At 38.7% G+C, this 57841-nt stretch overlaps 2 protein-coding genes and 1 long non-coding RNA gene across 5 annotated transcripts; all 3 read right to left on the bottom strand.

Moving 5' to 3' along the window:
- Window positions 1–1282: 1282 nt before the first annotated feature.
- Window positions 1283–7333, bottom strand: LOC118800337. The gene is made up of 3 exons (XR_005006225.1): window positions 7282–7333; window positions 5388–5523; window positions 1283–1563 (listed from the first exon to the last, which is right to left on the bottom strand). It is a non-coding gene; the product is annotated as an uncharacterized LOC118800337 (long non-coding RNA).
- Window positions 7334–14296: 6963 nt separating this feature from the next.
- On the bottom strand, window positions 14297–28873 carry ism2b (isthmin 2b). The gene is made up of 6 exons (XM_036560540.1): window positions 28252–28873; window positions 26568–26816; window positions 25889–26246; window positions 18871–19008; window positions 18721–18789; window positions 14297–17120 (listed from the first exon to the last, which is right to left on the bottom strand). The coding sequence occupies exons 1-6, from the start codon at window positions 28384–28386 to the stop codon at window positions 16603–16605; spliced, it is 1467 nt and encodes a 488-aa protein (XP_036416433.1). The 5' UTR covers window positions 28387–28873; the 3' UTR covers window positions 14297–16602.
- A 1812-nt stretch (window positions 28874–30685) lies between these two features.
- Window positions 30686–55167, bottom strand: LOC118800333 (serine palmitoyltransferase 2-like). Of its 3 annotated transcripts, XM_036560532.1 has the most exons (13): window positions 54894–55163; window positions 50996–51190; window positions 50704–50858; window positions 50417–50565; window positions 49877–50001; window positions 47367–47460; window positions 44587–44692; window positions 42760–42979; window positions 42265–42300; window positions 41347–41473; window positions 36768–36903; window positions 33077–33206; window positions 30686–32424 (listed from the first exon to the last, which is right to left on the bottom strand). In XM_036560532.1, exons 1-13 carry the CDS (start codon window positions 55056–55058, stop codon window positions 32308–32310), a joined length of 1755 nt encoding a protein of 584 aa, XP_036416425.1. In that variant the 5' UTR covers window positions 55059–55163; the 3' UTR covers window positions 30686–32307. The 3 variants fall into 3 exon arrangements, with proteins under 3 accessions (XP_036416425.1, XP_036416429.1, XP_036416426.1); XM_036560536.1 differs by lacking the exon at window positions 50996–51190 and having other exon boundaries at window positions 54894–55167; XM_036560533.1 differs by lacking the exon at window positions 42265–42300 and having other exon boundaries at window positions 54894–55162.
- Window positions 55168–57841: the final 2674 nt, after the last annotated feature.

Raw genomic sequence — 57841 nt, 5'->3', positions numbered from 1 at the left:
GCCAACTAACTCACATGACTTGGTACAAAAAGCAGAGGTTCACCAATTACAAAAACTACTACAGTACATACCCTGCAGGCACAGGACGTCAATTTGCCGTCAGACAGACGTTGGACTCCAACGTTGGACAGACGTTGAGTTTTGGTTGAAAATGAAAATCGGGCTGACGCCAAAACCCAACGTTGGCTTGACGTCAACCCTCCGACGTTGGACAGACGTTGAATTTTGGTTGAAAATGAAAATCGGGCTGACGCCAAAACCCAACGTTGGCTTGACGTCAACTCCCGACGTTGGACAGACGTTGAATTTTGGTTGAAAATGAAAATCGGGCTGACGCCAAAACCCAACGTTGGCTTGACGTCAACTCCCGACGTGGGACAGAGGTTGAATTTTGGTTGAAAATGAAAATCGGGCTGACGCCAAAACCCAACGTTGGCTTGACGTCAACCCTCTGACGTTGGACAGAGCCAAAACCCAACGTTGGCTTGACGTCAACCCTCTGACGTTGGACAGACGTTGAATTTTGGTTGAAAATGAAAATCGGGCTGACGCCAAAACCCAACGTTGGCTTGACGTCAACCCTCTGACGTTGAATTTTGGTTGAAAATGAAAATCGGGCTGACGCCAAAACCCAACGTTGGCTTGACGTCAACTCCCGACGTTGGCCAGAGGTTGAGTTTTCGTTGAAAATGAAAATCGGGCTGACGCCAAAACCCAACGTTGGCTTGACGTCAATCCCCGACGTTGGACAGACGTTGAATTTTAGTTGAAAATGAAAATCGGGCTGACGCCAAAACCCAACGTTGGCTTGACGTCAACTCCCGACGTTGGACAGAGGTTGAATTTTGGTTGCAAATGAAAAATCAGGCTGATGTCAAAACCCAGCGTTGGCTGCGCATCAACCTCCAACGTCGGACAGAGCATTTGGGTGCCTTGCTCAAGTGCACTACAGTTGCCAATAGGAAGAGTCTGGGATTGAACTGCCAACCCTGCAATTAGTGAACAACCCACTCTACCACCTGTGCCATGACTGCCCCATCCTAGCTGTGGCCACCTTAACGCCTTTCTGAAAGTCACCTGAAAAAAAATAAAATAAAAAAATTAAACACACACAAACAACAACAAAAACAACAACAACAAAAACAACAACAAAAAACACAAAGCAACAACTCCTTGAAAACACGTCTTTTTCAAGCTGTTCGGACTGACGTCAAAACCCAACGTTCTTCAGCGACTTGAATTTAACCTAACTTCAACCATGAATTCATGCTTACATATTATATTCATTATATCATATATTCATAATTGTTCTCAAAATAAGACAGCTGACAAAAAAGTACCAATAAAACATTTGCTTATTTATTTTAGTAAGACAACTAAAGACAACATTTTTCAAAGAAACAGAAAAAAAACATTGTTAAATTGGATACATATTGTGCTCCTAACTGTTTTGGGTTGGACGTGTAGCCTCCACTGCCAAACTGTCCAGGGGCTTGTTAAAGGTGGTCTGCCACGGCACAGGAAATATGTTCTGATCCTTGCTGTACCACTTTTTGACAGAAGCTGCAATGACAAAGAAAAACTAATCAGTCTTTGTCTAATGATGATTACAGACTACAATCAGAGGAGCCAATTAAAAAAAAACAAACATTGTAATAGACCATGACATAGGGTGCAGGTAAGTAATTAGCCTAAGCTAGGGCTGCTTATATGCAATGCAGAAAATTAGGATTATTAACGGCCTATTAAGATGGTACTCGTAACTACACACTCAAATGCTCTTAAAAGTTGAATTGGAAATCAAAACGCATTTTTTTTTTCTTAACGTGACATATTTCCGAGTGAAACAGACTACTTGGGTGGGAAATAACTGTGGGAAAACTGTTGTCATTTCTGTAATATGATTCATTAACTGCTGAAAGCTTTATTTTAAGGGTTTTTTTTTACTTTCAAATACATAGACGAGGCGAAATGCTAGGTAGCAGGCTAGCCTGTTAGCATCCATTTTGCTCTCGCTTTTGTTAGACTTTCATGACAAAAGCAGAAAAAAAAAAACCTTGACATCTTTTTCCTGAAGTTTAACAACATTTGAGCAAGTGATGGACTGTGTATGTCTGTGTAACTGTGCATGTCACTCCTTTACCAGCTAATTTCTATATTTATATCACCAGTTAAAATATATAAATATATTTATATATTTCATGTTCACTGATATACATCACATATTACACGAGCAGCCCCCCACATATCACTGTATTGAAAATTTCCCAAAAATTACATTTTTAAGCAAAACTGTTCAGTTTTGTTATCTTGTGGGCCTTCCTGCTTTCTAGTGATAAACAGGTGGGTCTTGAGGTGGACAAGGTTGAGAACCCCCGCATTACAATACTTAAGAAAGTAATGTATTTAGAAAACATTTGGAATACATACACATTCTGAGAAAACCTCTGCAGTACTTTTTATTTCACACTGTTCCTTACTCTTACTGGTTGGCAGTAAATGTAATTATGTTAATGTTTCATGAAAAAATTAAATTATTCAAATGAATGCAAAAATGATTATAAAAATTCCCAACCTTATTTTGGCTCTCATGGCCTGTTTCAGTCCACTATTGCTCTTATAATCATGCTACCCTTTCACCAAAAACTTGCCATATCCCAATAATAAAATCTATTGTATTGCTAATTTGACAGTAACGTGGGTAGCTGTATGATTTTTAGTTAATAATGTTATATGTAACATGGCCAAATGCATGCAGAAGTCCAGTACAACACTATCGCTTATCACTTGTGAACATTTAAACTACTCAGAAGACTGTTCAGTTTAATCATCCCCCAAAGCAGTTCAGTAACACTGAGATTAATAACTGACTCATCACACTGATTTATCAGTATACACCGGTTATGTATTAGACTATATTAGACAGTCTCATTTGTTCCATATACTAATAATAATTATGCAACATTTGGTTCCGACCTGGTTCCGAGCTGATTGGTTGAGAAGTGTTGTAATCGTGCTGATATTTGTGACAACAGCACTGTTTTTTCCACAGCAAAACTGTATCACTCCGCTGATGTGTTGCCAAGTAACAGGTTTACAGGCTTTATGCATGCAAACCTTAGTTGTTTTGTATTTGTGCTCATACAAAATGAGACATTGATAAGATGGATGATTTTAAGATAACATTTGACCTGCAACCTGTTAGGACAGAAGAGTGTGACTGCAGACGCACATCAAATTCTGAACCTTGATATTTCTACAGTTCTATGGCTCTATCTGTACCACAAAAGGTGAGCTTTATAGTATCAGCAGTTATCTTTGGCTGTGCACAGGGCACAATAAGCTAGGGCAGAGGTCGGCAACCCAAATGCTGAGAAAAGCCATTTTGGCCTTTCGACAAAAATCAAACCACCTTGGGAGCCACAACAATGTCAATTTTACCATCTTGGCTGTAAATATGTCTCAGTACGTGCTAATGTCCTAGTATAGGCTAAAAAATATAATATAAACGAAAACACATGCTTAATTTGCTCTGCTTTAAGCTTTAGCTCAGCTATAGCCGCTTTTTCACATCTCTAGCAGGAAAGTTTTCCTCAAAAGGAATAGTTCTTGAAAAATGTCTCTAAATATTTGATTTTTTAATGAGGCTGAAGTTGCTTCTCATTCGCCAGCTTCATGTTCAAATTTTCATATTCCACCTTAAATGATGCCTGACGTACCAGAATGTAACTGCTGCATCATTTAAGGTGGAATGGGAAAATTTGAATGAGAAACTGACTTAAGCTTTGCAACTTTAGTGTTTGGCAGTTTCTTGTTACAGATTAAACGTATCAGGAAACCAGCTGGAGTGATTATAATTGCAAATAAGTCCATTAATCTCCAAATTATCAATGTTCGTCTTAAATCTCTCTCTGCCATTTCGTTAGCTACTAGCTAGGTGAGGTTGTTGTGTGTTGATATGGTGACCAGCAGTCTGCGCGCCAATCTTCAGGGTTAAAGGGTGAATTAGCAGTTATACATTAACTCCAGTGTTTAAGACCATTTATTGTTAAACTGTGTTGAATGATCAGCAAAGCTTTATTTTACTGCAAATGAGTATTATTTTTTTTACCTAAAAATCTAGTTCTGCTGTGGGGCTGCAACAGGGCAGTAAAAGAGCTACGTTGCCAACCCCTGGTCTAGGGAATTTTACCATTGCATAGCAACAACTCATTTGTTGTAGAACTACTTTTTGGCAGAAGGTATTGTCAGTATTAAAGCATATTCAGTATGAAACTCTTTGATTTATTTTGTTTGTTTATTTTGTAGAAACTGTATAAAAGCAATAGAACACTCAAGGTGGTGTTATAGCGAATAACATCACGGCTGTGATAATCTAATCATATATCAAATCATAGCCGTGACATTATTATGCAATAACACACGATCTTGAGTGTTCTATTGCTTAAATAGCCATCAAACAGAACTAGAATTCATGCCTTATGATAATAAGCCACCCCACTGTGCATCAGAACTAAGAACATGCAACTTGTAACCATATCTGTAATGTTACAAATGAAAACAAATACAGCTGATACTGATAATCACAACTTTTGGAGGTCAGTGCCGCCGCTCACTTCTAAGCTAATCCAAACAATAGTGTCGAACGGCAATGAAAGGCGTTTCCATAAAATGAGAATGCCCACATCAGGAACACCCCCTTAACTTTCATTGGCTGATATGTCTGCAGAATGGCTTCTCTCATTGATGGATATGACTCAATGGTGAAAATACACCAGTATTTGTAAAGACGTTACGCATTCTAAATTAATATTGTTTTTACATGTTTTACATGAGCATTTAAAAATATGCACAAATGTACCGATTTTTATGATTTGTATAGAGTACTGTCTCACGGTTTTGTGATCCCTGACTTGAACTTGCAGTCTGAATGCCTATGATTGCTAATGGTAGCTATCAGCAGCGTTTTCAGCAGTACTACACAATCTGCTCCACACCAAGCATTATTTAAATTAATGCGCAATAATGGATTATAATGTGGATTATAATGTCCCTGATGAAAAACAAAAAAAAAAAATCAAAACCATTAAGAGTTTCTGTTGATAATGTAAACGATCCTAACGATTTAACAAGTGATCTAGTGACAGATTCCAGATACATTTCTAATGCTTCACTTGGAAAATACTGGTCTCTATTGGTAAATATTAAGCTAATTCCCATTAGGGGGCAAAAACCATTAGGTTTTAATCCTAATGGTTCTAATGGTCTTTATTCAGCAGGGGTTATTGTTGTGCTGCCAGCTTGCACAACATAACTGAAAGTTGGGTATTGTTGACTTTCAAGCAACTAAATAAAATGATAAAATGTTAATGTAACAGTAAACTTACCAACATCACAATCTAATGAAGGCACTCGTTAATCTTGACCTTATTGATCTTTTTCGTGCTGTTCTGTTCACTCTGGAACATAACTGTGGCTTTTACTTCAAGCCCACGTGCCCGTGACATCACGTGAGGGGCGTTCCTGGGGGGATAGATCACAGAAATGCACACAAGTGGGATGCATTACCAATACTACTACTACAAAAAAAATAAATAAATAAAAAAAGAAGAGAAACCTTTTCAGTCTGTGTATCTTTTGGTTATTCAACTGTCATTTCAAAACCAGCATTGAAAAATGGTCAAATTGGTCAATTCTCGTTTCTGGTTTTGTTTTTGTCAGTGCAAACACTAAAAATTTGCTTTGTTTTACAGTTTCACAAACTAATCATAAAATCAAAAAACAAACAAAACAAACAAAACAAACAAACAAACAAACAACAATTCTTCACAACAAACAGCACAACAGGACCTAAAGCCCAACACAGAGTCTCCTCTCTCAGTGAGAGTTTAGTTTAATGTAAGGAAGGCGCTGTTGTCGGTGCTGCACTCGGAGGACTGAATGGCTTTCTGTCGTAATGAAGGTGTCTTGATAAAAAAGGAGACACAGGAGAGGCTACAGAATAACACAAATAACACATACATACATTTTAGACTTACAGAACAACACTAACATTATTAAACCACGACAACGTCCCTTTTTACGGGGGCGGAGCCGCTGCGCAGCTCTGCATAACGCGCCTCTAAAGCTCCCTCCGAAAACCAGAGCCAGTGGCAGCTGCCACAGTATTATGAGAACAATCTGCACACAGGACAGCTCACAGCTTTAACTCTTAGGTCTGGAGTTGTTTACATCTGACAGTGTGACATCACAGTATTCATTTTTCTCATCATTACTGGGCAGCGTGACTCATTTCTCTCTTTGATTTCGCTGTTAAATGGCAGGAGTTCTGTAAAGTCTCTTCCCCAGATCACTTAAGATTTCTTCCTGATAGGATATATTTTATTTATTTATTGTTTAAGTGATAGAAAATGTTAAAATGAAATACATAAAATACGACTCCTTATTCCTCTTCTGTTTTTTATTAATTTATCATACGTTTGTGAAACTGTCAATCAAAACTATTTCTTTATTTTCCACTGACAATAACAGAACCAAAAACAACAACTGACCCATTTTCCTGTTCTACAAAACTGGATTTGAGATGAAAATCGAATGACCAAAAGATACACGAACCCTTTTCCCTGAGATATAAACGCGCCTTGCACACATGCTCTCAAAATAACTTACTCAAGAAAGAGCGGAGGTCTCTCTCTGAGCGAGTGTCTCTCTCTCTGAAATAAACAGCAGCTGCCAACCGGTCAGTAAAACACGGGTCAGACGCTGCAGGCACGTCAGTGACTTTTAAAAACGGTGCAAACAACCTGCCTGCCTGGCTGGCTGGCTGGCTGCGCTCCATCCAAACGGACCAGCTTCACACTAAACCCCGCATCGCAGATCCAGTTTCCCTCCAGCGCTGCGATACAGGATGCTGGCTAGGCTGACAATGACGAGCTGATATTGCGCTAGCATTAGCCGCTAACGGAAACCTAGCTAGCTTCAGCTTACACTGCCACAAACAACACAGACAACCCGCACCGCCTGCCTGTCTGCGCTTCATGCACACAGTCCGACTTCACACTACAAACCCACCCGAGCCTCACAAACCCAGTTTACCTCCACTGACTCAGCACAGTGCGGCAGCTATGCTAGCTAACACTGCCGGGCTAATTTGGCGCTAGCATTAGCTGGTAACAGAAACCCAGCTTCTGGCTGTCGATCTAAACTTATTAGCTCGACTAAACTTTAGTAAAGCACACATTTCTGTACAACCCGAATAAATTATAATTACTGAATACTTACCCAGTGTGTGTGTCAGTGTGTTTGTCTCCACCGCTCTCGGTTCGAATCTTCAGTCTTGGCCGCGGTTTTTCAAACGGCGCCCCGCCCTCCTCCTCCTCCTCACCCAATCACCTGCAACTACTGTGACTTGAATTTTGAGTGACCAATCAGTCAAAACATGCCACTCTGTCGCTCTGTAGTGCTGTCACCGAAATTCGTGTTCTGTGGTTATGTGCGTCATGCAGCAGGAAAATACATTAGATACATTTATTAAAAGAGCAGTAACATCACAGTTTATTGGTATGACATATTTTAACCATATTTATGTTTGTATAAATATATTTAAGTTATTGAACAGCAGTATGTGTGACATTTTGACAGACTGATTTTGTTTACCCAACACCACAACTGACATCCCACAAAATACCAGGGTCTAAAGTTGTCTGTATCCCACATTAGAAGGACTTTAGCACTGTGACATTTAGCAGATGTTAGGTTTTGGTTAGTTAACACTGTGACTTCCCAGTTAACAATATTTATCTCATCTTTAGTTTTGTTTTGGCCCAGTTCTGGCTGGGTCCTCAGCCCAGATCTGGTCCATATACTGTAAAACAAGAAGAACTAATTGATGTGGCCCAGATGAGGCCAACACACTATAAAATTAGTACAACTAACAGATGTAGCCCAACTCTGGCCCATATATTGTAAAGTGAGTAGAACTAATAAATGTGGCCCAGATCTGGCCAACATACTGTAAAGTGGGTAGAACTAAGGGCTCTGGTCCAGCTCTGGCCCATATACTGTAGTATATATAAAGGTGTGGGCCAGATTTGGCTACCCACTTTAGTCCCCAACCAGGTGTGGCACTGCAGGATGCCACATTCATTTATTGCAGATCATGCAAAATATTAGTAATATCTGTTATTAGTATTAGTAATATTTCTTTTTAATAATCAATAGGTGTCAAAAGCCATTTTAGAATGAAAACTCCATGTTGATTCTGGTTAAATAAATAAAAACAGTAAATGAATGAAGGAACAAAGGCTTCACCTTTGTGACAGGTCGTTCTTGAGCAAAGTGGAGAGGCCACTGAAATACAGGCTAAATCTGACATCTACCTTGGAGCACTGTTCAAATGTAATTTCACAGACATTTTATTTTAAATCAGAGATGGCAAACATGTCTAAAAAAAATCATACTTAAGCGGTCTGTGGAATAAAAAACATTTGTGTATGTCCCTGAAGTATAGGTGTCAACCCATTCAATGTGCCTTCATAAAATACATGCATACATGAGATCAAGCCAACTGTGTATGAGACACTGTTTCGCGGTTTAATTTGATAAACAGCTATGTTGTCTGATTCTGTCTGCAATAATTCATATGATTACTGGAGGATTTTTTTCCACAGTAAACAAATACAAAGCTGGATAAATCAAAACCTGTCCACTTCCTGATGCCTAAGAAAAGAGGAAATGCATTCAACTATTATTTACTTATTTAACTGATTTCCAGATAACACAGTTTTTGTGTCAAACTGTACAACAAATCCCTTTACCTAGTAATCTGGAACACCACAATCAGCATTTCCAACAGATCCCTCTACAGACTGAATATGCTCAGTCACTTTGGTAGTTGTTTCACTGTAAGCAGTCACAGAGCTCCAATAACAGCTTGTCTGGAAGGCATGGGTTTTACTTCAGAAACTGAATAATGAGGCAGGAACTCCACAACTGTAAGATCTGTAACAACAAGAAAGTTTTTGTTCTAACAAACATTAAGGAACCCATAATCAATATTAAGCTACTTACAGGTCGAACTAATGTAAAGCACTCCTGGCAGTGAACTCTCATATGAACCAGGAAATATTGCCTCATTTTAACAATGACAGCATCCATTTTTAAAAATTTTTGTACTTCTACTGACTTATACAGAAGGATGATGTGTGTGCAGACGAGAGGACCTGCTACTGCTGTCACAAGACAATGTGCTAGCCCAGAGTAAACGCTCTAGACCCAAGCTAATGTGCTAACTTTGAGCTAATGTCCTAACTGCAAACTAAAGCGCTGTACCATTATGGCATAACACTCAAAAAGCACAGGCTATTCCTTTTAAATGCTCAGAGTAGTTAGCTAACGTTAGCTAAGGAAGAAGTTAACATTAGCCATGATGAATTAGCAATTAAGGGTAATGTAGCTAAACCTTGTGCTGATAGCCGTTACATTAACCTAGCTACCCTGTGCTTTTCAAGTATTATGCTAAAATGGTACTGTTAGAAAGTTAGTTATAACTTTTCATTTTCCATACTGGAACCTTATAATTTGAAATTATTCAATTATTACTCTTCCATTTGCCTTCTCTTCAAACCTAGCCGCCAGCTTGTCCATATGAAAATGGTGAACTTGTGCTGGAAAATTTATTAAATGAGGGTCTTAACCTTGAAAGGGTGAACTCTAATTGCATTTATGACATGCCAGACTAGGGTCAAAGGTACTGAGGTGTAAATCAGCCAATCTGCTGCAGCATAAAGGTGTGGCCCTCTTCCTTCATCCACATTGTTGGGCCACAACATTCATGTCAGAATTGGCCCTTAAACGTAGATACAATTTAAGACCATGCACAGCTGTCCAGCATCTGGCCCAATTCTGGCCCACACTTGGGTATGTAAGCCAGAATTGGCCCAGAACTGTCTGCTATTTGGGTGAGCTACTTATGACATGTCAGACATAGGTCAAAAGTACTGAAGTGTAAATCAACTGAGCACAAGTCTGCTGCAACTTAATTGTGCTGTGGCCCTCTTCCTTCATCCACACTGATCGGCCATAACATTCACGCTAGAAGTGGCCCTTACACGTAAATGTGACTTAAAACCATACACAGCTGTCCAGCATCTGGCTAATATCTATCTGGAAGTCAACGAACACTCACGGACGTGAGCCAGAATCGGCCGAGAACAGTCTGCTGTCTGAGTTAGAGCCAACAACATGTCATAGTCTATTGATGTTAGAATTTTGTTTCATGAAGGTTAAAACTCTGACACCATGGCCTAAAACCAACATTGGCATAAGACGTGTGGAAGACGTTGGATTTTGGTTACATGACACTGAAATTTTAAACCAACAAAATATCAACTTCTAATAATGTTAGAATGTCGTGTCGAATTCACCATACTCATGACTGCATGTCAGTATTCGAAATCAATATGATGTTGGGATGTGAAGTTTAGAAGACGTTGGATCTTGGTTAGTGAACATCACGCTTTAAAACCAACAAAATATGAACATCTAACATTGTTAGAATGTTGTGTCAATTTGACGTTAACGTTATGACGTTAAATAGACGTTGGGTTTTGGTCAACATACATCACGACTGCATGTCAGTTTTCTACGTCAACCTGATGTTGGCATGTGACGTTTGGAAGATGTTGGATTTTGGTTACTTTACATCACAACTTAAAACCAACAAAATATCAACGTCTAATGATGTTAGAATGTTACGTTAATCTGACGTTAAGGTTATGACGTTAAATAGACGTTGGGTTTTGGTCACCATACCTCACGACTGCATGTCAGTTTTCTACGTCAGTATGACGTTGGCATGTGACGTTTGGAAGATGTTGGATCTTGGTTAGTGAACATCACAACTTAAAACCAACAAAATATCAACGTCTAATGATGTTAGAATGTTACGTCAATCTGACGTTGGCATGTGACGTTTGGAAGATGTTGGATTTTGGTTACTTTACATCACACCTTAAAACCAACAAAATATCAACGTCTAATGATGTTAGAATGGTACGTCAATCTGACGTCAAGGTTATGACATTAAATAGATGTTGGGTTTTGGTCACCGTACCTCACGACTGCATGTCAGTATTCTACGTCAGTATGACGTTGGGATGTGACGTTTGGAAGACGTTGGATCTTGGTTAGTGAACATCACACCTTAAAAACAACAAAATATCAACATCTAATGATGTTAGAATGTTATGGCAATGTGATGTTAAGGTTATGATGTTAAATAGATGTTGGGTTTTGGTCACCATACCTCACGACTGCATGTCAGTTTTCTACGTCAATCTGACGTTGGCATGTGACGTTTGGAAGACGTTGGATTTTGGTTACTTTACATCACAACTTAAAACCAACAAAACATCAACATCTAATGATGTTAGAATGTTACGTCAATCTGACGTTAAGGTCATGACGTTAAATAGACGTTGGGTTTTGGTCACCATACCTCACGACCGCATGTCAGTATTCTACATCAATCTGACGTTGGAATGTGACGTTTGGAAGATGTTGGATTTTGGTTACTTTACATCACAACTTAAAACCAACAAAATATCGTCTAATGATGTTAGAATGTTACGTCAATCTGACGTTAAGATTATGACGTTAAATAGATGCTGGGTTTTGGTCACCATACCTTACGACTGCATGTCAGTTTTCTACGTCAGTTTGACGTGGGATGTGACGTTTGGAAGACGTTGGATCTTGGTTAGTGAACATCACACCTTAAAAACAACAAAATATCAACGTCTAATGATGTTAGAATGTTATGGCAATGTGACCCTAAGGTTATGATGTTAAATAGACGTTGGGTTTTGGTCACCATACCTCACGACTGCATGTCAGTTTTCTACGTCAACCTGATGTTGGCATGTGATGTCTGGAAGATGTTGGATTTTGGTTACTTTACATCAAAACTTAAAACCAACAAAATATCAACGTCTAATGATGTTAGAATGTTATGTCAATCTGACGTTAAGGTTATGACGTTAAATAGACGTTGGGTTTTGGTCACCATGCCTTATGACTGCATGTCAGTTTTCTACGTCAGTATGACGTTGGGATGTGACGTTTGGAAGATGTTGGATTTTGGTTACTTTACATCACAACTTAAAACCAACAAAATATCAACGTCTAATGATGTTAGAATGTTATGTCAATCTGACGTCAAGGTTATGACATTAAATAGACATTGGGTTTTGGTCACCATACCTCACGACTGCATGTCAGTTTTCTACGTCAGTATGACGTTGGGATGTGACGGTTGGAAGACGTTGGATCTTGGTTAGTGAACATCACAACTTAAAACCAACAAAATATCAACGTCTAATGATGTTAGAATGTTACGTCAATCTGATGTCAAGGTTATGACGTTAAATAGACTTTGGGTTTTTGTCACCATACCTCACGACTGCATGTCAGTATTCTACGTCAATCTGACGCTGGCATGTGACGTTTGGAAGACGTTGGATTTTGGTTACTTTACATCACAACTTAAAACCAACAAAATATCAATGTTGGCTGTCGTCATTATTCTACGTCAATTTGACGTTGGAATTAGATGTTGTGTGTATGTTGAATTTTGGTCATCTGACGTCACGACCAACATTCAACCAAATATCAATGTCTTTTGACGTTGGTGGCCAGCTGGGTAACATCATCAAAAGCTTCAGAGAATCTGGAAGAATTCCTGTACGCAAGGGACAAGGCCGACGGTCAATATTGGATGCTCATGGTCTTTGGGCCCTCAGGCGGCACTGCATTGAAAACTCCAGGAAGACTTCCAAGAATCATTGTCTGTGAACACAGTTCACTGTGCAATCCACAAATGCAAGTTAAAGCTGTATCATGCAAAGAAGAAACCATATATAAAGAGGATCCAGAAACGCTGCCAACTTCTCTTGGCCAAAGCTCATTTTAGATGGACTGAGGCGAAGTGGAAAAGTGTCCTGTGGTCAGATTAATCAAAATTTGAGATTCTTTTTGGAAATAATGGACACTGCATCCTTCAGACAAAAGAGCTCCCAGCTTATTATTTGCACACAGTTCAAAAGCCAGCATCCATGATGGTATGGGGAAGCATTAGTGCACATGGCATGGATGTCTTACACATCTGCGAAGGCACCATTAAAGCTGAATGAAATATACAGGGTTTGGCAACATATGGTGCCATCAAGACAGCGTCTCTTTCAGGGAAGGCCTTGCATATTTCAGCAAGACAATGCTGAACTACATATTGCATCCATCACAACAGCATGGCTTTACAGAAGAAGAGACCGGGTGTTGAACTGGCCTGCCTGTAGTCCAGACCTTTCACCAATAAATATTTGGTGAATCATGAAACGAAAAATCTGGCAAAGAAGACCCAGGACTGTTGAGCAGCTAGAATCCTACATCAGACAAAAATGGTACAACATTCCTCTCCCAAAACTCCAGCTATTGGTCTCCTCACTTCCCAGATGTGTACAGACTGTTGTTAAAAGTAAAAAAACTGTTGTCAAAATTTTTTGAGATGCATTGCTGCCATCAAGTTCTAAACGAGTTAATGTTTTTCATGAAATAGTAAAATGTCTCACATTCAACATCTAATATGTGTTCTATGTTCTATTGTGAATGAAATATGGGTGTATGAGATTTGCAAATCGTGTTTTGTTTTTATTTACATTTATTTACATTTTACACAGCGTCACAACTTTTTTGGGATTGAGGTTATAAATTTGTATCCAGATATACATCTCAGATATACATCTATTATTTTCATTTTTCTGTCCTTTTTTTGTTGGGTTATTAAAGACATTGAAGTGAACCATTCATTAGCTGAATCATAATTACATTTGCCTACCTGTAAACATCATGATTTCATGATTTACCAAGAACATTTGGTACATTAAAATAAAAAGGTATCTAATGGTTCTTGGCTACATATGCTTAGGTGGAAAAAAAAACTTCAACTGATATAGAATCTTTACATTATGTGGAGGTTCTTTAGGCTTCAAAAGTATTCTTGTCTTCACACATATCATTTACAAAAACGGTTCTTAAAAAAACTTTTAGGGAAAGTGGGTTTTGCTATGGCGTCACTTCGAAAAACGCTTTTTGGATTTTTTTTTCTAGATAAAAAAAGCTTTAGCAACCATTTTCAGCTCCCTTTTGAATACAAAATGCCCTTTGATCCCACAGCTTTGTTTGTTTCCAATGGAGAACAGCAGGTTTGTAGAAGAATAAACAAAAAGTAAAGTGGAACACTCTGCTTGTTCCTGGGCGTCCCAGTATGAAGCTGCGGCCTGGGCTTGCCAATTGAAACCAGATTGCCACACATATGCAAAAGCCTTACTGCCCAGGGAGATCAGTCGACTGTCCCTGGCTGTTCCTGGTTAAGGCCCACGCAATGGAAAAACAAAGCAATCAAAAATTATTCTTGCCCTGGCCCTAGCCCATGCCTCAGATACAGCGGTGACGATGGGTATTTTGATCGCCATGCTAAATTACACTCTGGGAAACTAGTGGAGGTTTACAGGTTTATATCAATCAAAACCCATGCTTACAAGCTTGAGTGAACTTTTCATATGTAACTCATAGGATGTGATGACTGACTTGACGTGTGTGATGCAAAAGAGCCAGGACCGTTTTTTATTCATCTTTGTATTTGTCGCAACACAGATTTCAGCTTGCGGAGCATTAAAATACAGAGACAGTTTTTTCCCTTTGACTTGCTGTTGGACTAACAGACAAAATGCTTTCCCTTTTCCCTTCTTTTTGAGACAGTGTCCTAGAGGTCTCAGTCAAAGTAGTGCACCAGGTAGGATGATCAATTTAAAAACTTATCAAATTTAAGAAAATAGACAATAAATACTGTACAGTCTCACATCTAACTTGAACTCAAAAATACTGTGCCATTATATTTGACAGAAAATAAACAATAGCAAGTAAGTTCCTTCACAATAATAACACCACAATGACAAATGACATTAATTGCATACATATTCATTTGAATATCTTTAAATAAAGTACCATCTTTAATAAAAAGGTGCATGCAAACTTGTATGCACTTGAAAATGATTCCTGAAAAGATGTCTGGAGCATAAACATCAACAATATATACAGCTCCCAAGCAATGCACCATTATATACAGAGGAACAAAACAATAACACTATAATAACAGACTGACAGGAAAACTGCCCATAAAGTGTACACAAAACTATCTTCTAACCATCTTCTAAAACCTGCCCTTTTCTCTTATCACTCCCCTACTCGTCAACCTGAAATCAGAGGTTCTGTTGAGGCTTTAACTGAAGAGGTAAGTGAACTGTGCTAGCTGTGAAGTAAGTTCCCCTGAGTTAGTAGTGGAAGGTAATGTCTGGTCAGCTTCTCAAATATCGCCATGACATCAATCTGTAAGTGTTTATCAAAGATGAGCCTGATACTCTCTGTCAGAGAGGAACTCCAACAGAGGTCAACAGCATTTGTTGGAATTAGAACTACTGAGTTGATTATCATCTAAACTACTGCTAAAACATTTGAAATCAGGGTTTTCAATAATGTAGAACCAATTTTGCTGCAGATACATATATAAAATAATTGTAAATGTGAAACAATGTAGGTTTCAAATCATTAGTACACTCCTAAAAATAAAGGTCCTTAGTTTAGACATACGGTTCAAGAAAAATCTTTAATTGGTGTATAACCTTTATATTATGTGGAGGTTCATTAGACTTTAAAAAGTTTCTTCACAATTCTTCACTAATATGTCTCATTTACAAAAGTCTTTAGGGAACAAAAAGTGTTTTTTCTATGACATTGCTCCAAAGAACTCTTGGTCCTTTTTGGCACCCTAATTTTCAAGAGTGTAGGAAGCTGGTGACAACACAGTTGTGTATTACATAATAATTAAGAAGCTGTACAGCATCAAGAATTAACATTAATATCTATAATGTGTTGTATTTAAAGACTGCTGATCAAATCTCAAGGCAAATAACCTGACAAACAGATAATTACAGTAAATGAAACTGTAGTGTTCAAGTTTGTTATGGTTTATGTGTTACTCTCTCTGAGCTGGTGTGCTGGCAAGTTCTCTCCCCATGACACTGCACTTGTCTCTTGGGAAACGTCCCTTACACAAATACTTTCCCATGCCTACCATTCCAGCCTGGAAAATCAACGTTTTTCAGGTTAATCATCATAGCAGCGTTAATCTTACAAGAAGTGTGTTTGTGGCTGAAAGATTAGAGCCTCCGACTGTTGACAACTTTGAAGTACATTCTGGAACTCGAAAAATATGTGACTACTCCGATACACCTTTATATAATGTTTACATATTCATTAAAAAATCCATACACTTTAGGAGGCTGGATGTGCATGTGTGTGCCACCTTTGGACCACTGACCAATCTCCTAAACGCTGAAAACAAATGCATAGAGTGGGCAGGGAACCATGCTAAAAAACATGCTACACATTTAAGAGGGTGGAAAGCAGCTGTGAAATGTAGTTTGAAGTTCAAGCATGGAAACTGAAGTTGTCACAGGACAGGAACTGGCAGTTGTGTGGGGCATTTGATCAGTATTCTCTGGCCTCCTCCAGTTCATTCATGAAGACATCCTGGCGGGGGTTCTCAGGGCAGTTCAGGCCATTGTTGGGTGGCCGTACGGCATGAAAGCGGCTCCAGTCTCCCTTGCACAGGATCCAAGGCAGCACGTCCACCTTGAAATGCAGCTCAGGCGAGAACTCTGTACTGATGAGATTTGGTGTGCCTGCCCCTTTGCCCCTTGTGATCAACTGGCCCTGGCTGTCGTAGCAACAGTGCTGAGCGGCCAATGTGGTGCCCTGTGCTGACAGTGCAGAGCGCAAGCAGCTGTGTGCAGAAGGCTTGTAGATGTCCAGCCGCTCCTTGGGGTTGTTAGCGTCCCTCCAGTGGAATGTTTGCTTGTGGCCCTCGTCTGGCAGGGTAAGCGCACTGTGGGAAGCTGTGGTGGGGTAGGAGCAGGGACAGTTGGGTAATTCCATGAGGACCTGCTGCAGGTAGCGCTGGAGAAACTCACTCTTACAGTTCAGCCACTTCTCACAGCTGTCAACATCTGTAAGGAATGAGGCAAACCCCAGGGATGATTAGAAGGTCCACAAAGTGCAGCTGAATGCAGGTGAATCTAACTTGTACATACACTCATTGGCTATTTTATTAGGCACAGCTGCCAAACAGGTATTCTTTACAGTTTTCACTAAACAGGACTTCACAGCACTCATGTTTGTGATCAAAACATGGTGTGTAAAGATTAACATTAACTTGTACACATCATTTTTTGTATTATTTAAAGTTGACAGAAAGACCTCATGTAAAACACGTCTTCTTCAGCATCTGACCTTACTCTTACCAGCTCCAGTGTTAGCTTTATCATTAGCTCATTTGCAGAGTTACCTTTCATCAATAAAGCCTCGATCTTATTAGAGATGAAAACCTACCGCTTTAACATTGAGTGACTAAATGATTTCCCAGATTTAATTAATGTATGCATAGTTTCTGGAGTCCATCTTTTGTTCGCCTTAAATTGGCCTGCATGCATATTTTGTCATCTCACAAACATGTATGTCTGAGACATCTTGTAAAACTAGATGTAGTTCTCTGTGTGCCTCTACATTTTCTTTTGTTTAGTTTAGTTTAGTTTCTTTTTAGTTTGTTAGTACAAGTGTAACAGGTGTACTGAGCTGAAAGTTTGATATACGAAGCAATATTAAGAGAGGCATGGATTTTGTCACCTTGCCAGCCATCCTCTACCCCATTACCAGATTTTATTGTAATGGTGGACCATTCTCAACACACCTCTTTTAAGAGGTAATGCATGTTGCAATGATGAGAATGCACAACTGCTGCTGCTTTGCTGGTGTTTTTAAACACTGTATAGACTTGCGACACCTACCATGTTGCTACATTGTAGGTGTACAGTTAGAGGCAGTTAGCTCTTTTTTCCATGCAAATGCACAATTTCTGTTTTTCACTTGCCCGTCATCAGTGGTAATCAGTGGTCAGTTTCTTAACACAGGCCCACTGTTGGCTGTATATTTTTGGTTGCCAGGTCATTGCAAGATCAATCCCCAGCGATGCCACAGCCACCTGTGGCCAGGTGTGCAAGAGCAGATTTCGGCTTGCTTTCTTTGAGTGGGTGAGATGGTCCTTCCTCTTCCCCCATCACTTAACACAATGCTAGCCAATGTGGGCATCTGTTAGCTGACGTAACAGTTAGGGTTCTCAACCAGGCATGTTAAGCTGTCCAATGAGGTCACTTCAGCGGCAGTTCAAAATGATGCAATCACTACCTTGACATGTCTCAAAGGAAGTGCGTGCTAGTTTGATGGCATCATGGCATTAGGGCTGACCTAGTTAGCAGATGGCAATGATTAAATATGGGCAAAAATTGGGTAAAACTTTAGAGAAACTCTAGCGACACTGCTGTGGCTGATATACATGATATATATAACGGAACACATACTAACATGTCAGTACTCGCTAACTTGTCAGTATCACTGCTGTACTGATAATGGTCCACCATCCTGGTCAGTGGTGGTCCTGCTGTGGTGTAAAGCATGGCTACACTTCACTGATGTCTGAAAACAATAATCGTATAAATACAATCTTGAAAAAGAAGGTACAAGCTCATAAAACTGTATAAATATGATACTTACCTGTGCCAAAAGGTTCCGTTCCATTCTCCATCTCAAAGGGGAAAACACTGGATATTGGATTCAAATCATCTAGGGGAAAAAAAAACAAAAACACATCATTTGACACTGTGCCTTGTATTTCACATATGAAAATCAAGTAAATTATCTCACCTGGGCAAGGGTCAAGGTAACAACTCCTGGATTCGGTGGACATGCAGAAATCCCCACATGATCGTGTGCGAGTCTGGTTGCCATGGCCACAGGTGACAGAGCAAGGTGCCCAAGCACTCCACTTCTCCTCCTCTTTCTCTGCAGAATGACATGAAACATGGGAGTATTTAAAAAGGTCCAATATTCCAGGACCAAAACATCAAACAGAACAACAAAGTTGCCAAACAAAACAAACATATGCTTTGAGCACCGGGCCATAATATTAAAAGCATTCTTCAAGAGGCCTTTTTCACTAAACAGATTTAATTATCTCAAGTTCAAATCTAGTTCAAACTTGATTTAACAAAACAGCAGATTTTAACTGTAGATTACAGAAGGGGCACTAGGCATCCTAGTGCCTCAAGGACAACAGGCATCCTTTTGAAGCTAAACAACGTGTGTGCATTTATGAGTACTTGACCACAAAAGGCACAGTCTGTAAAATGTCATTTTGAAAGTTACATTGTGATTCAAAAGACACTGTTGTACAATCCCATTTCCAAAAAAGTTGGGACGCTGTGCAAAATATAAATAAAAACAAAATTCAATGATGTGCAAATCATTTAAATCCTATAATCCTAAAATTTCATTGAGGGGCCTATATTTCATTGAGGGGCATGTTTACCACTGTGTTTCATCACTTCTTCTTTTAACAACACTCTTTAAGCATTTGGGAACTGAGGAGACCAATTGCTGCAGTTTTGAAAGTGAAATGTTTTCCCATTTTTGCTTAACATAGGATTTTAAGCTGCTCATCAGTTCGGGGTCTCCTTTGTCTTATTTTTCATTTCATAATGTGCCAAATGTTTTCAGTGGTGACAGATCTGGACTGCAGGCAGGCCAGTGTAGCACCCTGAACTCTTTTAATACAGAGCCATGCTGTTGTAATACATGCAGAATGTGGTTTGACATTGTCTTGCTGAAATAAGCAGGGCCTTCCCTGAAAAAGATGTCGTCTGGATGGCAGCATATATTGTTCAGCATTAATGGTGCCTTCACAGATGTGCAAGTCATCCATGCCATGTGCACAAATGCACTCCTATACCATCATGAATACTGGCTTTTGAACTGTGCACTGATTACAAGCTTAATGGTCTTTACCCTGGAGGACACAGTGTCCATGATTTCCAAAAAGAAATTCCAATGTTGATTCGTTGGACCACAGGACACTTTTCCACTTCCCCTCAGTCCATTTTAAATAAGCTCAGGCCCAGAGAAGGTGGCAGCTTTTCTGGATCCTGTTTATGTACAGTTTCTTCTTTGCATTTAAGCATTTTAATTAGCATTTGTGGATGCATCGCTGAACTGTTTTCATAGACAGGGTTTTCCAGAAGTTTTTCTGAGCCCCTGCAGTTATTTCCACTACAGAATCATATCCGTTTTTAATGCAGCGCCGCCTGAGGGCCCAAAGATCACGGCCAGCAAATGCTGTTTTTTGACCTTGTCCCTTGCCTACAGAGATTTCTCCAGATTCTCTGAATCTTTTCATGTTATCATGTACCGTAGATGATGAAAAGCAAACGTTCTTTGCTATTTTATGTTGAGAAACGTTATTCTTGAATCGTTGCACTATTACACAACTTTTCTCAGTTTCAGCATTTGATATGTTGCTTTGTACTATTTTCAATGAAATATAGGGTTTAAATGATTTGCACATCATTGCATTTATATATATTTATATATAAATATAATTCTTGAATTTTTGCACAATTTGATCATGCAGTCTTTTACAGAGTGGTGAACCCCTCCCCATCTTTACTTCTGAAAGACAGCCTTTCTGGGGTGCTCTTTTTTATACCATGTTTATATCATGTTACTGACCTGTTGTAACCATGTAACAACCAGGTGTTTTTAGCATTACACAACTTTACCAGCCTTTTGCTGCCCCCGTCCCAACTTTTTGGAACGTGTTGTTGGCATCAAATTCAAAACGGGCATATATTTTTCAATAAACAATAAAATTTCTCAGTTTCAACATTTGATATGTTGTCTTTGAAGCATTTTCAAAGAAATACAGGGTTTAAATGATTTGCACAACATTGCATTTTGTTTTTATTTACATTTTTCACAGCGTCCCAACTTTTTTTGGAAATGGGGTTGTATAACACATTCCATGAATACTGATTCAACAGTCTCAAAAGAAACACTACAGGCAAAACCACTTTATGAGTTTTCACTGTTCCTCTACATGGAAACCTTTTTTTTGCATCACATTAGCCTTAATGTCCAGGCCACAATATATACCACTAAGCACTTTATTAGGAACACTATACTAATACTGAGTAGAGACACCCTTTGCTCTCAAAACAGCCTTAATTCTTTGTAGCATGCATTCCACAAGATGTTGGCAACATTCCTTTGAGATTCTGGTCCATATTTACATATTTTTAGGCACACTTTCACGCTGCAAACACTAAAGAACATTGAACTCATTGTCATATTCATGAAACCACCTTGAGACATCTTCTGCTTCATGGTGCATTATCATGTTGGAAGTAGCCATTAGAAAACGGGTAAATTGTGGCCATGGAGGGATGCACACGGTCAGCAACAATACTCAAATAGGCTGTGGCATTCACAATGACTGACTCGTGTTAACAGGTGCAAAGCATGCCAAGAAAACAGTCCCCACAACATTACAATGCCTCCGCCAGCCTGGACTGCTGACACAGGGCAGGTTGGGTCCATGAATTCATGCTGTTGCCAATGCTGGTGCCAAATTCTGACACTACCATTTGTGTGCTTCACCAGAAATTGAGATTCATTAGACCAGGCTACATTTTTCCAGTCTTCAGCTGTCCAGTTTTGTGTTATCAACAAGGTATGATGTGTGCAACTTACCTAGCTTGCACCACTCATATTGAGAAACAGTGCTACAACCGCATTTTAGAATGTTAGGATGCAGAGCAAAATGTAAATAAAAACAGAATGCAATGATGTGCAAATCATTCAAACCCTATAATTAATTGAAAATAGTACAAAGACAACATATCAAATGCTGAAACTGAGAAATGTTATTGTTTTTTTGAAAAATGCACTCACTGACCACTTTATTAGGAACACCTACCTTGTCACTACACTCATTGTCCATTTTATCAGCTCCACTTACCATACAGGTCCACTTTGTTCTACAATTACCCTGTTCTTCAATGGTCAGGACTCCCACAGGACCATCACAGAGCAGGTATTATTCGGGTCATGGATCATTCTCAGTGCTGTAGTGATATTGATGTGGTTGTGGTGTGTTAGTGTGTGTCGCACTGGTACAAGTGGATCTGACACAGCAGTGCTGCTGTAGTTTCGAACCACCCCAAAGCTGGACTGAGAATAGTCCACCAACCAAAAACGTCCAGCCAACGGTATCTTCTTGGCAGCATCCTGTGACCACTGATGAAGGACTAGAGGATGACCAACACAAACTGTGAGCTATCGTCTCTGACTTTGCATCAGCTAGCACCAACAAGGTAGGAGTGTCTAATAGAGTGGGCAGTGAGTGGACAAAAACTGGGTTCTTGTGGGTTCTTGTGCTACACAACATGGCCAAGAACCTGTCTACTTTAACAAGGAAGTTTGAGTGGCAAGCACAATGACCACACAGTGTTGTTTTTGGTCCAGATGATCATCAAATTAGTGCTACAACTTCACTCCTGAGTAGTGCAAGCGGCTGAGCATTGATAAAGATCAAAAGTTTGATCCCTGGCAATGCCACAGACGGACATCCAAGAAAGCATAACTGGCCTCCCTCTCCCCACATTATTCAGAGAACTGCTAGCCAGCAGTGGTGCTTGTTAGCTGATGTAAAGGAATTGGCAGTTACCATTAACCTCCAACTGCATTGAGCTGTTTAGTGATGTAGTTCGAAGAGATAGGGTGGCTGGCTTCATGTGTCTTGGTGAAGGCAACCTCATAGTTTGGTAGAATTGTGCAACAGGGGATTGACCTAACAAGCAGGTTGGAACTGCTCACAACTATATCAGAGGAAAAAAACTGGGCTACAACTAAATTGCTACACAATTGCTTGCAACCACCAAGAAATACTGTGTTGTAACACCAAAGGAAACGCAGATAATTGCTTGGTACTTCTAGCTACCATTTAGCTTGATTTATAGTCATGTCCTATCAAACTAGTAAAAAATGGTACATGGTGGTATGTACACACAGAAGTTGAGAGTGTAACTGAAAGGAGCCTGATTGTTGTGGACATCTTAGCCTACATTTAAATCAGAAGGTCCATGTGACAGAAGTGGTTGAAACTAAGACCTTGTAAAGTATAACATTTACAAAATGGCACTGAAAGGTTCCCTAAGCAGATGTTGCACAGCAACAATTCTGTGCCTAAGAAACTAACCTCATTTCCTAGTCCTGTAATGCAAAATGCAGATTAGAGATGTGCATGTTTGAAATATTTCATTCTTTAGAGGACTGAGTTAGGTGCTAATGATACTAAACAAATAGACAAAGTCCTGATTACAGACATAGCAATGGGTGATGAAAAGGATGGGGTGGGCTTGGAGACTGCCCACTTTGCCTTTGTGGCGTTGCCAACATAGTGGTCACAATAGCCACAGGATCAGGCAAACAGCAGAGGTGTAATTAGAAGTTCAATCACTAGTAGCAAACATATCCTTAGTCATATGTGACCACCAAATGGCATTTCTGTACTTAACTGAAGCCTCTAAATACACCAGGACATACACCAGTTTCTTCCTCACTCAATCATATATGCTCAAACGCATACTGACCAAGTCAGTTAACATAGTATTATGACTAAAATCATATGAATATTAGGTTATTAATAGGTTAATAGGTTATACATGTATTGAGGCATGAACCATAGAATGTATAGCATGCTCAACAAAAAAAAATATCTTTGCTTTTTAAACTTAAAAGATACTTAAAACTATATAACTTCTATTACAAATATAGTCATTATATAGTCATATATTATATAGTCAGTATAGTCATATATACTACACAGGTTGGTTTGGCTAAGATAAATATACGTTTTCAAACAAAACTTCTGCAATGCCTGTTATGCCAGCCCTTTAACAAAATAAGCCCCCTTAAAACACCCTTAGAAGTCTGTTTCCCACACATAGGTTATACTTTGGCAGTGTGCCACAGTTCGGCTGTTTTAAAAAAATGTTGAGCATTTTGACAATTCATCTGTTTTGAAAAACAATTTGCTTTTGATTTGGTCACTACATGAATGTAGCGGAGAATGAACAGCACTGGCGAAGAAGTTACAACTACCACACTTAACTTGCACAGTTGTTATAGCTGAATTTGCTTTCTCTTAGTTCAAAAGAATGCCTAGTTGCAGGTATACTAATGATTCATCTAATATTCATTTCACGGATGATTACTGAGAAATATTTTAACAAGAAGCTGCATGAGGAGGAGGAGAGACTCCTAGATTAGGTGCCCTGATGTATTCAAATTCACAGGAAAGTGCTTTGTAGTCATTAAACTAGCTTAAATCTTGAAATAGTCAAAAAGGCTTAGAAATGGATCTAAATAGTGTAATTTTTACAGTACTGTCAATGATGCCAGGTTAAAACTCCATTTCTATATACATTGACGTAATGCATTTATGTAAGTTAGTAACACTGTAACTTAAGCCCCTCCCCCTCCTTTCCCACTTTACTTTGATAGGATGCAGTTTTGATAGCTGACAGTGGTTAGTGGTTTCCACGAGAAGTGGCATGAGACTGAGGGGCACTGTCGGCGAAACAGTTCCAAAAAATAATTTTATAGATTTTTTCATTATAATTTTTCATTATTAAGTACATAATTTTAGACCATTTTTAATGGTCCATTTGTTATTAAATATACGGACAATGTAAAGGACTGCTGGCATATTCAAATGGGGTACGAGGTTCAAATGAAGTTATGAGGTTATGAGGACAACATATTTTTTGTTTCCTTATGCAAAAGACACAAAATGAGATGACCATTCACACTATTCAGTGCAAGGTGTTTGTATCCAGCTATGTACACCCTGCTGTGTAGGAGTAAATAAAAGTTTCCTATGGAACTGTGCAGAAAAAAGAGACGACTGTAAAGACAGCCAGAGTGCTCTGACATTAATTTGGGGTTACAATCTAACCATTTTTCTCCCTCTCATTGATCCTGTCCGTACCATTTACTTCGGACTGCCACAGAAGGAGACCACATAGTTAGGTGGCATGCTGCTCTTTTCCCACCACATTGAAGGACAGGCAAGTAGAGGGACAAAAAGACAGAGAGAGAAGGAAAGAGTGAGAGAGAAAGAAACAACAGAGGCGTAATTTTCTTCAGTGACCTTGAAAACCCAGGAATTCCTGAACTGGCTCTAAAAAGCTGAGCCTTGCTGAATCTGGGGCCCGGCCACAAGGGGATGAAAAGAGCAGCCGAATGGCCCCCGTCACGCTGTGTTCCCAATCTGTACTCTAATTGAACACAACCATGGGCCTTGTTTTGTCCAGGGAAACAGCTTCACGTTGCCATTAGTGATTGCATTGGGCATGGCTTCAAACGGCGGTGCTGTCTGCTGAGCAGGACCCAGCATCCACATCAAAGACTCTGCTTGCACAAAAGCCCCACCGGCTATAAGTGCTTGCTCTCAGTCAAGGCCTGGCGGAGTGCTCCTCACACCCGTTCTGCTTCTTAACATCCTCTTCTTTTTCCCTATGTCTCTTTCCTGTTCTCTGTCTTTATTTAGCTCTAAAATCTCTTCTTTTGCCAAACTCAGTTACAAGTAAATCCATATTTTCTGGCCACACAAATAGCACATAGGTGGCTTGCCCCAAGACCATGCAAATACCAAGGGGCTGCCTTATTGCCTTAAATATATTCTCGCTCTGAAACTCATCACCTTGAGCTCACCCTGAGCTCAACAGAGCCACAACTATGGTATCTCAATCCCAGTTAACCACACTGCTTCTATTTTAAGATAGCTTTAGACAGAAACAAAGGACAAGTTGACAGCTTTGCTCACCAGTGTTGCTATGTGTGAAGTCCCAGCCCAGGTTCCATTGGCTGTCCAATTCGCCATCCATGCCACCTAGCCCACTGGGAAGGGGCTCTTCACTGTCATAGTTGGATGTGTAGTTCTCCTCTTGTTCCTCTTCAAGCTTTTCATCCTCCGCCACCTCTTTCACTGCCTGGTCTGTACTGTCCTCACCTGAGTCCACATCAGTGTAGCCCCAAAACAGCGGCCAGAACAGCTTCTTACCACCCAGCCAGTCAACCACAGGGGAGGGGGAAGAGGAGGAGATGGGCCAATCACTGTTGCGCTCCTTAACCAGATCCATCTCCACTTCCATCTGAGGGTCGTCCACCACCTCTATGGTCACCTATGATGTAATATTACATGATTTTGCCATTATAGCAAAGAATATAAAAGGTCAAAAAGGTTATGAAGAAAATGAAGGCTTTTCCATGTTAATGTTGTAGGGCTGATTCTCAAGAAACATATGATCAGTGATTTCATCCCACATATATCCTACTTCCTCAGTACACAGTAGCATTCGGAAATGACACAGTTTTTGTTTGTTTTGTTTTGTTTTTTGTATTATTACAGCTGTAGCTTGGTTTGAAGATAGGAAAGCATTTTTGCCAATGACTAGACAGTTTCAAGAGAGGTATAAAATGCTCAGAGATACCACTGGGCTCACCTGAATGTTGGGGTTTTGAGAGCCAGTGTCAGCACTGGCCAAGTCAGGGAAGTTCCTAAGGTCCAAGATGAAAGGTTTGGACTCCTCTTCAGGTTCAGGCTGTGGTAGAACCCCTGGGGAATGTTGCTGGGACCACCTGTGATGCTGCTGTTGCTGCAGTCGATATGAGCCAGTCAACACACTCTGCACCTGGTTCTGCTCTAGATCACGGCCTTCGCTAATGCCACTTGAGGATGTCTGAACATGTGCCTGATAATGAGAAACAAGAACAAGATGTAACAATGTTGTAATGTTATTTGAATGCTATCTGATGAAGAACAATTGAGATTATTCCTTAATGTGGAACACAAAATAAATTGTATCTCCTCGATTCTTCGTGGTCCTGTATTAAGCCCTATGCTCAAAAGCTTTTTTAAACACACTGATTTGACAAGCTCACATTCTCTTTTTTCATATGACGCATCAACTTTGTCCAACCGGAAATCTCCCTACCCCCTTCTTGTCTATCATTGCCTTGTCCATTCATGATTAAACTGCTTTCCCTCATTCTAGAATGTGGCCTGTCCTTAAATGGCTCTGTAGTGGGAGTATATTTTATCAAAAAGAAAAAAGCATATCATCAAATGACTTACAAAAACAATGTTATGCATTATTCAAAATGATCAAATTTGCTCATAACAAATGAATAGATTATTAAAGGGAATGCAAAAAAAAATCTATGTATTCGCTTACATGTGTAAGGACATGCACACACTCTTTTGCTCTTCATGCATTAGAAACATTTGTATGCATTATGCATGTATGCATGCATGCAAAACATGTAATAAGAACTACAAACAGAAATTGCAATAAGAAATTACAGGATAACTAAATGCTGAAAAGGAATACATACACTGCAGTCTCACAGCTAATACTGGGTTAGGCTTAATTTCTGATGTGGTTGGGGCTGCCCTTAACTGTACTCTGTGTCTTGCCTGCCTTTCAGAATCATGTCTGTTTATATTGCAGTGCCACCTGAGGGCCCAAAGGTCATAAAAATGATATATGGCATTATTTTGACAACATTTCAAAAATAAAAAATTTAAGCATCTTTTTGGAGATGGAGAATGACCTTTACATGTCTAAAAAACACGGAAAAGCAAAAAAACTGGAGCTCTCCCCCAGTTTCATGCCAAGTGACTGCAGCATCTTCCTCTGGCTTTCTTCATCACAGCTTTCTGGACTTATTATGGCCTTATATGTCCATGTGACTCTCACAAGGACACTCAGGGCTGGTCTCTGACTCCAATTGAGCCCAAGTCTAGGCTAAATATGACTTTTATTAGTGAAATACCTTTTGCTATTTTGTCCAAGACTAGAAGTCTAGGCTTAATCCCCATCTAAGAAACAAACCCAGAAACAAGCTTAAATGTTGGTAGACATCAACAATTACTCCAGCTAGCATTACTAACCGAAAAAGGAAGAAACGTATTTTCAGTGAAGTTTAGCATAACTTACAACCCAGCTGGAGCCCCCTCAACTGTCATCAACAGAATGGGAGACGTTTATTAATCAAAAAGGGCACAAAGTATGCTGTAATGCATATGCAGTTACTTGGGAAGCTGACCAGACCACAATGACCCATCTGCCTTAACTGATATATGGGAGCACCAAACTATAAGCTACAAAAACTGTAGTGGCTCACCTCAGTAGCAGCGCCGTGTCTGAATCTCGTGGTCGCGCTCTTGTGCTGTCTGGTAGGGAAACACAGCACTAGCTCCATAGACACCACAAATGCAACGCTGAGAGGTACACACACGTTCTTGCTCGCTCCAAACATGCTGCAAGTTAACTGTTCCCGCTTCTTTCAGTCGCACCTGGAAACGTTCTTTTAGCTACCGGTTCGCGTTTTCTTCCTCGATCTTCTCGCCCTAGCGGTGATTAAAAGTGCAGATCTAGCTAATAAACGCAAGCGTGACTGTTCTTACGAGAAGCGCGAAAAAGCTCCTTTCGGGAAGCTTTGCCAAAACATTAGAGTGTGCGCTGCTGTCTCGTCTCCAGCTTGCCGTTTCCAACTCATGCGCCAAGACGCAAGTCACCCAGCGCTTCTCCCTCGTGCGTGTGAGCATGTGCTATTGGTTTGGAGCGGATACGTCCCTTTTAGTTGGCATCCAGCCTTGAGAAGACTCCACAGAGTAAAGCACGGTCGTTTTTAAACACGCCTTTAAAGGCTTTTAGGAACGGCTAGCCCACGCAGTTCTCCATCAGTGCGCACCGATTCATGTTTAGATGCGACTACTGAAGTCACGGTTTCCTCTTTCTTCAGCCCTAACAAATGGAAAAAAAAAGTCTCGTGGCGTTCAGAAGGTTTTGAGACATTGTCCCATGTGGTACATTAACCGCTTAAACTCTAAGAACCGGTTTTGTGGACATGGACTAAGCCCCACACAAAATCTCATTTAGTCCAGGGTCAGACATAATCTGGGTCTGGGAAATTGGGGGGTTGCGGGGGTCAGGCATATTTATGACGATGTTACGGAGCTCCGGAGGGGACGGCGTTAAAATAAAAATTCAACTGAGTGAACGTAGAGCAGAAAAATGACATTCTTATTTAACTCTTTCAGCCGTTTGATTGAAATGCAACCATATTTACAGCCTAGCCTTAAGTAGTATATCACTTTTTTAAAAACTTCTGCACAAGTCAGTCACTGAGATGTAATAAAAGTCATTCTGTGTAGTTTGACATAAAATGGTGCATTGTAGAGAAACTTACCAACTAAGAAGATCTTGAAATGATTCAGGGTTCACAATGTCTACAATACAAACTGCCATTTTATTTACTCTCCAAAAGCACCAGTGCAGTTACGTATGTTCCCTGAGTTTTTATATGCCATGTTATAAATAATCCTAAATCAGAAAAAAAAAAAAAACATTTTCTTTGGGTACTGTTTTGCTTCACAGTGCCCTGAATGTATCACCCCAGTGTAATTGTATTTAAAAAAAAAATACATTTCACACCACAACCTTTTCTCAAAACAATCTTAAAAGTGACTCATGCATCAGCCAACATATTCACATCTAGTTAATGTAATAGCTTTCGATAGGAGCTTTTAGAAGTTTTATCACCACCGACTTTTATCACCACCACGGTGAATAACTCTAATGACTCTGTAGGTATCTCTAGGACAGAAAGTTTCAATCAAACTACTCTAAATGACTTTGCTTACATTATAATGAATACATTTGGATTGAATTCCATTTTATCATGGTGCGAACTACATAAAAATATACACTATACATTTCTCCAGCTGGGTCAGAAAGGCATATTTAACGTACAGTTTCTAAACTGTTGAGAGAGGTTAAGTCCCTCATTGCATATTGATTCATCCTAGTATCTAGGAAAAACTTTTTGGTGAATTAGCTAGCTAAAGCTTGCAATTAAAATGGAAGACTTAACTGTTTGTTAGTTTTGGCTATTCGTGTAGCACCATACTTGAACATGCTGTGACTACAGATGGCATATCATTTCGGCTACGAAAGAAATAAAAAAAAAGAATAAATCCAATCCAATCTTGTAACAAATCTAGCACATATTGTGTCATGTGACGTTGCTGGCTACATATTTTTTCCTGGAGTGTTTGAGTAGTTTGAGCATGATTACTCTTTTTACAATGCTCATCTAAAGTGAAGTGCTTCAATTAAAACTAGCACATTTAAAAAATATTTGTCTGTCTTAGTATACTGATACTGTTTTTTTATCCGCCAATACTCAAGTTTCAATATAGGTATTGGAAAAAAGGAAAAAGACATTGTGTCATCTATGTGTATGATACTGCCTATCTATTAAATGTAGCTGGTAACCTGATCTTGCTAACTAGGTAGTCACTGTTACCAGGAACCTCTGCCATGATTTAATAAAACATGAAACATGACTACCTACCAAGAAAATCTAATGAACGTCAGACCTCAGCTCAATGAATGTGTGGCTGTCTCATATTATGCAGCTTGGATCCATGTCCATCCCACCTTAGGGGAAAAAGCCATACACATACTTGATTGGTTGACTACTGTCAGGAGCATTGAACCCATTCTGCTTTATTTCTATGTAGTTAGAGGGGAAATTATTGAACAGTTAAAAGGTCGGTATAATATTCTTTAATTTTGTTTAGTTCTTTTTAACAGAATGGTCAGTTTTAAAGAAGTCACATTTGACAAACATCACAGCTTCTGTGAAAAAAAAATGTGCATGAGACACATACATCATCATCTGTATCTGCTTCAGGTCCATAATGTAAATCATGAACTGAGTGCAAAACATACAGTCAGACAAATTTGGAATGCCCTTTGTTTTTCCTTCTTCCATCAAAAACAGCACAGTGTCCTTATGAAGATTTGTAATACATATGCGGCCTCTGTGCCTACATCATATTCACGTCACATAACGTCACGTCATCAGTAGTGGGTGCACTGAGGTTATACACTTCTATTACCTTAAACAGAGCTGCTACCAAAACTAATAATAAGGCTTGCTTTAATGGGAGCAGAAGGAACAAACATCATTAATAAATAGAGAAATCCTGTGCATTTTTTCAGTAACTTCTAACTGAGTGAGTGCCCTGTATAAAAGGTCATACTGACCTTGCAAATAATGTGAAACATCAATATTATGCACTCAAGTAAGTGAACAATCAAAATAGAGTCAGAAGTTGTAGAACACAGCACATTTCAGTTTCCAGTTCCAATATTCTATGACAGAAGTATTGTAGACCTCTCATCTTATTTTCCTCACAAATTACATGAGACCATGATAATTAAAAATGTATTACACAGCAAAGCCTTTACATAAAGAATAAATAAATAAACTATGAAATCTTTTTGAAATTGTGCCAGGACATGGAGATTAATGGACCTAGAAAAGTATGTGGTCGCTAAAATGCATAAATATTTGTGTGTTCATAAATGTTCCTTTAGCATCCTGAGAGATGTTCACAGACGTTTAGAAATGCCACAACAATTCATTTCTATAGGTTGTCTGACTTTCTTGAATATTGAATTACCATGCTTCTCTCTACAGAACCTTTCAAATTATGACTTACGGGTGTGTAGGTCATATTTAGTTCCTAATCACTAATTATGCTTTGGCAGTTTAATAAGGTTTAAATCCAATAAACAAAAACACCTTATTTTACATTTCCTTTTGAAAAGATTCTAATAATATAAATATTTTACAGATTACCCTAAAACTCTGTTGCACTAATCAGCTGAAACAAGATAGTGTTGCAATGCCATCTATACGCTTCTGTAGATGTGAAATGTTACATTCTTAACCATCTCTTTATAATACTTAATCACAGTTGGTTGCTCTATATTGACTGACATTTATAGGAGTTCTCTTCGTAATAAATAATATTATTAGAGCACACAAAACGCATATTTCCTTAGTAAAATGTATGTTTTTTTCTCTCAGCCTCAACAGAAGCTCTGGTTGAAAGCAGAAAACAAAAAACTTCCAAATTCCAAAAACCCTGGACCTGTTTGTTTATGTTACTACTGGTATTGCTATTACTGAGTGAAAAGGGTAACAAACAAGACTCAACATCTGATTAGTTAATAGGGCACATTTTGATGCATCCATCCCATAAACACAACCAAATAAAATGTAAAAATCTAGCTTTGTTGTGTCCCATTAGTGGCCTATAGAACATGAACAGTCTGATATGTGGTCAGTCCACCTTTTGGTTCAGATGGCAGACTGATTGGGTTAGTCCTGATGGCTATCCAGATATGAAAACTGTTTGGTTTCTTCGTTGCTTGGCCTGGCATGTCGAGAGTACTTCAGCTGCAGCAGGTCCCCAACTTCACTGATGGCATTTAGCGCCTGAAAGCCAGAAGTAGAGGACAGAAGGGTGGGTTACTAATGGCTCAATAGCACTGCGTTGGCTTCACTGGCTTATACACGGTAGGATGACTATGAGGTGAGTCAGAGCTCAATAGCTTGTACATGAACGAATAGAAGGCGTGGAGTGCAACAAATTTTAAATCTTTCCCAGTCGGAATAATATAGAAACATACCAAGAACTGAAGCAGAGTGCTATTATGAGTCAAGACTTACATAAATGTGAATTTGCATACAATGTTAGCAGAACTGGAGACAGAGACAAACAGGTACATTACTTCAGAATCGAAAGGACAAAGGAAACGAAAGTAAAGTCACTATGATTGTGTCTCTGTCTAGCTTTCAACAGTATGAAATTTCTTAATGTATGTTGCAACACTGCCAGCCACCTGGAAGCAATTTACTTTTTCAATTTCTTCTCTCCCCTCTTCTCTCTCATACCTTAACTGATTTATTAACTCTCAAGTAAAGAGGAGGGAACAGAGAAAGACAGAGTGTGACAGAGAGAGAGAGAGCGAGAGAGAGAGATAGATATCGACCAGTACAAACACTATGTGAAACCTGGGGAAACTGCTAGGGGATGTTGTGAATGAGAGTAACTCTGTGTGTGGTTAGATCAAGCACAGTGACTCACAGTGTCCAGCATCTCTTTGGTGTGGGCAGCAGACACACAAAAGCGTGCTCTGGACTCGATTATGGGTGTGGCAGGGAATCCAACCACCACTGTGCCAATGTTCCTCTTCAACATCTCTCTGCCAAATGCTCTAAGGAAGGCAAAAGAAGAGATAGTCAATGCTTAACAGTCAAACTGAAGGACAATAAAGAAAAAAAAATGCAAGCAACTGAACTAAACTGACCAAATTGTAATGGGTCTTAAAAGTAAAACTACATCCGTAGAAATTTTCAGACATATTTAGTGATCCTTTATTCTTTAGGTTTAGTTTAGTACTAAAGCTACGAACCTAATGTAGCTAACAAGTAACTGAAGCGTATTCTCTCCGAGTAATATTATGCAAAGTGCATGCCTAAAAACAGCACACGTGCCTCAAGTCAAAGTGTAAAGCACAGGTGTCAAACTGGGCTCATTCTGGGCCACAATCCTGCAGAGCTTCTCTTTCATTAAAGAAACACTATATGATTCTGGAGAACGATTGCTGATATTTGAACTCAACAGCAAAACAAACACACTCCTCCTTTCAGTGCTCCTTCAGAAGCTCTGTAAATTCATGGTTGTGCATTGTTGAGGCCAACACGCTTTTTAAAGATCTTTGTGACCATAAAACCCCTTGCAAACATTGTACACACAAATACCATGTTAAAACGTTCAAATAAACAGCAAGTCACGTAACTAGTTGTGGGTTAGAAAACTGTTGCTACAGTTTCTGCTGTAAAGCTAACCAGTTGCTATCACAAACATTCACAAACAGGACAAAACAATACTGACATAGAGCCACGTGGTAATTATTCAACCCCTATTTAATATTGCTGGTTTTTAAATCACTGCTAGTCTGTAAGGCTAAAAATTGTACTACAACACAATTGAGCCTTTTTGAAACTCTTTAACGACAATTAATTTGCTTCTGTGATACATATATAAATCCCACCCTTGTTTAAGCTCAGCAGCAAACTTGGCAATAAAAAAAGCTTTCACAAAAGCTAAGAAATTATTTAATTGCACCAAAAAGGCAATGCCTATAAGAAGATATCCTAGACACTCCAAAGACACACAGTTGGAAGTATTAGTTTAAAACTCATGGCACAGCAGCAAATCTACCTGTCTACAGAAGAAAGAACAAAAAGACAAATCAGACATTTGAACAGAACACCTGAGAAAAACCCTCACATTACTGCCAAAGGCTTGCTGTATGACCAGATGAAAACAAGAACAAATGTATCAATTAACACAACACGGCAAGAACACAAAAAGCAAGGATTTGGTGACACTGTATTTTGGTAACATTGTATTTAAATATAATTATTGTATTTCACCAAAATACTTCACTTGATATAACTTACACATCTGACTACTTTTTCATTTTGCACACTTCATTCCCTTAACAATGTCTGACTTATTGCATTTTTGCACATTTTACTTATTTAAAAATATTGGCTGCTAGAACAGTGTATCAACCAAATACTGTATTCCATTGCTATTCTGGCTGCTACCCCAGTAGATGCTATGCTTATATATGCTAGGCTATCTGCTAATATGTCATAGTACATGATTACATCCTCCTTTGCACAACTCCACATATTCTTCTGTACCATGTACTGCCGGTGTTCTGTTCTGTATATATATAGTTTTTTTTTTTATTGCACTGTATTGTCTGCATACTGTCTGTATATTGTATTGTTTTGCACTTTCCTGCAGTGTTCCTGTGTTGCACCATGGTCCTGGAGGAATGTTTTTTCGTTTCACTGTTTCCTTGTACAGTATATAGCTGAATTGACAATAAAGCCTCTTGAACCTTCCTGCCTAGATATCTCATCGCACACCACTCGGCCAAAAAGCAAACAAAAAGTCAACCTGAATTTGCAAGAAGGAATTTGGACAGGATTGTGGAGTTCTGAGAGCCAATTTTATGGAGTGATAAAACTAAATTAGAACTGTTTGGACCCATGGATCAGTGGTATATCTGGCAAAAGAAAAGCAAGGCTTATAACAAAAAGAACATCATCCTCATGGTCAAGCACAGAGGTGGGACAGTCCTGTTGTGGGGTGTTTTGCTGCTGCAGGAACTGGCAGCTCTTGAATGTGTGACTGATATTACGGATACTTTAAAATATACTTGGTTCAGGAATTGGTCCTGGAATGTCCTCGAGTAGCCATTTTAGTACCTGGATTTAGTCCCATTGAAAGCCTTTGGAGGGATATAAAGAAAGCTGTGGTGGCACAGAAACCAAGAAACATTAATGATCTGGAAGATTTTGCACACGAGGAATGGGCACAAAATTCCAATAGAGAAATGTCAGAAGCTTGTGATCATCTACCAGAAATGTTTATTGGAGGTTATAAATTATAAAGCTGCCCCATGAAATACTGACTTTGGAGGTGAATAATTTTGCACATGGACATTTTTGGTGATTTTTCCTTAGACCTGTTAGCAGTAAACTAAACTTTATGTTGTGAAAATCACTTGAACATGTAGTAATAAACCTTCTTTGACTATTTATTAAAGCCTTGGTTGCTATATTTTCATTACACTGTATTTATATAAACAAACCGCCTTGCACTTTGAGGGAATTGAATCATTTTGAGTGCAACTGTGTACATACATAGTCTAGCACCTGCATGCTCACCATGAAGCCATGCACTTGTAACTTGTGCAAGATGTGGCTTGTCACTGACTTACTGAAACTATCAGGAATGTATCTGAAAAAGACGTCATCTAGATGGCAGCATAGGTACCTGCAAAACGCGTATGTAGCTCTAAGCATTAATGTTGCCTTCACAGATGTGCAAGTTACCCATGCCACTGACACTAACGTACCATGTCCATCTCAGATGAGCTTTAGTCCAGACAAGTTGGTGGTTGTTCTCGATACTGTTGATATATGGTTTCTGCTTTGGATAGTAGAGTCTTAACTTGTATTATTGTATGTATTTGTAGGTGCAGCAACGACTGTGTTTACTGACAAGGTTTTTCAGAATTACTCCCAAACCCATGTGGTTATATTCTTTACAAAAGCATGCCAGTTTTAAATGAATTGCCATGATCAAAGGTCATGAATATTTAATATTGGTTTTAGGCCTTGCCCCTTATGCACAAACATTTCTCCAGAGTCTTAATCTTTTGATGATGTTATGGACTGTAGATGGTGAAATCCCTAAATTTCTTGCAATTGTAAGCCGAGAAACGTTGTTCTTAAACTGCTAGAATACCTGCTCATGCAGACTGAGTTGTAAATGCTCCTATGTGAAAGCTCCTTTTCGACCCAGTCACGATAGCATCATGTTACCTATTTACATGTATCCTATTTACCTTTGGAAAGTTCCAAAGCAAGTGTTTTTGTTCATTCCACAATCTTCCCAGCCTTACATTGCCCTGTCCCAACTTTTTTGGAATATGTTGCAGGCATCTAATTTGGAATTACTGTATATTTACAAACATCAATAAAGGTGATAAGTTAACATACAAATATCTCTTCTTTGTGGTGTTTTCAATTAAATAACTGTTAAAGACAGTTTGACACCATTTTCTGTTTTTTTTTTTGACATTTTATGTACTTTCTCAACATTTTTGGAATTGGTTTTGTAATACTAATAATGCAATCTTTCCTCACTGCTGGATGGGTATATTCCTTTAAAGACAAACACAACCAACCCGATTTTAGCAGGCATGTAGAGCATCAGGGGTACCACAGGTGAGTTGTTGTTCCCGTAGATAATAAAACCCATTTCCTGGAGTCTCCTACGGAAGTAGGTTGTGTTCTTGGAAAGCTGACAGAGTCTCTCTTGACCTAGAAATGATAAAAGGCAATGTGTCTGAAAATCAAGATGATGACAGATTATGTTGCTCTGCCTTACTTGTAGCTTATTCATAGTTTTCCCGTGCTGTTCTACCCTTTCTGTTCATTATACATGACATTTACTTATCTCCAAAGTCTGGCACATACATGCTGCTTGATGCTTAGTGCTCAATGCTACATTGTGTGTTAACAAAAACCCAAACACCCAGCCAGTTTTTGCTCTCTTTGTAACTAAACCCTTTCAAACAATATGTTAGTGTCAACAGTCAGTGGATGACAAGAGAATTGCAAACATGCGTCTTCAAAGGCTTCCGTGACCACGCATCCAAAATGAAAAGAGAGTGGCTTTTTTTATCAGGATGCCTGAGGAATTGGGAAAGGTCTAAACTCTGGAGACTGATCTGCTGGACAAGAGAGGCCACCGCTCACTGCTCTATTACTTTTCTTGTCTTTGACATTCCATTCATTGTGAGAGGCTCTACTAGAAGAACTGCCCCAATGCCATCATATATTGGACTCTGGGATCAAGAGCTTGAATTTACAAGAGAGGATATCATAAATAACACAATATGGCTGCTAGCAATTAACCCAGCATGCTCTAAATGTTTCCGTTACTTTTGTTACTTGATCTGAAGTTCAAACAGGACCCTGCATGCTTCTCTTAGAAAGCAAACAAATCAAAAAGGCCTTCATCAAGGCATGAGTGTTCAGTTTAACGTGTTATGAGATGGGCGAACGTGCCTAGATCTGGGCTGCCTGTTTTGAGGGCATTGTAGAAGAGTCTTCTGAGGGGCTTATTACTGTGAACTTTAGAGCCTAAACAAGGACAAATCTCTTTCAGCCATTACATCGATAGTCTCCCACACATCTGAAAGCCATATAGCACCTATAGGTAGAGAATTTACACTACAACTTGAAGAGCATCAGAGCCAGCATTGGACTGAGAAAAGGATTCTCTAGAGCACTTCCATGCCTCATATAACCCATTTTGATGGCTCTTTCTCCCTCTCTTTGACCAGAGCCTTACAAAACCTTCAAGAGCTTTCAGATGTGCTTTGTTTGTGAGGGTGTCTGAGAGACACATGGCATTGCAAACAACTACTCTGCTCAAATAAAATCTTTTTAATACACCAACAGCATTAAGAAAGACGTCTCACAACACTGCAGTACCATAAGGACTAGGGATGCAATGACACACAAATTTCATGAAACGATACAGTACTGTGCTTAAGTTAAAGACCATTCCTCATTTCATTTTCAGTCAAAAGAGCCATTACGTAAAAGTTATTCTTTTTTCAGGAGACATGTCTGAGATTAGATATAGGAAAATCCAATTGTATAAAGACGAAGTAAAATCAAAAAACAAGTGGGAAAACAAGAACTTCCAAAACTGGAGTTAAAAAAAATAATAATTTAAAGACGAAGAAAAGGGAACTCCTAGCAAAGAAGCTCTAGGTGTTCTCAGAACAATGGACTGGCCACCCTAAAGCCCAGACCTCAACATCACTTAATGTGTTTGTGATTACTTTGTTCATGAGAAGGTAAAAATGCAACAAATTTCTATGAACTTTGGGAATGTGGAATAATACCCTTGGCAGATTTCTTTGAAAAACTGAAAACAAGTCTCCCGTAAAGAACAGAAGCTGTAATAAAAGCGAAGGGTGAATACACAAATACTGAAAAATCTGACATAATATTTATTTGTTGAGGCTTCTGTGTAGATGTACTGTGTTTACACTGTATTTACACTGTTTTCACTACCTCAGTAACTGTTTTTTTACCTCAGTAACTGCTGTGTATATGTATGTTATCTGACGTAACTTACAGATCACAGCATGTTAAATATGTCTGCACCTTATTCCACTACCTCATGTCCAGAAATCTGTGCTGTGTCGGTGCTGCATTGTCCAGTCTGTTCCGTGTCTAATGTCTGTTTAATTTAGCGTTTTTATTTTATTGTTTCTAGCTTAATTTTTGTTTGCACACTGTCTGCACGTTCGCACTTTGTAATTTTGTACTTTTGTACTTTTTGTTCCTTGTTGCACCTTGTTCCTGGAGGAACGTAATTTCGCTCCACTGTGTACTTGTATATAGATGGAATGACAATAAAAGCCTCTTGACTTGACTTGTGTAATTTACTGTTACATACTTGGTTTCTGCTTTTCCGCCTGCTTTACTGATCCCCAACTATAAATACAAATATTGAAAAAAGGTCTGATGTATCAGGTATGGTATTACAGACAATGTATGAGGATCAGCAAAATAACCGTGCTTACCAGTAATTTATGCAACTGCTGTGTGCTGCACTTGACTCATCAGGAAACTACAAAACCTGTATGAACCAGTAACAGGGCTACATATAAAATTACATAAACCATATGTCCCATATGCACAGGCTAGCTCTGTGGAGAGCGGTACTAAAATCGACTAAGGACTGCTGAACACCAAGCAAATGTGGACAGCAAGGAAAAAAATGTTTTCTTTTTTGTTCATGCATAACAAATAATGACAGAAACTACCAATTACTGAATAAACATAGCATATGGGTATAACATACTGGCTTATGGAATATGAGGACCTATTACCCAGTTAGACAGTAAGAAACAGTCTAAAGGTCAGACTATTATATAACAATGACAAGCAGGTATATACTCTCTTGCACACATAGCATGACTTCATTTCAATGTACTGAAAGGTATCTGCTGATGCAGTGGTTGCAAATGAGTTTTTAACAACTAAAGATTGGAGTAATTAGATAAGGCAGAGACACAACATGGAGAACAAACTTGAACAACATGCAGTTGTCAAACTGGACCAACCCTTATGCTCTGCGGTCTATGCTGCCACCTTGTGGATTATTTCTGCTTTTACAGCAGAGTGACCCCGGGTCTCTTACTACCTACTACCACAGTTAAAAGTTTTAAAACTGTTTTTGGAAGTGTAATACTACCGCAAGATATTTTTCACTATAAAAGTATACTGTTTCTTTGAAGTGTAATATTAATGCAGTAAAGTTGGTGTATAGCCAATCTTTAGCTGACCCAGTTTTCAATTTTCCTGTGTTCTTAACTATAGGTTTCATAAGTGCATCCAAGATGGAACAGCTAACATCCCTACATAATATCACAATTAATCTCAAAATTACTAACATCCCTACACAATACCATTCAATTCATAGCCACACTAGTCTACATAGCAGTCACTTAAAGATGACTGTTTTAAATTCAGCTTTTACAATCCACTCATACATCATTCCTCCCTACCAGTGGTGTCTAGTCTAAGTAGGTTATACTAGCCTGGCTAACTCATAGCAACACTTAGTTAGTAATATAAATACTAGGGATGCATGATAAGATTGGAATCACATTGGTATCAGTAGATATTTGCAGAAAACAAGAAGATTTATCCAATATTTCTAATTATCATTTGATATTTATGGTGCTCTGATAATCTGCTAAAATGTCTGTTTGTTGTTACTTATTTTACTTTATTTGTTAACCCTACAGAAATAAAGCTTATATTTCTTCATATTGTTAATCCAGGTATTTCAATATTCCGTTAAATGTTTATTTACAGGCATGTTGACTACAAGAGATTAAAAGAAAAACACAGACTACGTGTGAAACATAATTTACACATGCGCATCTTAATACCTCAGAGAGTGTGTTTTCTGACAATTAAATGTACAACTTAATGGTCATAAATACGGTCTATCGGCTGAGGGGACCTACTAGAGGCCCTTGCCTTGAGCAGCTGCAAAATGGACTGCCCTACTGGAAAGTAAAGACAGAAGACACTCTGTGCGATTCGAGTCATTCACGGCTCAAGCCTATAGACTCTGTCACTCTCTCACTGTTTGATAATCACCTTACTCCCAAGTGTCAAGCTCTGTTATAGCTCATTGGTAGAGAATAAGTAGGAACATGTTTCTGAGCAGAACACTCAAATGACAGTAATGATAACAGTACAAAAAAGTAAGTGGCGCTGCATATTTATATATCAGGCTTTCCTTCTAATTAACAGAACTACCAGCAGGAAGGTTAGACTGAGTAAAACACGTGGCTATAGTCAAACTAACAAGAGATGCTTAAGGGAGGCTGAAGCTGGCTTCTTAATTATGTCTGTAGACATGAGTGTAAAGTTTTGAAATGAGAGCACATACCAGGAAAAAAAATATTTGACTAGGCTACACAGTTAATTCTTGGTTCTTTAACTATATAGAGCTGCCTAGGAGCAGGGTAAAATACAACACTTTTCATTTAAATTTCTGCAAAATAACTCTTAATATATTAATCACTTTGACTTTGTGGTCTGGAATATTACCTTCAAAACATAGGAGGTCTGCATGTGGAAAGTTACATCAATAGTATACAGAACAGCTTATAATCTATAATATCCACATAGAAATACGAAAGCACTATTGACAAAACCTACCTAATGTTGTGCCATCCTCCCCCATGATGCATTTCATGGAAGTGATAATCTGCTGGGCCACTGGAGGAGACATGGATGTTGCATAAATTGCACTGTGAGAGTGTGTGCGCAGGTAGTCGATCAACTCCTGAACCAAAAACATAAAAGAAAACCAAATACATGCATCTGTGACTCTTGAGAGTCTGAAGCTATTGTGTGAGTTTGACATGAAATAGTAGATGACTGGTAAGACCTTTCTGTTACCAAAACAAACACAATGGGCCAACCAGTGAGTCACACTGCAAAACTGCAGGCTGGCGAACCATTGCGTTAAACTTGGGTCTTAGGTACTTTTAAAAAGCAACAATAGAGGCACATTTCTGTTCAAGTCATATGTTTAAATTACATTTTTATGTGTTGGAGACCAACAAAGCAACAGTGCAAAAGGAGAATTACTGTAGAACATGTAGAATGCAGTAACTGCCATAACCCTCTGCTTTGCAAAAGTCGTATCTTAGGCACCTAAGCAAACTTTTTAAAACTATTTATTTTCACAATAATCTTTGATTTTGCCAGTAAAAATATCATGTAACATTAAAAAAAAAATCATGCAATAAAAAGTAAGAAGTCTTGTTTTCAAAAAATAGTTTACATCCTTTGAACTGGATAGAAGTACACCTGATTTAATGTAATGTATTGTTTAGTATTGATTAGCCAAACTACGTACTGGAAAATAATCAAAAATAATACTGGGCTTCTTGTAGGAGAGGTTTGGAAATGGTTAAACAAAAACACTTACATGCACAAATTTGTATTACCGTTATTTGTATTTATTCTAAAATTCGTATTTTTCTAAGCAAACAAATGCTCATCGCCCAGATAAATCACTTTTGAAATATATATTACATTACATTATATATAATATATAATGGTATGTACCAGTATATAGCCTATTTGAGCAGGAATGTCTGTCATCTGAAACAGATAAAAATAAATTAGGAATAATTCATGAACTACACGAGTTTATTATATTTCCAAGTATTTAATTCAAGTGGCCCGCTTCTAAGACCATGTTTACGACAGCCTACTTACATGAGAGAATAATTTACTTGAAATACATTTAAAGACTGACATCTACATTTGCATCCTGCGTTGCAGACAGACACACTTCACAAGCAGTGATGCATAGGCAAAAGTGCAGTCGTCAAATTGCAAATGGGCACCTTTTCTATAATCTGATGCTTTTTGCAGATAGGCAGTTGTACTTCCGTGGGTGCATGACTGTACAGTCAGGAAAAGTGGCCTCTTTGAGTAGGCAAGCATATGAGATGTCCTTATGGTATGTTTTTTTTGCATTGGCATAGGTGATTCTGACAGCATCCTGGATTTACAAGAACTTTCCTCGATACTGATACTCATGGTTGGATAACCTACCTTATTTCCTCCTATGTAGCCACCAGCAGCACCAAAGCTTTTTGTAAAGGTGCCCATCATAATGTCAACATCACATGGGTCCAAACCAAAGTAGTCCACCACACCTCTCCCCCCTGGTCCTAGAGCTCCAATGCTGTGGGCCTCATCCAAGTACAGGTAGGCTCTATATTTCTTCTTCAAGGAAATGACCTCAGGCAAACGCACTATTGAGCCCTCCATACTGAACAAATCAGAAACACATAAACAAAAATTATAAATTTTTATCTAGCCGATCTGCCCCTCTATTGTTTCTAGTGCTGTTTCAGCACGAGTTTGACTAAAATAACATTACACACAGTTACATACAATATGATTTCATGTCAGGTCATTGATATTTGACACCACTAAGCAGGGACATCAAAAATGACTTTGACTCCAATATTTGGCCTTCTATAATTCTAATCACTGAGACGGGTTTATCGGTATTATGGATCCACTAAAGCAGTGGTTCTCCGCTCTACTCCCAGTTCACCTTAAGAAGAGCTTAGGGTAATTTTTCATTAATGAGATCAGCCATGTTGGGAGCAGGTCAAACGCTAAAATGTGCAGGACTGTGGTATGCCAGGACCAGAGGCCGTATTACAGAAAATTCTTAAGTCTGAGAGCTGCTTTGTTGTCATGGAAACTGAAGCTGGGAGAGAAGCCATTACAGAACAACAGTTCTTATGTCTATATTTTTATCTTATGTCCAGATAAGAAAAGGGTATTACAGAAACATCCTAAGTTGCCAAAATACACATTTTTCTACACTGAAAACGGTGCTATGACTTGTGCATTTTTTTTCTAACAGCATTTAAAAGCCCCAGACGCTGCAGACATGATCTCCACCGTGCCCTCTTATTACCTTAGTGTGTTAATGTTGATGATAAAATATTACAGTGAAGGTGGTAAATAATGAGGAGACGGAGCTGAACGCGTGTCTGTTTATTAGGAGGAATAACGTTAGCGCGCTCGGCTGAAGTGTTTGGGAAAAGAAACAAAGTGGGGAGCGGCGACGCTTTGACCTTTTTTTTAACCTCAGTAACGCTAGCTAACTTTAGCTGTCTGACTAACTTGATTACGTGTTTAGGTTTCAGCTGTGCGCATACGGTCAGTTGCTAGGTAACAGACACGACAGTTGATTGTCGACTTCAATAGAGTAAGTTAAGATTTCATAACTTGAGAAAAGAAACGATGCTGTAAGATAAGATTCTTAAATTAAGCTAAGATTTGCTTCTGTAATACGAATTCGTAAAAAATCTTATCTTGACCTGTCAGATCTTAAGTTAAGACAAAAAGATAAGAATTCTCCCCAGGACCTTATCTAAAAGGGCCGGTTTGGTTAATTCTAAACAAGCTGGCGCACACCTGATTCCACTCATTCAATCAGTTGGTCCCAGTTTTCAAACAATTTATCACGTGTGCTCTTGCTTTCTTGGAAAGAAACCCTGCAGCCACACCAACCATTTGCAGATAAGATTGGACACCCCTACATTACATAATAGACACAGACATATTTAGGTGTGTGCAGAGATGGGGTATGTGTAAATTGCCTCTCTACTTCAAGACTTACAAAGAAGTGAGCTGATAGAAAAGTGGGGCTAGTCTTGCAAGCCTACTTTAAAAGGCAAGGGTCTTTTGACTAAAAATAACCAGCAATCAGACTAAAACCAGTGCACAGAAGTGTGTACACATGGACATGTGGATAACTTATGAGAATGGAACTGACAAAATCCTTATGACTATGGCCAGGTTAGTGAGCAACAGATGTCAGATGATTTGTGTAATGTACAGGTGCAATCACCACACCTGTAAATTCCTTCAACTAGAATGAGAATTTTCTTCCAGGGTCGGTGGGTTCTGGGCTGGCCGTGAACTATAGCATCCATCAGTAACTTCTCCAGGCTCTGCATATCTGAGAGTGTGAGTGAGTGAGTGAGAGAAAGAGAGTGGGAGAGAAATAGAAAAAGAATATCTTTATGCACTGTACATTGACTGATTTGGGCCCAGTTTAACAAAAGCATCTTAGCGTTAAGATCAAGATCATGCTAACTGGTAGTTAGATTCTAACAGCTGCAACTGACAATAGAATTCCTAGAATTCTTTGTAGTTTGTTTTGTTTTTAACTGGTAAGTTTTGTTTTCTTATAATTTCATTAGTTCTACTTCCATTACAAATGGTTACATGCTAATAATAAAGGTTTGTATTGGATACAAATTGTATTGGATAGCTTGGTGCAATTCAAACCCTCATTATGTACAACTTCAAAGTTTTACTGTTGTTTTAGCATCAGGATTTTTGATAATACTGATGTGAGTTTTATTGCCCAGGCAGTAAATCGATCAGGAACTGAAGATTTGTATATGAGTTCAACAGACATTATGTAATTCCTATAGATAAGGTGGCATTCTGGGAATTAAGGGAAAACAGAAAGCATTGTCCAGCTCGCTCAGGTTTGTTGAAAGTGCAGTGAAAAGTGCTGAAGGTGCTACTCAGGTGAATCCCCATACCTACGTTATGTACCCTCATTTTTGAGTTCAACAATCATATCTGTATACACTGGTATATGTTTGTAGTATGACAATATACACTTTGTCTTAAGAATTCATACCCAACAAAATACAATGCAAGATGTAAAAGACCATGAGTCAACTTGGTTGCTCCTGCTGTATTACTAGAGTGGTGGCAAAGTTTTATTCAGCTTGACATTTCAAAAAGATTTGATAGTAATATGCTGTATTGCAATGTGCACAAGAGTCGATTGTCCCCTTCGAATTATAAGGTTCTATCTGACATTTTTGTCAAAATTGAGTTATTCACATATTCTTCTTAATTCTTCTTAACTTCTTAACTTTATTTGAGGTGTTTTTTCAGTTGTATGCATTTTTGGACTCTTTATCAGTCCAAAACTCTACTCAAACTCTAACATAGTTCTATAAGGTTCTATCTGCGAGCCAATCAGCACTTCGAATACACACAAGTGGACCAATCAGACTCTGCTACTTCGTCATGTCACCGCGCTGGTCAGTGACTGTGGAGAAAGGAGCACAGGAGTCAAATATGAGAAAATGTCACACAATGCAAAGTTTAGGAGAAATTTCAAGATGGAGGATTTCATTGATGACCTCATGAAGGACAACAGTACAAATGACAACCAAGTTATGTGTTTCATTTTAGACCTTGCTGAGGAGTTTTATATTCATTGTTAGCTGCCACACTAGCCAGGTAACGCTAGCTTGCTAATGTTAGTCTGCCAGCTAATGCTAACATTAGGAGACAAGTATTAAAGGATAAGTTTGGGTTTTTGCAGAAAAATCTTTCCAACAGTTACCTCTGTATTAAAATATTAATGATTGCAGAATCATTGTAAAATTAGATTTTAATGTAATGCTGATAGTTTTTTGTCTCTTTTTATTTTTGTGATGACCCTGATCCCTGACATGCTAAATGTATTTTCATTTTTCTCCAGGCTAGTGACAAGGTAGAGGTAGCAGAAAGAGGGGAGTGGAGCCATGGGTCATTACCAGACATAACAAGGGCCACACCTGTGGAGCCAGTGGCTTGCAGATGGACAATATTACAGTGTTTTGTTGAAAAAATGAGCCAAGGCTATAAGGCTCAGAACTTGCCAACTTTATGATTTATAGGTATTTTATGAAACTGTGATGAAACAATCATTTTTAATTGTTAGCGGAAACTGAGTTGTTGCATTGTTTGAAATGACAATTGTCTATGTAATAATTAACTATTTAGTTAAAATGTATTTTTAATAATTAACAATTATTAATAATGATTAAGAATAATACATTTGTATATTTGTATGTCTAAGTTTATAAAACTGTGAAACATGAAAACATGTTGCTGAAACTCTGTCTCCTTGCAGTTCTTTAAATGCAAGGAATTGTGTTAAATTTGATAAATGTTAACCCTAAGGGTAATTAAATAGGGGACATTTGAACTGATAGCTGGTCTCTGTCTGAATAAAGAAAACTTAAACTAAAAAGATGATTTGTCCTAAAACAAGAAATAAATGTCAAAAATAAATTAATAAAAATAAATGTCATAAAAAATGCTATAAAAAGGCATTAAATTTAACTTTCTGATCATGTAGACACTCTGTTACAACATTAGTTTTATATTTAAAAAAATTACAAGTAACATGCTTGTGTTCCTTGAAAATCGTTGCTTCTTTTCATGTTTTTGTCAGATAGAATCTTATCATTCAAAGCAGAAAGTGAGTTCTTAGGATTAGAAGGTTCTATCTGCATTTGACCTGTTCCAAAAAAACTAATTTAAAAAGTTGATAGGATTGTGATATTGTACATTTAGAATACATTTAGGGTGTCTGCCATTTTCATGTATGATACAGACTTGTTCCACATATCAGTTTTGCTATTTAGAATGCAAAATCTTTGAAGCTCAATATCTCAAAACTGCTCAGAGCACAGATAGAACCTTATAATTTCAAGGGGGCGTGATGTGTGAAGCACAAGCAGAATATATATTGTGAAAAGTACAATGAAATGCACAAAGATCAAAAGAGACAGCTTACTCAGTTTACAAAGATGCTTTAACTGCAATGAACTTACTGTTGTGTTTGAAGACCCGAATAGTGGAACCAGACAGACGTGCCCCCAATACCAGAGAGGCATGGTTTAGCTCATCGCTCAGAATCAGGCAGCCCTACAGGGTGAAAACACACACATACCTTAATACAAGAATTCCAATAAACCTTTAAAAATCATATCATGATCAACATACACAAACATAGGGCTGCCCAAATAATTAATTATTTATTAAAAAGTATTTATTTATTTATTGCCTTGGCATTTGTTTTCCTAGTTCAGAAAAAAAATGTAGGTTAAACTGAATTCCATCAGCAAAGGTCTTGTTAGAACATCGATTAATTATTATTACACAAAATATTAAAAACTGAATGCATCACAAATTCATGAAAGCCATCCATATATATATTATTTATTTTTTTTTCTTAACAAGTAACATCATTGCGTGTTTATTAATATGACAATGGTAGGGCTGTCCGATACATTCCAAATATCTCCATGTACCTGTTGTGTAAATGCCAGTAGGCTACCTATTTCTCCTAGCAGTCTTGGTTTGGTGAGCATGGGGCTGGCCTGTCAGCCTTCATCTAACCAAATGAGCAGTAAAAAAACATTCATTCAATAATGAGCTGTGGGGCATGATCATGTTGGCCCCATGCTGAGAGTAGCCAATAAAAAATAATAAATTGACATACGTCCAGACATTTAATAGACATTGTTTATGGTATGAGCATTGCTAAGCAGCTAGCCATTGTTCCTCATCAGGTGTGGTAGCCAGTCATAATAGCAAGGCAATATAACGAGTCAAGTCGAAAGCATAATAAAAGTTAAATTTGGTACCTTGCCATTAGAGCAGAAATTAGAGATTAAACGTTTGGGACCACACCAGCCAGAGGATTTCAACATCATTCAGTCTGCAAAGGACAAAAACTGCTCCTTCAATCCAGAGAGGTTCAAGAGAAAAACATGGCTAACTGTAAGTGTAGCTAAAAACACTCTTCTGCTTTCCTTGCCTGCCCTTGCTATGCCATCACTTGAATTCATTCATGGATTGGTGGACTTTGAGAGAAAAGTTTGCCCAGATGAAAGATTGTTGTGCATCTTTTCTTTTCAAGCAGTGAACATCACTGGTGAGTCATTTTGCATTATTACAAGGCGTGTTATTCCTAATGCCCGGAAAGCAATGTCTGCTCTGAAATGTTGCTTTGGATATGTATTTGCAGACCACAATGATTGTATACTGCTAGATAACTTTGGATTTGTATTGCGATAAGATGATAACAAGGTTTTGTGAAATCTAATATTGTTATCATATCATTCATATTCCTGTCTCCACTTCCACTAACTCCTGCACCACATTACTTTAATTTGTGAATTTGTAATTTTATTGATGGAGTGCGTTTGTGTTTGGATCAGGTTTGTGTGTGTGTAGTTTCATTGACGAGTCGGCTGCTGCCCCTATACAGTTTATTGTGCCCCACCAGGCTTTCTGTGGCAGAGACGCCATGGGGGTTGTCTATCTAGCATCTAATTCAAACATAGCTGAGCTTACAAAAACAATTGTGTTTACTGTGTAACAGGGTGTGCTGGTGTGGTTCATCAGAAACTTATTTTATTGTCTGTGATCCCTTTCCTACTCCTGTGGGCTGTATTTAAAAGTAGACTTGCATTTAAGGCTGCATAATGTGGACACAAAATAAGATCTGCAATAAAGTTGCAATAACCAAGTCAGATATAATATATCACAATTAAACATAATTTTGTCTCTACATGAAAGATGTTATTCTGTTAATGCAGCCCTTCATGAGTTTTTATTGTGTAACTCATATGATTAATCATGAGGCCCTATTTGCCACCCAAGAAAGCATCACTGATAGCTATTCATGTCCTGAATGCTTCTTTTAATTAGATTTCTTATTTTTCCCTGGCAACGCTGCTATCTGTCTATAACAGTTTTATACTGCATTTTGCAGAACGTGCCCCATGCAAATCAGATATTACTCTAATTCGGGCTCCCCTGTATAAATAATAGGAACATCACTTGAGCTGCACTGAACCTATGCTTATCGAACTGAAGAATAAAGAGTGGCAGAAGTGGCAGAAGATGGAAAAACAGCATGAAATTAAATTACATATGCTTTCATATGTCTGAACAGCAAGCACCAACATATGTAATCATTTTGATTTGATCATATACTACTGCACTAACTGTGTTACATAACCAACAAATATTAACATACTGTAGCAGGAAACTGTACCAAGATTTCCTGGGAGAAAATGCAGTTTTTACATTTGTGAGCAAAATAAGTTACTCAAATGCATCATACTATCTGCGCAGGCCTGGGACAGGAACATGTGTGTAACAAGAATGTGACTTTCTCAGAGTAAAGTACAATAGTTGCTGAAACAGGAAGCTGAGGTGCCATGACCTATCTGAAGGCTATGTGAAAAGAACAGAGAAGGGTGAACTTAATGCATGGTTATCTACGGGGGAGGTACAAAGAGAAGGGCTGCACAGAAAAAAGTATTCTTACTTTGCCTGCAAGAGCTGGAATATTCATTGAGTTGGTGGCAAAACCCATGCCAAACACCATGGAGGACTCAACACCCAGGAATCTGGCCACTAATTTCTCAAGCTCTTCATGTTTGTCCAGATTTCCTTCAGGGGTTATAAGACACTATACATAACTGAGACATAATATATCCATGCAGAGTTAAATACAATAATACTCATATCATAAATTCATACATCCTTAAAGCCACATTTCAGGCTGATTAAGTCAAGTTCAGGGCCAAAAAGTGTCATACATTTATAGATCTTTAGGGCCAGAATTATTTAATTAATTTTGTTGATCTCGGTTTGCAGCTATTAAACAAGCATGTTCCATAAATAATTTGAATACATAAGCACATAATGTGTCAGTTTCCTGGACATAGATTAAGCCTAATCTAGTACTAAATTTCAGTGTCAATGAAAAATTACCAGTAGAAATTACTTTCAGTCTGGTTTTCCAGACTCTGGCTTAGTCTGGGTCTGGAAAACCAGCCCAATATCTAAGAAGTGAATATATTACCTATCTCATGCCTTGTGCCACACACTCCCATGCTGTACTTCATTGTGGCCTGTGCAGCCGCGTCTGCACAAAGTCCAGAATTCTCTGCAAAGCCCAGATAGTTATAGGAGCCCATGTTGATAACATCAATCAACACTGTTCCGGTGTGCCTGTGGGAGTACATTGAGGCTTTACCAGTCGACAACAGAAATATTTCTGTAACAATCTGAAATATCAGGCTATTGTTAGCAATGATAAGGTCAATAATTGAAGACTTCCAAAAAGTTAAGAGTCATTTCTTTACTCACTTAAAAGTCCAGTTGTAATCATGGGTCACATGCTCCATAACATCCATCTTAGCCCCTGGCACACTGCATATTGGTCTGTTCCAGTTATCCCTGATCCTCATGTACAAATTCCTTGTGTAGAAGTTCTCAAAGTCCTGATACAAAGGAACGAAGTCCTGAAGACAAAGAAGATATTATGTGAAACCTCTCAAAGCAAATTCATCCTTAGGATTTTGCTTTCTGTACCCTAACAAATTTGTTTAACAAATCAAATGTGAATCTAATGAGAGCTAAAAAGAACCAGGTAATTCACCTTCTGCTCATCTCTCTCCTTGGCCACATGGCACTTCTCGAAATTACAGTCCCGCAAAAAATCCCTCAGGTAGCCGAAGAGAGTAAGAATGCCATAGCCCATGTACGTGAGCACAGCCACAAGCAGAGGCGTTTCCTCAAACGACTCCACAAATGGCTTATTGTAGAGTGATGCATTGCGCCCAATATTGTGATTCTGCAAGCATTTGCAAAACAGAATGACAAACCGTGACAATATACTAATAAAGTTACAGCCAAATAAAATGTACTTTAATGATCATGCCAGGTGTAGCATTTTTCCTTCACAGAAGCCCAATCTAGCCTGACACAAAATAAGCTTAGTGTAAGAACAGCAAACTGAAATAAGAAGAACAGCAAACAGAAGAGGTAAAGAGGAAAAGACATAAAGGGTGGGCAAAAATAATACATCAGGATGCTTCAAGACATTTTCACAATACACAATAAGCATCACAATATTTAGTTATTTCTGAGATTTAATCAATTGAAACAGACTAAACAGAACCTGTTGTGGCACTTCCAAATAATTACAATTAATACTAATACTAATACTACTACTACTACTACTACTAATAATAATAATAATAATAATATTTAATTTTGCCCACCCCAACTTGCTGTTGCCAAAAAGTGAGGAGAGCCTAAGCAGACTGATCTGGTGACCACATGCCCTCACATACTAATTTATTAAATGCGTCAAATAAAATATCAGAGTTATTGAAGGGTAACACTGGCGTTGAATAACTGAATGTGATTAACAATCCAGTCAAGGACTATGAATACAGGTGAGTCCTGTAGAACGTGGCTTTCCAATATGCCTCTCCCTTCAGCTATAATCCATTTATCCCTCAGGTCAAATGAAACAAACAAGACTATAGGCCCTTGAGTCATTCATTAACCCACTCTTGCTACCTTGCAAATGTATGTGATCCATGTCAGCACACTTACTCCTGTGTACTTGTATGACCTCAAATCCACTGACCAGAGTTTCCCTTTCTAACAGTAAAGGAAGAGTCAACATTATTAGGTCATTAGCCCAACCCTCATTTGGTCAAGTGAGCTCAAATTAGGAAAAATGTGTGCTAAAACAAACAAGTCATATAGTTTTTCAAACTTTTACCACATACGCTACTGTTGTAACGTGGAGCCAAGAGCACAGAGGCTGCTTTGAATCTGGATTTGGAAGTGCTCAATAGGATGCCCTCTGGAGGGCACTGGAGTCCTGGGGTTACCCAAAGAGGTAGGCTAATAACCCACACCTTGCATGTTTCAGAGGTTCTCTAAAACTAAACAAGCTTCAAACACATATGCTCCCTTCGTCTCTTGAGAACAGAGGTTGTTCCCAAATGACCACTGCCATGAATAAGAGCGTGCCATGACGGGAGCATCCAACAAAGTGTTTTACTCAAGTTGCTTGACACAAACCAGACCGGGACTCTCTAAGGTAGCGTCAATGTAAACAGACATATCACGGAACCTCACCTCACAAGTGTGTATCGTGTGAACGACAAACACTTACAAGCTCTGAGCCTTACATTAATACTCAAATCTGACCATTCAAAATGTTGTTGCTTATTATATTGGTCAATGAAAAATGTAACCTAGCTAATTCAGGCTACTGTCCACTTAAATGTAGTTTATAAGAGACAAGTAACACATAATAAAAAAGTTTCAAGAAGATAACGATAAAGGCCAATAATACTAATTGGCAAAAGCTGTATGGGTTGAACCAATCACATAACTGAAGACTTGAAGTGGACAAGTTGACGACGTGTAACTTACTTGTCCCACGTATTCTCTCTCTGTCGTCAAAATGAACAAGCCATAAGCTAAAGAACACATCGCAATGACAAGTGATTCGCAACATAATCGAACTTAGTGTTCAAAACAAACACTAGCCTACCACACCACACTACGAGGGCAAACATTACTGTACAGTTTTAGAAAACGCTTATTGTGGGCAAATTTTCAGAAAGATTTTTCAAATGTGTATTTGAATTTGAAACACACATAGAAACCCACAATCATATACTTGTTTGAAGAGAACCGTTTAAATGCTCTTTGAAACTACAGGGGTTCAGTCCCGAAGTGGCATCTGGCAGCAGGAAGTGGCAACTCCGCCGTCCGGAAATGGCACGTACTGGCATGTGCCACTTAGCGAATGACACCTGCCACCGATAACTGGTAACGAGTGGCACATGCCGCTCATGCCACACAGAAACGGCGTGTGCCTCTCAAAACAGGCACATACCAACAGCTCCTGTGAGTAAAGCAGTGACTCTGGACAGCGGCTACTCGGCTCGGCTAAGTAGTAGCACATCATAGCTCCACCATCGGCCATCAGAACCTGGGAAAAGTCATGGAGGAATATTGACCTAAAGACTCTGTGCAGATAGTCTGTCATTTTGTTGGTTCACTGGTTGTGCTGTTGGGTGAACGATTCTAAGCGAAATGAGCCGCAGGCTATGCAACAATAGCAGTAATGCTATCTTGAATATAAACTCTTTGCGGGCTTTTGTTGTGGCACGGAGAGCTGAAGAAAGCAGCTCGTGCTACAGATGTACTCAAACTAATTACTGAATTCATTGTGGTGTTATTCATGCTAAATCTAAAGTATGTATAGACTATTTATCGGCGTATTTATTAAACAGGACAAGAGGAACGCAGGCTTGTGTTCTTGTTTTATTATTTTTCCAAGAGTGGCACTAGCCATTTACTGAGGGTAAAGGCACTGGCATGTGCCGCTCAGGAGTGGTACTAGCCATTTACTGAGGCGAAAGGCACTGGCATGTGCCGCTCAGGAGTGGCACTATCCATTTACTGAGGCGAAAGGCACTGGCATGTGCCGCTCAGGAGTGGCACTATCCATTTACTGCTGGCCAGCATTTTGCTGGGTGGTGGGGGAGATAATTATATTTACATGTTACCAAGTGCTAAGTTTTGAAAATAGCGCCTCATGCTGTTCATAAGGGAGTCAGTAGTGGAAACTATCACAAAACGTGACAAAAAATTGATTGATTGGCCCCTTGACCTATATTCTTCCATACTGTCAAGAGCTCTCAATGTTACATCAGTTAAAGTAGGGACAACCACTCCTGAGCGGCACATGCCAATGGCTTTACCCTCAGTAAATGGCTAGTGCCAATCCTGAAAAAATAATAAATAAAAACAAGAACGCAAGCCTGCGTTCCTCTTGTCCTGTTTAATAAATACGCCGATAAATAGTCTATACATACTTTAGATTTAGCATGAATAACACCACAATGAATTCAGTAATTAATTTGAGTACATCTGTAGCACGAGCTGCTTTCTTCAGCTCTCCGTGCCACAACAAAAGCCCGCAAAGAGTTTATATACAAGATAGCATTACTGCTATTGTTGCATAGCCTTCGGCTAAAGCGGCTCATTTCGCTTAGAATCGTTCACCCAACAGCACAACCAGTGAACCAACAAAATGACAGACTATCTGCACAGAGTCTTTAGGTCAATATTCCTCCATGACTTTTCCCAGGTTCTGATGGCCGATGGTGGAGCTATGATGTGCTACTACTTAGCCGAGCCGAGTAGCCGCTGTCCAGAGTCACTGCTTTACTCACAGGAGCTGTTGGTATGTGCCTGTTTTGAGAGGCACACGCCGTTTCTGTGTGGCATGAGCGGCATGTGCCACTCGTTACCAGTTATCGGTGGCAGGTGTCATTCGCTAAGTGGCACATGCCAGTACGTGCCATTTCCGGACGGCGGAGTTGCCACTTCCTGTTGCCAGATGCCACTTCGGGACTGAACCCCCTCTCCTTTGAAATACAGCGTTTCCGGGTTGGCTTAATTACTCAAATACACACAGCGCACTTCTCCAGAACTGTTGCTGACGGTCAGGGCCTCACCTCCTTGGGACGACGGCATTTCTGCTGTTGGAATATGCAGTGTGTTTTCACGAAGCCATTCCTTCCCGGTTTTTTGCCATTACTAGTCCAGAGACAAGTCTCTCCATTCAAAAGCTTGCTGGCTGCGCTTTCCGTCATGTTGGCCGACTGTTCCGCTCCGGTCATACCACTCTCCCGTTTACTTGCGTAATCATCATGTTATGAACGGCACATTGCTATTCCTCACCGCCACCGCCTACGCTGACATAAACTAGATTACTGGAAAGATACGCCCCTGTAGAGCCACTGCTGTAAACCAAGCGGGCGATTAAACGTCACGCAAAAAGGCGGGGTTTGGTGTTAAATATTTATTGGAGTTCTTTGGGATCAAAACACGTGGGAATCTTCGGGTTAACACGTAAATCATAATTTCGTGTTAACATATAAATACTTACCGTGTTAAAACGCCAAATATTTGCGAGTTGGAACGTTAAAACGCGTTAACATGTTAAATTGGCGCATCTGGATTTTTTACTGTTGGGAAACCTTTGTGAACTATGATGTTTTACCGCCACCTACTGATGTGGCGTTATTGCTGAAACAACATACAGAACCAACAGACTAAATAATGGAAAATTCCAACTTTCAATTTATTTTAAAATACATTCTGAACAATGTCTTCTGGAGAAATTCCTAATAGGCATAAATACATTGTACTGTAAATAGTTTAAAGCTTATAGTAATTATATATTTTAATTAATTTAGCAGCACCAAAAGCATTTTTGTTTGAAATGGGCCTAAAATACTTTTTAAAATAAAATCCCTGCAGAAAAAACATAGAAACCATTAAATGTTTCTAATAGTTCCTGGAGGTTTTGTACTGTGTTTTGGATTTACTTGATGGGCTAATATCGCAGCGTAAAGGATCCTAATGGTTTAACAGGTGGGACCTGGGACTGATTCCTGATGCATTTGATGGTTTCTTAATGGAATCTTGTCCTACAGGAAACTAGTGGTCTTTGATGGTAACCATTAAGCCAATTCCCATTTGAAAGAAAAATCATCAGGTTTTAATCCTAATGATTCTAATGGTCTTTTTCTTCCAACAGGGATCACATAACAGAACATAATGCTTTGGATTATTGTCCTGCTGGAAGATCCAAATTATGGCCCAGTTTAAGCTTCCTGGCTGAGGCAGTCAAGTTTTGATTTTCATTCTGCTGGTACTTGATGGAGTCTGTGATACCACATATACAAACAAATTGTCCAGGGCTTGTTTTTTGGCTTTGTCTCTTGCATACAGAGATTTCTCCAGATTCTCTGAATCTTTTAATGATATTATGTACCGTAGATGATGAAAAGCAAAAGTTCTTTGCTATTTTATGTTGAGAAACGTTATTCTTGAATTGTTGCACTATTACACAACTTTTCTCAGTTTCAGCATTTGATATGTTGCTTTGTACTATTTTCAATGAAATATAGGGTTTAAATGATTTGCACATCATTGCATTTTGTTTTCATTTACATTTTGCACAGTGTCCCAACTTTTTTGGAAATGGAGTTGGAAAACCACTGAGTGAATTGGTTTAAAACACTGTTTGTGCTAAGTAGCCTATTTACACTTTTGCTAAATTTAGAATTTATTCTAAATCATTCATGTATCTAAATCATTCCTTGAATTATAAAATGTGTATAGATATTACATTGTGATTACTTAAATGAACTTTTTTAATATAAGTAATCACAATTTTAGTTTTTTTGTCTAGAAAAAAAATTTATACTCTCTGAAAACCAATGCTATAAAAGGACTTTGTTTCATGTGTTTAACAGTGATCATTCAGTTTGTGAAAAAGAAGGAAAGATGTAATAAAATAGTGATTAACTTCAGACACCACCATTTACTGCAAAAATAAATTTAGAAAATGTAATCATTTTTAAATTTAATAGTAAGTAAGGTAGTGAGGAACCATCAGGACTTTCTGTATACCACTCCAGCGCCTTGCTGATAAGACTGGACATCCTGCAATAAAACTTCAATTGTTTGTTAATGCAGTAAACTGCTCATTACAGTTTTTTAAATATCTGATATCTTCAGATTTTACAGGACTTTCACTTCAGGAACATGCTTTATTGAAATTACATAATTAATATTTTATCATTTTTCTAAATACAAGAATACAATAATTAAAAAAAGCCCTTGGGAAAGTGGCAGAAAAGTAGAGGACAATAAAAGTATCTCTGTCTTTTTGCTCTTTAAAAGATGCAAAAATTGTGTATCTCTTCAAAACTAATTTGTCTAAATAAACCTGTTGATGCCAGACTGTAACCTAAAACTTAACATAAAATGTTCTTGCAGTGACAACCTGCAAAGCACACTCTGCTGTTCTGGAAGTCTTTAAAGCATATAGTGTTGTTCTGGTACAATGTACTGTTCTGGAGGTCCGCAAAGCACACGCTGCTGTTCTGGTACATGGTGCACTCCTGTGGGTCAACTGGCATTTATAAGATTTTAAACCCTATAGAGCAAAAACAAAAATCAGTTTGTCACTTAATTTTTTTCTTAAGTGTATTTTAAAATAAGTGAGACAACTAGTTTAATAAATTATGTAAATACCAAAAAATGAATGAGCATATACTAAATACAAAATTATATAAAAAAAAAATGACAAAATTACCTTTGTGTTTAATAGCAGACCATTCACAAGTCTGCATATGTGCCACCAGTGCAGGGGCCTCTCCGCTCCTGCTGCAGATTTGCCACTTGTACACGTTTGGACCAACACAAACAGTAACATGTAACCTGGAAGAAACACAAAACATTTAAGTGTTTACATTTACACACGATCATATCAATACTTCACCAAAAGACACTTTTCTGCTAAAATATCATTTGTTAACACTAAACTAATTTAAATCAACACAAATATTGATCCCAAACTTTACCTACTATCAGCATGTGCATAACAATG

This window comes from Colossoma macropomum, unplaced genomic scaffold (genome assembly GCF_904425465.1).
Source record: "Colossoma macropomum unplaced genomic scaffold, Colossoma_macropomum, whole genome shotgun sequence".
Classification (NCBI taxonomy): domain Eukaryota; kingdom Metazoa; phylum Chordata; class Actinopteri; order Characiformes; family Serrasalmidae; genus Colossoma; species Colossoma macropomum.
Note: the sequence above shows the minus strand (reverse complement) of the source record. Positions and strands in the feature narration are given on the sequence as shown.

Excerpts from the sequence above, each read along its gene's own strand:
- ism2b (XM_036560540.1), bottom strand. The coding sequence starts at position 28,386 with ATGTTTGGAGCGAGCAAGAACGTGTGTGTACCTCTCAGCGTTGCATTT. Across the intron at positions 18,790-18,870 it reads TTACCTTGACCCTTGCCCAG|ATGATTTGAATCCAATATCC; the intron begins GTGAGATAATTT and ends TTTTTCCCCTAG. Across the intron at positions 17,121-18,720 it reads AACGGAACCTTTTGGCACAG|ATGTTGACAGCTGTGAGAAG; the intron begins GTAAGTATCATA and ends CATTCCTTACAG.
- LOC118800333 (XM_036560532.1), bottom strand. The coding sequence starts at position 55,058 with ATGACCGGAGCGGAACAGTCGGCCAACATGACGGAAAGCGCAGCCAGC. Across the intron at positions 47,461-49,876 it reads TTCCAGCTCTTGCAGGCAAA|GGCTGCCTGATTCTGAGCGA; the intron begins GTAAGAATACTT and ends TTCACCCTGTAG. Across the intron at positions 44,693-47,366 it reads TCGGGTCTTCAAACACAACA|ATATGCAGAGCCTGGAGAAG; the intron begins GTAAGTTCATTG and ends TCACACTCTCAG.